Source organism: Pleurodeles waltl, chromosome 11 (assembly GCF_031143425.1).
Source record: "Pleurodeles waltl isolate 20211129_DDA chromosome 11, aPleWal1.hap1.20221129, whole genome shotgun sequence".
NCBI classification, from domain to species: Eukaryota; Metazoa; Chordata; class Amphibia; order Caudata; family Salamandridae; genus Pleurodeles; species Pleurodeles waltl.
The window spans coordinates 514,612,230-514,684,318 of NC_090450.1; the positions used below are offsets into that span (position 1 = coordinate 514,612,230).

The 72,089-nt window shown below is 44.9% G+C and overlaps 1 protein-coding gene across 1 annotated transcript; it reads left to right on the top strand.

The window, feature by feature from the left end:
- Positions 1-19,567: 19,567 nt before the first annotated feature.
- On the top strand, positions 19,568-35,792 carry LOC138265116 (putative nuclease HARBI1). Its single transcript, XM_069212656.1, has 3 exons — positions 19,568-20,198; positions 20,300-20,671; positions 35,767-35,792. Exons 1-3 carry the CDS (start codon positions 19,568-19,570, stop codon positions 35,790-35,792), a joined length of 1,029 nt encoding a protein of 342 aa, XP_069068757.1.
- Positions 35,793-72,089: the final 36,297 nt, after the last annotated feature.

Consider the following 72,089-nt stretch of genomic DNA (forward strand, 5'->3'; position numbering starts at 1 on the left):
CACACCCTCTAGGCTGGCTGCCATATTTTCCATCCCCACCCACACCTCCTTGGCCAGGTCCTGCTGTACTCCAACTACAGTTCTCTCAAAGCTGGTGCCAGTTTCGTCAGAGTCCTCAGCTGGGTTGGAGCTGGCAGGTCGTACAATTGGGGTGGTGGGTGGGTCCTCTGTGATGGCTGCTACTTCTGTGCTCCTCCTTGTGACTGAAGGTGGGGTCTGGAGGGTCCCCAGGACATCTTGGAGGGTCTTCTGGCTGATGTTTGTCAGCTCGTCATCATGTCATCAGGGAAGTCCAGGACAGGCATATCCCCAGGAGAGCCATCGTCCTCTGCAATGAGATATGGTATAATTAGTGTGTCTGTGTTGTGGGTTTTGTAATGTGACGTGCCTGCCTTCCTATTTGTTGCACATTGTGATCTTGGTTCCGGTTCATTATTCCTGTCTTTCATATTTGCATTCTCCCATGGCCTATGCCCCACCTGCATGACACATGTATTGTGGTCAGTTTGGGGACTTGTCAGCATCACATCCTCTAGGTGTTGGTTCAGGCCAAATTGTGAATTGCCACCTTCTTGTCCTACTCAACCCTCCATCTACTTCCATTCTCATGGTGAGGCCTTGCACTGGCTGTGGTTGTTCTGATGGCACTAGCACCACACTTCACAATCTGGAACTGCCCCAGTCTCAGATATTTCACATCCAGCTATATGTTGCTGAGACCTAGCATATACTATGTATAGCATTGGCATGGCACACTACATATGTCAGCATTGGTAGTGTGCAATGTTGATGTTGAGGAATGTGTGCTACATTTGATTGCACTGATGATCCTAGCAGTGTTCCATTTCCTTTTCTGACTGTGAGGGTGAATTTCACTAGCCGGTGACATATGTCCTCCCCCTCAATGCTGTTGTCTGAGCAGTATGTTGTGATGTTGCATTGGAACTATTGTTACCCAGGCACAGGGTGGACCCTGACATATGCAGCTTGGGAATGACATTAGTGCTGTGTACCTCATAATGTTTATGACATTGGCACATGTTTGTAGCAATTATGGACAATCACATTTGACAATATTTGAACATTTCTATTGATTACAAGGGATTGATAAAGATGTCATCCTGAACCCTCTAATTTGAGTATGTTTGATCCATGGGGATGTTACTGCCATTAGGTACTTGACCTGCACACACAGCAGAGGTGGTAGTGGCAACTGTTGTAAATGTTAAATTCCACTTTCAGATATGACCTGAGGCTGTTAATTAAGCCCTACTTTATGTAGGGAGAATACCAGCTGATGTGTGACAGCAGGCCAGGTTTACGTTGTACCCTACTCTCCTGGACTGGCTTTACCTTTCCAACATCCTTAGCATGGCAGCATAGGTTGTTGGTATAGTGTAGTACTGTGCCCCAGGGTTCCTCTGAACAGGCCATTCACCTGTGCTGTGCCCCTTTACTCATTCCACTCCCTGAATATCATGACTTCCATGCATTGTGCAGTAGGTATGCTTCCCGGCTTGCAGTTAACATTTGTGCATTTTAATTCCCCATGCGACTTACCCTGCATCTGTGTTGTCTCCTGGTAGTCTGCGCTGTCCTGTCCTTGAATCCCTTGAATCCCTGTGACGATCTCCTCAGTGATGACAGCTGCCACCATCTCCCCCTTGTGGTCAAGGGCCTCCTGCGGTACTGGACTCCCACCTCCAGTCTGCAGTGCTGCCTTCCTGTTCCTGGCCATCTTTTCCTTGGTTCTGCGCTTGCAGTCATGACAGCGTTTCTTGCACTTGATGACTGTTCTCTGTACTTCTGCCACACTGTTGATCTTGTCAACAATTTGTTGCCATATTGCCTCTCTCCTACTGATTGGCAACTTTGAGGTGACAAACAGTTGGTGCTGGTGTTCCGTCACCTCTTTCACCAGAATTTCCTGCTCCTCTGCACTGAAGCGACACTTTCTTTTCTTCTTCTCCTGTCCTGGGTCTTCTGTGGGTCCTCCTGGCTGGTCCCTGGTCTGTTGTCATCTTCCTGGGGTCTGTGCAAGCATCTGGGATCCATTTTGGCTCTCCTTAGCACATTGCAATTGCATCAAAAAAGGCGCGTATCCGGCTTGCGACATCGTAAAACGGCTCACAGTCATTTTCGCAGTGTTAACGTAGTTTTTCTTTACGACGTGACGCATTGATTTGAGTAAAAAAAAATTACTCACACCAGTGGTTTGCGCCGCTGTGCGTCAAAGTATAAATTTGATGCCCAAGCGGCGCAGATAAATGGCGTTAGCCGTCAGTAACATTTTTGGCGTTGGCGCAGTTTTGCGTCAAAAAGTATAAATATGGCCCTTAGTTTTTGTGCAAAGGAAACACTCCTCTGTGTTATTAAAACATTACAATGCACACAATAGATGGAACCAGAGTAGTAATAATAATAATCTTTATTGTTTAGTTAATAAAAACCATAACAATCATCTCATAATACAACATGTTTAAAGATAAAACATCTCTAAAATTCCGTAAATTCCTTGGCCATGAAACCATGCGAGGATCTAAAATCAGTTTCTTAATTCTAAGATGCAAAAAAGTGCGTGATTAGGTATGCATCCCGGATGGCAGGTTTACGTCTTTGGTGTGTTCAGTCAAGAATTTGATAAATTTGCATATTGATTGTGCATCATTAGGATCAAACATTGACATCACCGCTGACCGACAGTAACGAGTCCCATTTCTTATAAAAAGTGGTTTTAATCGTTGTCTGCAGGCTTCTTTTAAGGCTGGACAAATACAAATCAGGTGAACCATATCTTCTTTTGGGCCTTTGCATAGCCTGCAGGAAGTCTCTCCTCTATTCTTCCACGATGGTTGATCCGCTCTAGCAGGAGATGCTCCCAGAGTCAAGAAGCGATGCTTGATGTGAAGTGCAAAGGTTTCCGCCAGGTATTGTGATGGGGCCATGGTGGTATAAGTGTGCATTACCAGCCAGGCGTGTGAGCGTTGCAAAAGTTTAGCTTTATCATCTAAAAAAGATTGGGTACTTATTTTCTTTTTTATCGCTCGACACAAAAGGGAATACGACATGTTGGAATCCCATAGGTACTTTGTTTTCGTCTCTTGCAAGGAGTTGTTCAGGTATCTGTTGTATACTGAATTAGGAATGCCATTTACTGAACTGCATAGTGCTGCTACTAGCGGGCTGACAGTGTTTTTACTTATTTTGTACCAGATCTTTATTGTGTGGGCCTTCCTGTCGAGCTGCTGTTGTGTTAGACCAAATTCCAGCCTTATCTGTGCAGGGGAAGCAGAGCGAGGAAGATTGAAGACTTGCTTATAGATTTTTATTTGCTGCCTTTCCAGAAGGCTAGCATCTTTCCCGTATTGGGCTGCGCTTCCGTACGTAATTGCTGGAAGGAATTTAGCCGACATAACTGACATTAGTGGTTTATATGATGGGCCCTTTAATCTTTTAGCAAGAGTGCAGAAAGCGGATGCCAAGGCTTTGGACTTCTGTAGAATATACTGATTTTGCAGCACAAAATTGATCTTATTGTGTACTGTAAGTCCAAGATATTTGTAGCTGCAGATCGTATCGAGAGTGAAACCGTTCAATTTTATTTTATTTTATTTGCAGGATTCAAAGAGCAGCCTTTTGACATTGTTTTTTTCTTTGAAGTGTTAACCTCTAGTTTGTTTGTCTTTGCAAATTTGCCCGAGGCAGTAACCAGCCGTTGCAACCCTATTTTTGTGTGGCTTAACAGAACAATGCCATCAGCATACGATAGATGTGTTATAGCCAGACTTCCCATCCTTGGAGAATGTGAGTTGGTTGCATCTAGTTTTGCAGAGAGATCTGCCATGAAGAGGTTAAAGAGGTGCGGGGCCAACACGCAGCCTTGCTTTAATCCTATATTTGTTGGTATTCTCCTGGAAACTTTTGAGCCGTCTGCTACCTTGATTCGTACCCAAGTTTTGTCATACAGCGATTCTATACACCTCAAAATACGTTCTTGCAAACCCCAACTCCGTAGTTTGTTCCAGAGAATTGCTCTGTCCACACAGTCAAAAGCACTTTTGAAATCCACAAAACATATGTGTAAATTTTTCTTTAAGCACTTTGCTCGATTGGCTATATCTCCTAGCGCAAGAATGTTAGTCACTCTGCCGTAGCCCTTCCGGAAACCAGTTTGATTCATAGGGACCAAGGTATTTAAATTAGACCAGGTGAGCAGGTCTGCTAGGATTAACGAGGCAAAGTATTTGGCCTCACTGTCAATTAGAGCTATCAGCCTATAGCTAGCTGAGTTTGCCCTGCTGCCTCCTTTTTATAGGATTAATGATGGATCCTTTCCAACTATCAGGAAAGGTAGTGTTACGTTCGACTTCAGCATATAATATTGACAGAGTGGCTGACCAGTAATCGAGATCCGCCTTAAATATGGCTTGGGGGAGACCATTAGGGCCAGGAGCCCCGTCCCTACAGCTTCTTCTGATCACCTGGGCTACCTTATTGGCACTGAATCTCATATCACTCTGAAGAAGGTCTGTAGGTTTTAGCAAAGCCTTCAGTTGCTGATTTTCTACAGGAGGAGTTGGCTCAAAAAAGATGTCTAACAGGTAATCCACCCATTTATCTTCTGAAATTGAAGTACAGTTTATTACTCTTGCTTTTCGGTCTATTTCATTCACTGACATCAAGAAATCTCTAGTATTAGCCTTTCTTAAGTTGAAAAGTAATTTGATCCAGAAATCCTCCTCCTTTTGGGTTCGTATTTGCCATAGCTGTTTCTTATAATTTTTCCGAAGGTTTTTTATTTGGGCACATAAAGATTCTATAGGAGGTTTATCTTTTGTGGATCTGAGTTTACGTCTCAGATCCTTTCTTAATTCTAAGATATTTGGTGGCATAGTTAGTGGCCTCCAGTTATGATTTGGTGCTTGACGCCTGGCCGAGCCAAGTGATGGTACTAACTGTAGAAAGCTGGCCCACACTTCCCAAGCTGAGAGATCTTGGCATGCTGTTGATTGAAGCGGGTTTTTTTATATTTTTGCACAGCTGTGGTAAAGAGGACTCCGTCCAGAACAAGCGGTTTAGATTGACAGAGGTTACTGTACCTAATTCATTTATGGCTGGAAGAAAACACAGAGCGTTCCAAGCCAATTCTATGTGCTGAAGCGAATGGCCACTGTGAAGAGTAGGTATGATTTTGAATTTTTTAACATGTGCCAGAAGGGGAAGAGAGATGGCAGTATAGTCAATTGTAGTTGCAGATTTTGCACTATGATGAGTAAAGCTGGGTGGGGCATCACCTTTCACCCTGCTGTTTAGCACCCTCATACTCAGATGTTCTAAGGCCTCGACCAACTGTTTGCCCCTTGAATCCAGTTTCATCTGTGTAGATGGTAACTGTGGTAGCACTGACCAAATTGCGTTTTCTGCTGCCAATTGCTCGTCTGGTTCTGGAGTATATATCAGGTTGCTATTAAAGTCGCCTGTTACTAAGATGTCGCATGCTGGATTAGCGCACCGTATCTCTTCTACCTTTTGTAGTAACTTCTCGAAGAGAAGTACTTTGCGATGTTTCCGCGGATGGGCGTAGACATTAAAGATAATTAGTGGAGCGTGACGGTTGAAACTAAAATTGATTTTTATTGCCTGTAAGTCCGTTGATGAGAAGGCCAGCTGTTCTGTTGTGACCTGAAATGCAATAGAGATGTATGTGGCTAGACCACCGCTTGCCCTGCCTGATTTGTTTGATTTTTCAGCTCCAATGTGGTGTAGAGAATAGCCTCCTAGTTCTATCGGGTCTACCAGCCATGTTTCTTGCAGCACTATTATCGAGTAATTGCAACTGGACATTGCTGTAAATCCTTCTGTAATAATTGCTTTTGCTCCCGCAATGTTCCAGGACATAATAGTAACGGTCGGCGTTTGATCTGTATCTGGTGCATTACGTATGGTGGGTCAATTACTTCTCCTTGAATTTAGGGTATGTACCATCCATCTCCATTCGTCTTGTAGTCCATTCCCTACAACTAGGGGGTCAATAGAGGTGTTGGAATCTTTTTCCCCCCTTTTGGATTGAAGCTGTTCCGCTTCCCCGACGTCCGGGCCCCATCCGCGCTTTTAATTGGTTCACTTTTCAGATTTAACAATAGGGGAAAAGGATAACGTGGGTTGGTTGGTTGTGATAGCCGTATACCCCAGTATTCAAACTGTTGCTTAACTGCCATAATTAAAGCAGCGATTTTGCTTGTTCTCCACATAGTCAGAGTTCGTTCCCGGTCATTCTGAGTGCTGTTGGAGAGGAATTTCAGTCATATTAAATCTGGGGACATAATTTTCTTAGTTGAAGGAAGCTCTGCCAAAAGCCTCAGAATGTTGCCCCTGTTCAGACTATCTTGTTGGCCGCGTGAGTCATAATCTGGGGTTAGAATGACCTGCCTTGATTCCCTATCATTTTCAATAACATGACTAGATTGGGAATATTCTATAATTCTGTGTGGCATAGGCCTGTTCCGTTGACCATCTTCCGACTTGTTTCTACTTCGGGCCCTTTTGAGAGTGCCTGATTGTTTGCTTAAAAAGGCTTTGTTTTCAAGGTCTGTTGCGCCTGTTTGAGTATTTTGAATCGTTACTTTTGTCTTTACTCATCCATCATGATGAGTAGTTGCGACCTCCCTAGAAGGATATTTGAGATTTAGGGTCGGTGACAGGTGTGTTTCTCTGGTGCGAGGATTGAGTCTGGACTGCGAGTCGTCTGCTAAAGGAGCAAATTTATTGTTCTTTGTGCCTGCGGGGATTACTATAACCTGCCCTGCATTGACCTGGGCAGACGATCTTTGCCTGGAAGATGTTTTGAGACTCGACAAGATGCCCTGGGTCTTGTCCGGACGGGTTATTGTAGATAGTGAGGAAGTGGCTTGTGCAACAGCTGCATAGGAGGGTGGTTCTGGTGGAATCTTCACTGGTAATTGGGCATCTAAAGGGATCTCAGATTTATCCTTGTAGGTGCAATTTCCTGCCCTTAGGTCTCCCTGACAAGGAGCTGCCAACCTCGTGGCCAATGCGTGCCCGTTCAATTGGTCTTGGGATGTTGGGTGTGGCATGTTATATTTGAGCGACATTGGTGAGTCAGTCGGTAGATGTTCTCCAGTGAATTGTTGTTCTGGACTGGTGACTACCCCCCTCCCTTATGGCTTTGAAGCTATTTGAGATTTGCATGCTGCTTGCGGTTCCTAAAGCTCGATTTTGCGGTTGCCGAAGCGTTGAAAATATGGGATATAGATTGTCATTAATAGCTTTGGCACGTGTTTGTTTCCTTGCCTTTTCTTGCTCGCTTTTTTTGTCTCTTTGTTAGGGGTTTCAGTGCTGGAGCTGGCTGTTCAATTATACTCTCCAAATTGGTAGATGCTGTTTGTTCTGACTGTGAAGATCTATCTGATCCGTCTGTGACCACTGGGTTAATGCACTGAATGTTTGCATCTTTTTTTGCTGGGCTGCTTACCCCAAAGTCTGGTGTCTTTTGAGATGTATCTTGGTTCCTGGAGATGGCCTCATTGGTTTTCCTTGCTTTAACTTCCTGCAGAATCTCTACTAAGACTTGTGGTAACGTACACAGTTTATCCAATCTTGGGCCACAATTACAAGGAAAATACTGTTGGTTGCAATTTTGTTCAGTTGGACGAATGGCCAGCGAGTCCAGTTTGTGATTGATGCCAGCTATGCATGTGGCCATTACCTTCATTAGATCCATTTGCAAGTCTAATTTATCTGATTGCATGTTAAGAACCGCTGTTGAAGTATGTAGAGCATTCCGCAATGAGGTGCGTAGTCGCGTTAGATCTCCCATTTCACAAGTAGGGTGGCCTGCGTGAGCGGGATTTTTGAATAAAATTTCCCTGTTAATGGATTCTGAGGGGATATTATTGGAAGGTGAAGCAGTCGAGTTGTTTTTTACCATTAATTCCTCAAGTGATTGTGTTTTGGACATCTGGCTAGAAATTTCAGTAATCAAGTTAAAAGTTCTTTCTTGTTGGTGCGTAGTAATACTGTTTTTAATTCTTCCTATCACCAGAGGATAGCTCAACTGCTGGCCCTTAGGATTCACTAGATCAAAAGTTTTTAAGTCCAGGGCTTCTCCCAGGTCTTTGTTATTTGTTCTAGAGAGCGACTGTAACCAGGAATCTTCCAACCCTGTAATTACTTCGGAACCAATGTCCAGTCTCTCATTGTTCCCCTGGGTGTTGAAATTTGACCGCGGGATTGGGGTCGATTGTTGGTGGGTTTTCACATACCCAGTAAGTTACATTAATATTTTCCAATATTGTGTATATTTCTGAAACAATATTGTCAAACAAAAGGGCATGAAACTATGTTGTATCTTCCAAATATTTTAACAAGGTAACGAATATATGAGCCTGCTTAGTAAAATAACATTTTGTAGTACATGAAGTAGTACTATATTAGTGCTACTCACATACTAGAAAATGCAGTTCATAACGCTAAGGCCATAGACCTCAGCCTCTGCCTCTCTTATCCTTTCTAGGTGGAGATCTCTGCACATGTAGCTGTACACATTATTAGTAAATTTGCAAAGGACCAAAAAGACTTGTGGCAAACTAAGGAATAATTGCTAGTAAATGGAAGTGGGTACAGCAATTTAAGGGGGGCATGCAAATACAAAACATGCACCCACATGAGTGAGTCAACTGCAATTCATAAGATACATAGGGCCCAATTACAAGTTTGGTGGCGGTTCTAAAAAGGCCACTGTATTACAATGTACATAGGCTAAACTGCTGACCGTCAAATCAAATGTCTGCCCGCCAGCTGTGCGGAGGTCTGCAATCATGGCTGTGCACAAACATGTCCGTCATGGCAGCGTGAAACTGCCAAGCCCATTACAAAAACAGAGTTAATGCAGCAGTCAGCTGATGGCTGTGGGCCGCCCCAGTATGCATTCAGCAAAGCAATAGACCAGTGCCCATTGGATGAATTAAAAAACAACACAGGTGACATATATTGGCCAAGTGGAAATACTTGCAAAAAACAATGTAAAACACACCCCTTGCCAGACCATGATCCTATGCCTTTCCACTGCAAGAAAGAGACCGCAGCCCACTGTTTTTCATATTCTTGACAAATAAGGCACCCCTTTTTCACCATCCCATTCAACACCTGTCACACACTTTTGCCCATTTACTCCCTATATCATTTTTTGAAGTAACTCCCTGCTATCCACTTCATTTTACATCCATGTCACATCCCAAAAATCCCTGTTTTTCTGAAGATGAGTTGAGAGTCATGGAGAATGAAATCATAAGAGTAGAGCCACAATTGTTTGGAGCCTAAGTCCAGCATACTCCTCGCAGGAGGAAAATGAAAATGTGGCAAAGGATAGTCAACAGAATGAATGCTGTAGGCACCACACTGCACACAAAGAGGACATTAGGAAGAGTGGATCGACCTGAGGGGGGAGGTGGATTCCCTGGCCCCCAGGCAACACATGGAGGCCAATAAGACTGGTGGTGGTCCTTCCAGTGCCCCATTACAACTCTTTCTCTGGGAGGAGAACGTATTGGCCATCCTGCATCCTGAGGGCTTGACATGAATAGTTAGGGGAGTTGAGTCTGGTAAGGTGAAACACAAAAACTGTCACAAATCTTCAATGTCCTGGATGCTTTCATCTCACCATTTCCCACTGTGTTGCTCACCTACTTTCCTGACATGCAGTATCCAAAGTTGCCGAAATGCAAGCTTGTCAATGTGCATTGTTGCACGTAACTTCACATCTATCAATCCCCATTACATGGCATATGTTGGAATGGGGTTTGTAAGTCTTTCAGCACCAAAAGATCATCCCAGGTATGTGTCAATATGTAATGGTATGTGTCAACATGTAACTGTATGGTCCAACCTAACTGCTGTGTGGCATCAGGTTTGTAAGACTTGTCAAGTGTTGGGAAGTACGGAGAGTGACATGACTACAATCACCAGGAAGCCCTGTTTCTGTACCTCTAACCACTAGGCCGTCCTGCACTTGTCCAAATATACCTGGGCTCCATCTCTCAAATGCAGTACCCTCCCCTGTGAGTTTAGCATTATTGCAGTGTGGGGAGGCAGCAAGTGACATGACTACAACTACCAGGAGGCCCTGGTTTTGTACCTCGAACCGCTAGGCCTTCCGGCACTTGTCCACATAGACCTGTTTTACATCTCTCAAATGATGTACCCTCGTCTGTGAGTTTAGCATTTGTGTAGTGTGGGGAGTCAGTAGGTGACATGACTACAACTGCTAGGAAGCCCTCTTTCTGTAACACAACCCTCCCTGCACTTGTCCAAATACACCTGTGTGCCATCTCGCAAATGATGTACCCGCCCCTAGGAGTTAGCAATCTACATATCTTGCTCAACTCAGAGACATATTTGTTTAACTACCTTGGTCTTGACCTGGTATCCTAAATGAAACTATTGAGGACAGGAATTACATCTTACCAAGTGTGTACACCAAGTATTCTAAAAGCATTAAGCAGCTTCATCAGGCTGGTAGTGGCATTTAGCACATTGACTCAGCACTGCTATTATAATGGCTACAGCTACATGTACCACAAAGTTGGGTGTTCACCTGTATCTCACACAACCAAAGCTTGGAATGGTCAAATACACATGTCTCCTCTCTAATGTGTTGGCTTAACTATTTCTAAGATGTCATGTTCGTTCCCTCATCTAAAGTGCAACTGATCACCACATTTAATGGGCTGCTTGACTCTAATAGATTCTGCAAGCTTCACACGTGTCATGTTAACAACTTCAATACCATGGTAGCATAGCACAATCAGAAAACCTACTACTTTAGAGTGTCCAAGGTCTCTACTTACAGTCACTAAAGTCTTTGGATGTAGATTCCACACTTCAGCCAATAACATTTAACTCTATTTCTGAACAGGTTGAACTGCCACGGCACCTGGACAGACATCGTCTACCAACCAGATTCCCAACCCACCTCTGGATGGACGTGGATGGCAGACCTGGTCCATCCAGGCAGCCGGGTCAGATGGCAACAGTGAGTTTCACTGAGCCCACAGCTATTTTTCCCACCCAAGTCGCTTCAATATCACAGGCAACAATGTGGCCCCCAACCTGTGTACCTAGCACTACCATCTTGCGACTCCCCCTCTTGGTTCCTGAGGTGCAAATCACAATCCTGACAATGAGGGTCCAGAACCCAGATGGCGAGAGCACCCTGTCCCGAAGGCAAAGGCTTGTGGGCGTAGTGTTTGTGGAAGGGATGCTGTGGGCCATCAGAATAAGACCACTGTGGCCACTCACAACCAGGATACCATCAGCCAGGTCTTGGGGGTCAATCATGAGTCCCAAGGCACGATGGGCCAGGTGCTAACCAAACTCCAGGAAATCAAGCAGATGCCAAGGGACATGAACCAACATATGGAGGCCCATAAATCCTACATGGGCCCCCTAACAGGGGTGCTGAGGAACATTCATACAACCCTGATCAGAGCTTTTCCTCCAACATCTACCCCTTCTTGTGGGTCAACTATGTCAAGCCCAAGTATATCTGTTGCAGACGCAGGAAGGGAAGCCCTGCCAGAGGACTAACCACCCTCAGACATACCTGCCTGTGCAGCAGCTGATCACCTCGTCCTACCAAGCGAGGATATCCATGTAAGAATCCAAGAGGTGCAATGGCAAGACACCCCCCCACTAAAAGAAAAAAACCTCATCCTAAATGTCCTCCTTTGTGTCTCACATATTCACTCTGTGGACTGATAATGAACCCCATTACATTTCTGATGGGAGGAGCACTACGCACTTTGTACTTCCGATGGTGTGGCATGTACTCCTATGATTTCATTCACAATGAATGATCCCTTCACTTTTCATTTACATTACTTTTAGCCACAAGTTTGTTTTCACCCCTAGCACTGTAATAAATTCACAAGTCACAAACTCATTGTCTGCTATATTAAATTACACATTTAGCAATGTAGATATGTAAGAACATGTGAATCATACAATGAAAAAACAAGCTACTTGTGGAAGCAAGGATATACTGTATGTACACAGTGTCCAGCTCAGGATTGTGACCATTACACACAAACACGTACATAAAAGTGTCCTGTCAAAGCAGAAACTGATGACTGTGTATAATTTAAAAAACTGTTGTTTCTATTGCTAAAATGGCGGATGTCTGACCTCATTCCATGGAGTTTAGGAACCTCCCTTTGCCAGGGAATCAACTCTGTGGTGGGTGGTTCCAACTGTGGCAGACACAGCCAAAGGGTAATGTTATTGAATGTGACTGTCACGGCCCAATGGCTGTGCCCATCAATGGTGAGGACTGCGTACGTGGCATACATGTACACCACGGTTTGGAAAATAAATCACTTGCCTCCTGACACTGCTGCCTTCAAAACATCCACGACTTCAGTTGCCATGTGCCACCTCTGGGAGCAATCATGCCGGGCCAAGCAGGTGAAAGGGCCCTTCCTTCTTTCCAGAGGAGCTAAAGAAACTTGTTGAAGAGGTTCTTACCCTCTATGGTCAACCCTATGGCTCACCAGAGGAACAGGCACTAACTCACATAAATATTTGACTATTTTCGTCCTTTGCTTCCTCACATGCTAAAATGTACTTCTGAGTTCCATTGATTCTTTTGGGTTCCTATTGTCACAATCTGTGGCCTATAAGGAGGATATACAGGTTGTGGATTAGAGTATTTCTAATGACCATTGTGTTTTGTGATGTGTGATAAGCCCTATATCCTCCTTCTGTGGCATTCAAATATCTATGCAAGTAAACTTTACAGCCATTCATTTGTCTGGTGATCTAATGATGGTAAATAACACAGTACATGTATTTGCATTATAGCATGGGCTGCGTATGTATATTGTTTGAGTCAGTTGAGGATGTTGTTAGCAAAGTGTAAAGTCCCGCAAATCACTCAGCCAAGATCAGGCCTTGGTAAACTGTGGTATGAGGCCCATATAAAACTCCCTGATCCCTTCAGAGTGCCACACAACCCTGAACTCACTTATAGATTGACCACAGGATGTATTGGCATGCATGGAAGTGATGGTAATGTGATATTCATGTAGGTGTTGTATGCTTAGCCTGCAGAGACCAAGGATATTCAAAGCCTTCTCACAGAATTGGACATAGCCCAGGCTGGTGCATAGTAACCATGGCTATGCAACTGAGGCACTCGGCCCACTCCCTGTAGACCTTCTGATTCTTAGATGTGACCAAAATGAGTCTTCTGAAGCAAGATTTGGCCTGCATGCTTTTACATGGACTACATTAGGAATAGGAACTGGGGTAACCACCTGAAGTGGTATGTATTTCCATTGACCCTCATTGTCAATGTGTGTCTTTGCCTAATGACAGGCCCCTTACTCTCAAAGGTCTGTTGTCACTTTTCCAGAAGTAATGTTTGTACAGTACAGGCCTATTGCACAAGTGAAAACTCCACAGTTCAGATAGTTGATTGATAAATGGGAGATCATGACATGTGAATCACTAGCTTTCCTACATGCAACCAGCCATCTCAAGCATACCTTGATATGTTGAATGCCATCTCTGTAGGAGTGCCACATATTGTAAGAGGTGTTTCCTGTGATACCATTGCATACTACACAAGCCCACTCAGAAGTGGGATGAGATTCCATTATGTAGACCACATTTCCATACATCCACAAAGAAGCTTCTAGTGACACCCATTCCAGCCCTTTAATTGTCACCGAAGTCTTACGGTGTAGTCTGTATCATGGTAGTTGCCTGTATGAACCGTATGCAGCGAGTCAATGTGCCTGAATGTAAAGGTGTCTGTGCAGTCATGCACAAGTCATTTACCATTCCGAAGGTCACAATGGTGTGTTGCTTCCTAGTGGCTCACATCACAGTACATGCTGCTTGGCCCTGGGCTACAATATGTCAGTGGGCTCTCTTAGTCAGTGTAGGCCATGAGCAGATTTGTGTACAGTCAGCAGATGACTTTAAAAGTGTGCATTTATTTCCCTGTATTGATCACCATGTGTGATTTGCACATGTTCTGTGTTGACAATTACAAAATGATATTGCTAGGTAAATCAAAAATGTTTGTTACACAACAAGTTACTCTAAAAAAAAGTACAATTGTGACCTCTTCATTTGTCTCTTGCATCCATACAGGTCATCATCCATCAGAAGCAAGGGATTTGGAGAACCATTGCCTGAAAGGTGTGGACTGTGGGGGTCTATTTCCAGCAGAGCGTCCACTGTTGAAAAAGGTGGGAGGACCTGAGATGCTGGGTCAAGAAGATCATGGAGGTTCCGCTGGGGCTGTCCTCCCAACATGGGTGGGGTGCACTCCAGACGCTGACCCCCACTGGTGGCCCGCATAGAAGTGGTGGCCTACCCCGAACTTGATGGACATTTGAGGGGAGTACATCCGCTACAAAAAGGTGAGTCCTGGGCAGATTCATTCCTGTTGCATTGCCAGGTTGATGTGTTAGAGGCAGCCATCTCCCCATGAATATTGGAGATGGCTAATGTGCAATACACAAGATGAGTTATTGTTTATGTAGGTCGGTAGTTGGTGCATGGAGATGTGCCTTGACTGTTGCCTTAGTGCCAGGGAAACAACAGAGTAGGGTCCACTACCAATATCCTCTCTTGACCAGGCATGTGGCTGAATGCAGTGGTAAATCATCTCATGTTGATTCATGTTGTGGGTGTCATTTGTACCCAACAGTCCATGTGTCTTCCGTGTGTCAGCCCCAACATCAAACAACATGAGTTAACAGAGCACTGTACTGAGCCATGTGTCTGGTCAAGGCAGTATATTGGCATGTATGCCCAACAGGCCACTTGTCTTCAATGTATCAAGAATGCTGGTGCCTCACTACTGTCTGTCATGTGGTTGTGGCTATCATACATGTGACGTAGTCCACATTGTCCTTTGTGTGCACTTACTGGGCAGTACTTTCTCCTGGTAAGTAGGGAAAAAAAAGTTAAGTGATTTGTGTAACATCACTGTTGACATCAGTATGTGTGTCTACATGTTAGCATGTATACCTTACATTTTTTTAGTGTCATTTTCACTACTGTTTCATACATGATCTACCTGTCTTCAAGGGATGATCTCTGATTCAATCACATACTTGTGCATGCCAAAATCTCTTGGAAAATAGTCACATACAGGAGTGTGTCAACATTGTTTGTTAGGTCACACATACCCTAACCCATTACTCCACGTCATTTATCATGAACAACTGCGGAAGTAATGAAGATAGTCGTACAGTACTTCCTTGCTCGCAAGGTATGTTTAGATGCCATTGATGGCTAAGTGCTTTGCACATATCAGTTGTTGAAGGTTCATTACCTGACAGTTGACATGCATCAGGAAGTGACATGTAGAAATGTTGAAATCATATGTGAGTGTGTATAGTCAGTAATCCAATGGAATTTGTGTTTACATGACATAAGGTTACAGAGCTGTGACTTCCCATTGAGATACCTGTTAAAAGCCATCTTCAGATTTTAGTGAGTCCCTGAGCCACAACAACATTCAGTCCCCCGTTATGAGTTTGTTGGTCCGAGGACCGCTGCAGTGGAGGAGACGGTTGCACTGCCACAGTCCCAGTGGAGCAGACCGCCACATTAAGACCATGGCGGTGTCTCGACTGGAACACAGCCAAGTCACCACCAGTACCGCCAGTGCAGATGGCCCTCCGCGGCTGGCGGTAGGCATCTCCAGGACGGTGGGGAGCATGTTTCCACCAAACATATTATGAGGTTGCATACCGGCAGGATATCCACCGCAGTTGCCCGGCTATGAAAAGCCTGGTGGAAATGAACAACATAAGAGGGGACACTCACCTTCAGGAACACAGGCACGTCTGCAGCCACCATGGAACCAGAACTGGAAGCCTTCCCAAAGCTCCTGCTGGCCCTACAACTCCAGAACCAGCGACAGAAACGAAGACACCAGCCGTAAGTACAACCGCCTAGCACACAGTGGAGGGAAGGCCATTAGTACACACCCAAACACAACACAGCTAGTGGCTGCCACGCACACACGCAAACAAACACCCATACCAACACACACATACACCCACTCACACACAAACCACACACACCAAATCGTACATATGCTACACATACATGTGGAAGGAAAGCCAGGGCAAGTATGTTATCCCTTGACACCAAGGGGTCCCTGGTGCAGATATATTAAAGTGCAATGGAAACATATTAAAAAACTATTTACAACAGAAGCCTCCTGGCCAATCCAACTGTAATGGGTGACCCAGGCATACAGGGCAATGTCTATGATCCCAACTTGACTCCTGACTGTAAAGTGGCCTCCACATGGCAGGGGCATCAATGGGCATCCAGGCACCTCAGGGGCTTGGGCTTTGAGGTGGGGTCCTTAGGTTTGGGTTTGGAGGGTTAGGTTTTGACTTTGATTTTGGGGGAGGGGGTTTGAGTTTGGCTTTAGTAGGGATAACCTTGGCCTTTGTGGGGTAGTCTTAGGTGAAGGAGGGGCTTGGCATGTACCAGGGGCCCATGTGAGGACTGAGAGGTGGAAGGCAGGGGTTTTAGGAGGGAAACAGGGCACTTTGGGGGAACAGGGACATGGTCAGTGGGAGGAATAAGAGAAAGTTCTTGAAGGAAATTTTTTTTAGGGGCACAAGGTTGGTCATGGGATAAACATTTTGCAGTGGAGGGAGAGGTAGTGATTGTGAGGTGTGTAAGTAGAGGTGCCTTCAGTGCAGGTGCGAGCATGGATGCCATGTGTTTGCTGCGTGACTGCTGGGTGGGTGAGTGTGGGCGTTTAGATGTAGTGGGAGGAGGGAGAGGAGATGCAGGGAGATGGCAGGGTGGCTGTATGAATGTATGTTGTGGTGGTGTCTGCAGGTAGGGTGGATGTGCTGCATGAGGGGTGTTGACAGTTGTACTGAGTGCACATGTGGTGTATGGGGTGCATGTATGAGGTCTGCTATTGTGGTGATGGTGGGAATGAGGACACTTGTGGCAGGATCTGGGAGTGGTGATGTGATGGCAGGTATGAGTGGTGTAATGTCAGTGAAGGGGGGTGGTGGTAGTGTATTTTGTGGTGCTTGTGTTTGTCCTTGAGAACCCTGTCTGTTGATGTGGATGAATGTTCATATGAAGTTGTCCCTTGGATGGGTGAGGGGAGAGAGCTGTGGGATTTGGAACAGGTAGTTGGAGGGGGGACGGAAGAAGAAGGGACACTGGCTGCCATCAATGAGAAGGCCAGAGCCTGAAAGGATCTCTGCAGGGCAGCCAGGGCACTGTGAATGCATTCCAGGTAGGCATTGGACTGCTGCATCTGTGATGCCAGACCCTGGATGGCATTCACAATGGTTGACCACCCCAAAGAGATGGACCTCAGGAGGTTAATAGTCTCCTCATTGAGGGCAGCAGGGCTGACTGGGGTAGGGGCAGAGGTGCCTGCGGTGAAGGAGACACCCACCTCCTGGATGAGTGGCCACGGGCAACTGGGTGGGGAGCTACAGGGAGGGTGGTGCTGATAAGGGCAGTGGTGGTCAAGGATGGTGTTGGGATGGTCCCAGATGGGTCCACCACTGCCAGGAAGCATCCATCAGAGGAAGAATCCGAAGATGTTCTCGTCGATCCTGTCTCCCCTGTGGCACTCCCCTCACCCTCCATCACACTGGTCCCCTCGGCTCTGTGGGTATCAGCCTCCTCGGTCCCATTGGCTGCAGCTTCCCCACTTTCCGGTGCCCCTTCTCCTTTGCCTGATGACTCTGATGGCACAAAGAGAGAGGAGATGAGGAAGGAAGGGTGGCAGAGAAAGAGAGGGTGCAATGGGTCAATAACAACCCTACATTCACACAGAGTAAATCATCATTATCTGCTGCTATGCCATGACATCACCTATACATTCTACAACAGTAGGATACCATGCGGGAAATTACAGCAATGCTGAAGTAAACTGCTGATGGTGGAACAGTAGGACTCATGTACTTGATGACAAGCACACTAGTCACATTTGCCCAGTGCCTGGCACATTCTCATGGTTGAGTATGGAGACATTTTGTGTACTCCTTACTCAACAGAATCCTGCATGGTTAGTTAGCATGCCGCTTAATCCATTGACAAATAGCACAGTGACTTCTGGACCCACTGTGCCTATCTACACATACAGTACATGGCAGCTGATTGAGGACTCACTAATGACCTCTGTCACAGTGGTAGGCTGATACTGATGGCAATGCCCTGACACCTCAGGTGTACTGATGCTGATGGTAGGAGCTGGGCTCTTATACCTTGTTGAGGGTGACCACACAAATCCCAAGTTCGAAGTAAATGCCCTCATAAGTAACTTTCTACATGGTATGGGCACACATCTATGAATCCAATCCTGCCAGGGTGGCTGATACCCATGCTCAGCGTGCAACTACCAATGACCTACACTACATTTTCCCACTAGTAATCAATCAAAAGCTATACAAGCAGAACATTGTTGAGGTGTGAGTGTATACTTACCCCATTGTGGCTGCTGTGCTGCCCTCAAGCGCCCATTCACCTAAGGGGAAGGCCACTGCCAAGATGCGGGCCATTAGGGGGTCAGGGTCCAACAGGCACCCCTCCCTCATTGGGAGGACGTCCCCAGCTGGGCCTCTGCGGTCTTACGTGCCCAGCATCTCAGGTCCACCCGCTGCTTTCTGCCGTGGGTGCTACACTGGCTATGGACCCTCAGGGTCCATAGTTGCTTGGCAACAGTACACCAAATCCCCTTCTTCTGATGGGTGCTGACCTGCATGCGTGACACATATAGAAGGATAAAGTCATGTAGAGTGGCATTACAGGGTCAGCAGTGGACATCACACATCAGACACATCTCATGACCACATTCACATGTCATCACGCCACTAACGCTCAGACTCCTCACCCATCTCCACGCATCCACTCCGTCTGCTATGTCCCAATGCCTTTCATCCTTACACACATCACTATCAAACAGGACAGTTACATAAGACTAACCAGCTGTTCTGGTGCCCCATACATCTATCCATACAGGAGTAGGACCCAGTCCAAAAGATTCCCCAGCTCCTCCTGGGTGAATACTGGGGCCTTATCTCCTGCAGGACATGGCATTACTGGCTTCCAGAGTCAGAACACAGCAGCACACGTAGTGGAGGTCTTTCTTGCACAAGTGTCAGGAGTAAATTGAGCTATGCCACAGTAAACGGTAGTCACGCCCGCCGTGTACATGACCGTTACTCCCAGCAGTGATCACCATTGGCCCCAGTCTCCCATAGGCAACAATGTTATCCAATGAGGAGTTGCACTGCGGTTGAGACTGCCTACAGCCATGACGTCTAATGCTGGTGGAATGAGGTCACTTCCATCTGTCCTGTGCATGCAGGACAGGCGGCTGCCATTTTACATGTAGTAAGTGACTAGTAGATGAATTTAGGTGCATCATGGATGAGATAAAGTGACTACTGCATAGACTGATAATGTCCACACATTGTATACATCCACTTTTGAATTCTCCACTCTCCCCTCTCCTATTCCCAGATACGGTGCAATGGTGATGATGAGACATGCTCCTGTGTACCTGCCCCTAGTTGACCTTGCTACCCTGAAAGAGGGCCATGTCATACAGATGTATCATCGGAACCGTCAGACGATCATAGAGCTGTGTACCCAGTTGGAGCCTGATCTGTTGCCTGCCATACATCATCCGTATGCCATCCCTCCCTTAGTACAGGTGTTGTCAGTTCTCCACCTCTTTGCCTCAGGGTCGTTTCAGATGACAGTGGGCTTGGAAGCAGGGATGTCACAGCCGATGTTCAGCAATGTGTTGAAGGATATACTGTGTGCTTTGCTCGGATATCTGCCCTGCTATATCAGGATCCCTCAGCATGCGGATTTGGCCACTGTTAAAGCTGCCTTCTACGATTTGGCACATGTCCCTTATGTGATAGAGGCCATAGGTGACACCAACATTGCCTTGGTACTACCCAGGATAAACGAACAAGTGTTCAGGAACCAGAAAACCTTTTATTCCATAGATGTCCAGGTGTGTCTCGCTGACCAATATATCTTTCAGGTTACAGCCAAGTTCCCTGGTTCTGTGCATAACTCATGCATTCTGCAGAATAGCAACGTCCCACACATGATAGTAAAATTACAGAGGGACCAGGCCTGGCTCATCGGTATGTATCCAATAGTATGTGTGCCCTTATGATCTCACGTCTCTTCACAATCTGCCCCATGTCACCACCGGTATTGAGATGTGTCCACCTTTTGCACACAGGTGACTCTGGCTACCCTATTCTTCCCTGGCTGCTGAGATATAAGACTACAGATGGTGTAAAGCATTTCAATGAGGCCCACAGCAGGATGAGGTGTGTCATCGAGAGGACCTTTGGGCTACTGAAGGACAGATTCTGCTGTCTACACATCTCCAGAGGCGCCCTATTCTACAAACCACTTAAAGTTTGCCGGTTTGTTGTTAGCTGCTGCATGCTACACAATCTGGCTCTGAGGACATTGCTGGATGTAGAGGAGGTGGTAGCTGTACAGGTGGTTGATGAAGGGGACGTAGTAAGTGATGAAGAGGAAGATGATGAGGATGCAGCTGACTCTGGAGCAGAGTTAACTCAACAATACTTTCTAAGAGAAACAGGTATGCGTCAAGTGTTTTGATTGTGACCTGTACTCCTGTCTGTCTTGTGACATAGCTCCTCCTGGTGTCTGTCGTCAGTGGCGGTGTTGAGTGCAGTTCTCCCTCTCTGTGGTTTTGGGGGGAACATTTTGCCCATCGGAGGAGGTGTTACTGTTCAAGTGTCAGTATTATTTTCACTCTGCTGTTGTGTTGCATCACTCATGCAATTTTTTTGTCCAGGTGCTTTGTTCCCTGTGCTGCTTTGTCAAATGCAATTGTAGTGCAAAATATAGTGGTGTCATCAGTATTGCTATTTATCCTCAAGTCCACAATGGCAGAATGTGTAACCCAACTATTACTGACTGTGGAACATGCCTTAAATTGAGTTTTGTCAGCAGTGAGAGAAGGACCATTGGGTATGGCTGTCTTGGAAATGTCGATCTGACATGAGCATATGGTTTGAGATTCCACTTGCCAAATCATATTAGGGATTGCAACATTGTACTGCATGTGTGCTGAGTGGCCAATATTGACTCCTATTTGATAGTTGTCCCTCTCATGGTCTATTTGCAGGGCATTCGTGTAGTGCAACTCTGGTTCCTGCTTTGCCTGGTGGCTCCCTTGACACATGTATCCAGAATATGTCTGCTCTACTATGAACCTTGCTGCATGTTGCTCCCCTGTCTATCTATCTCACAGATTTTGCAGGACAATGGTTTGACTGTAATGACATGTTATGCAACAGAAAATTGTACTTATTACAATAACAACACGTAGGCGGAGCTGTGCTCAAAGGTGTTTAATGTTATTCAGAATTACAATGGGTGATGAGTCGGGTCATGGTGGGTGAAATCATCAGTTTTTTACTCAGCTGTAGGTAGTCCAGGTCCAGTATCCAAGGGGCCATGGTAAAATGGAGACATGACAGTGGACTGTCAACAGGGTGTGTCAGTGGCAGACAAGGGAGAATGTTCAGGATAGGGTCTTACTGGCAGTGGTCTTGGCATCAGGTCCAGCAGAATGCCTAGCTGGAGTTCCTCACTTGCGTGGGGGTTCCTCAGCTTCAGGGTGAGGGGTGCTGGTGGTCTGCTGGTCCTCTGGTGGGGCCTCCATTCCACTAGCTGCCGCAGTAGTGGAGGGCTCTGTTGGAATGTGACTATTGGAAGGGGCCTTCTGGTGGTTGGAGCATGCACACAGGGTGGTGGTCTGTTCCTTCCATATCCCTGCAATGGAGGCCATAGTGGCATTGAGGGTCTGTCACTGTTGCATAACCTCCTAGTGGTATTCCCTCTGCAGCTTCTAGTTCTCTTGCACTATTGTGACGATCTTGCCCATAGTCTCCTTGAACTGGTGGTATGCTCCAAGGACTAGGGAGATGGCCTCCTGGCCAGTCATTTGGTCAGGGTGCCCTCCCACTGCCGCTGCCCCCCTGTGCCCACTCCCAGTTGCACCAGGACCTTCGTCGTCTTGGGTGTGTAGCCTTGACTCTGATCCCTGTACTGTGGGGCACACTGCTAATTAACCTGTCCTTGGGACGCAGGTTTGGGGATAAAGGGTTGGGTGTGCTGTAGTAACCACATTGGTAGAGGGCTCCGATGTTTCCAGGGTGGGGCTGGTGGTGGTCGACTTACCAGTTGTCCCAGATGGCCTATGCAAGTCATCAATATCTAGAGATCACTGGGGCCTTCATCCTGGGAAGGGCTGTCTGTTTCTGGCTTTGGCTGCTAGGTGGCAGTGGCAGCGGGACCTGTGGATGGAAAGGGAGGGAGTTACATTGAGGAGATGTACTTGTTCATATCATCGTCTGATCCATGGAGTAGCTTGACTTGCTTCCCAGTGATGGCAATGTCAGCTGCAGCACTGCAGACATCGCTTGCTGGTGACATATTGTGGCATTGTTTCCATTTTTCATCGAGGGTTGAGAATTGTGGATAGCATTGCTGTCATTGCCATGTGTTGGAACTCAGTGGAAGCATCCAGTTTGTGAGGCATGAGCTATCTTTTTTCCGTGCAGGTGTTCCACAGTGAAGTGGGACTGTGAACTTTTGATTTGCAGGGAGTGATGTATTGTGGAAGTTGTGGTGCTTGGCATTGTGATGTGTATCCGTGCGTTAGGGAGGGACTGTGTGGGGAAAGTGGCAGTGGGGTGGTGATGAATGCAGGTGAGGAGTGTGGGGAGATAGAGGGGGTGCAAAGTGTGAGATGGGGTGGATTAGGGAGTGATGGGTGGTGGGGACACATGCTAGACAGGAGTTGTTGGTGCCTGGGGAGTGTTGTTGGTGTTGAGACGGGGCCACTCACCTTGAAAGTAGGATGTCTGCAGGGGCGATGGTATGCCCCTGGCCTCCTGGGACACCTCTCGGCACTTCCTGGTGGACGCAGGTGTCCCAAAAGGAAAGTGGTGGTGAAGGAGAAAGAGACAAAACACTGCCACGTCCTGCCGGTCAAGCCAGGCACCCTGTATCTTCAGGGGCAGGTTGTTGTTGACAGAGTGATAGTAGAGTTAGTGCACTCAACTTCTTTGAAACTGAATCTCTATTTCAGATATGGGCACAGGAGCAGTAGAAGAACACTGGGATGCTCCAGCACTTTTCTTGGATAATAATAACTGCTGCCACAATTACTAACACTGCATTACCAAAAACCCACACTACATATCATAACAATAAGCACTTCAACACTGGGGCTCGCTTCACAGAGATTCACTGTTGCTCACTACAATTAGAACTGTGGTTGCACTTATCATGCACAAGAAAGACAAAGACATTATTTATATCACAAATAACTTCCTTGCATGCATAGGGTTAAACTAAAAGGAACAAAAACAATCCAAGAACAACAAATGTCCACTCTGGGTTCAAACAGTTAGGGTGGTACAGTTTGGTTTTGGTTTCACTCTGTGTGTGAAAAACCCTTAAAAAAGCAAAGTCCTCAAACCTGAAACACAGGCATGAACGACACAATTTGAATCCAAGAGTTATGCTATTAGAGAGAGAAAAGTCACGTAAATGTTCTTATAAAATTGAACTGTCACTTGTTGTAGTACTTGAGCTCAAGCAGCTTTCCTGAAGCACATTTAGGCAAGTAACTACAATAATAATATAGAATGTTCAGAAATGCAATTTGAATCCACAAGTTATGCTATTAGAGAGAGAAAAGTCACGTAAATATTCTTATAAAATTGAACTGTCTCTTGTTGTAGCACTTGAGCTCAAGCAGCTTTCCTGAAGCACATTTAGGCAAGTGACTACAATAATAATATAGAATGTTCAGAAATGCAATTGTCTCTTCAAGATAAGCACTCTGCCAAAATACGAGGTCTGAAATACACCAGCTGTTCTTGGAAAGCGCGGCGCTCAAAGAACAAACTCCCTGGAGAATACTAGTCACTTAGCTGCACTCTTTTCTGGTGTTCTGGAGGAATGCCTGGGGTCAGCTGGTACAGCAATGAAGAAAGGAATTGCCTCAAAGTCCTGGATACGAGGATGACAGCAGGGGCTGGACTGCCAAGTCAGATGCTGAGATCAGGCTGAAAAAACAAAGCCAAGCAGGGAGGCATGCTTCACTCTGCTATTTATAGCCAATCAGGAAAGCAGTTGAGATGAGTCACCACGCCCAATTAGAAGCATATGTCTACACCTGCTGCTCACATTAGCAAACAAGCATTGGTAAAACAAGCATTGATAAAACCAATTGTGTAACACTGCACATTATGTTTACTTAGAAACATGAAGGTTTAACCAAGAACAGAGATATGATTTAACCCTAATCCCTGGGGATGCTGACAGATAACGCAGGAGGCACCTTGGGTATTCCTGACAGTCCTCCCCAACAAGGACCCTCTCAAAGGGTGGGGCTTGGAAGGGAGCAGGAGATAGAATTTTTTAGTAAGACGTGGAGCATGAACTGTGGATGCGGTTTCCCATGAATTGTCCTCACGACCATAGCCTTTTCAAACCAATAAATAGTGTAGAACACCATGGACGCGCCTGGAGTCAAGAATTTTGGCCACTTCAAATTCCCATACCCCTGTACTTTTACCGGGGGAAGTGGCGGGGCATCGCGGGTATCAGGGGAATATGGACGGACACATGAAACAAGGGGTGTACCTTGAAGTCATCTGGCAATGTCGGTTCTACTACCAAAGGACTGATGATTTTGGCAATAGGAAAGGGGCCTAGAAATCGGGGGTTTAATTTTCTGGATCCTGCAAGATGGAGATTTTTTGATGAGAGTCACACCTGATCTCCTATCTGATAAGAGGGAGCGGGTCTCCTTCTTTTGTCTGCTTGTTTTTTTTACTTGAGCTTGGTAGAGATTTAAATGGTGTTGTACTTGTTTTTGAATCGCCTATAACTCTTTATGGTGTTTCTGTACTGATGGGATTCTTGTGGATGTTTGGGAACAAGTTATAGGTAGCATTCTTGGGTGCAGACCAAACAAACAGTAAAATGGGGCTACTCCTGTAGCCATGTGGACACTGTTGTTATATACAAATTCAACAAGAGGTAAAGCCTTACCCACTCAGTAGACCATGTGTCAATGTAACATCTCAGGATTTGCTCCAGCGATTGGTTGGCACGTTCCGTCTGCCCATCCGTAGGTGGATGATATGCAGAGGACAAGCGTACATCCATACCGACAGAGGAACAGAAGCTACTCAAAAAACCGTGATATAAATTGGGGGCCACAATTGGAAACAATTGTGGTGGGCAACCCAAGAAGCCGTACAATGTGTTGGACAAACAAATCAGAGAGCTTGGAAGCCGTAGGGAGGCATTTTAATGGAAAAAATGAGCCATTTTAGTTAGGTAATCTACAACCACCCATATGACAGTGTGTCCATTGGAAGCTGGGAGATCAGAAATAAAATCCATACTTATGGTATGCCATGGGGCCACCGGAATTGGCATGGGAAGTACCAATTCTGTGGCTGGAGGATGTGGGGTTTTAGCACGAACACAGGTGGAACACGTCTGTATGTAGCTTCTGACATCCTGCATAAGTGTGGGCCACCGAAACCATCTTTGACAGTGATCTAACATCTTTTTCTCACCCGGATGACCTGCGAGGACAGAATCATGTCCCCAATGTAACACTGCATCCCGTAATTCTTTGGTAGGAATGTACAACTGATCAGCATGGTATGGTAAACCCTCTTTTCATACACATCTGTTGAACAGGGAACCTTGTGTTGGACTACCCTTAATTTCTCTAGGAACCCTTGGGAAGTGCACACAGCCACAATGTTTTCTGGGGGTATAATGATTCTGACCTGTTCTAGCGCAACATCAGAGGAGAAACCCATCCTAGACAACATATCTGCCTTTTGTTGTGTAGTACTGGGCTTATAGGTGATAACAAAGTCAAACTCATTAAAGAATAGAAGCCAGTGTAATTGACGAGGTGTCAGGGCCTTGGTCGCTTGAAAAAACTGTAAATTACGGTGATCTGTGTAAATAGTTACGGTGTGTCTAGCTCCTGGTAGGTGGTGACTCCATTCCTGGAAGGCAAGCTTGATGCCCAGAAGTTCCCGCTCCGCCACCGTGTAATTTTCGTCTGCGGGTAGCAATTTCTTTGAGAAGTAAGCTACTGGATGAAAATGCCCAGCCTCAGGATCTCGTTGGGACAAGACACCACCCACTGCCATTTAGGAAGTGTCTGCTTCCACGAAAAATGGCTGAGCCAAGTTGGGATGATGGAGAATGGGTGCTTCAGTGAATGTGTTTTTAAGATGTTGGAAGTCTTTCTCAGTTTCTGCATCCCAGAGGAATTTAACCCCCTTTCGTAGGAGACGAGTTATGGGAGATACCACAGTAGAGAAGTGGGGTATAAATCTCTGATAAAAATTTGCGAAACCCAAAAACTGTTGCACTTCCTTTATGGATCTTGGGCCTACCCAATCCAGGATGGCCTGTACCTTGGACCTATCCATGGAAATTCCATCGGGAGTGATCACAGATCCTGGGAATTCTACAGTTGTAGCGTGAATTTTTTTTTTCCCACTTTGGCGAAGAGATGATGCATATGAAGGCGTTGTAAAACCGCTCTTACATGCCCTATATGTTCCTAAGTGGAAGGCGAATAGATCAAAATGTCGTCTATGTATACCAATACACAGATATCCAGAAACTCATGCAGCACTTCACTGATGAAAAATTGAAATGCTGCAAGAGCTTTACACAACCTGAAGGGCATCACTGTGTACTCGAAGAGTTCGAATTTAGTTCGGAACATCGTCTCCACTCATCCCTCTTCATCACTCGGATAAAGTGGTAGGTGCCCCGGTGGTCGAGTTTAGTATAAATGGTCGACTGACGTACCTGATCTAAAAGTACCGGGATCAACGGAAGAGGATACCGATTTTTTTATGCTCATTTTGTTCACTGTGCGAAAATCTATACATGCACGCAGCTCGCGATTCTTCTAGGGCACGAAGAACAAATACGACGATACTGGTGATGTTGAATGACGAATGAAACCCTTAGCCAATAGATCATCCAGGTAGTCTCACAAGTATTGATTCTCAGGCTCAGAAAGAGCATACACCCTACTACATTGTACCGTTGCCCCTGGAATCAAGTCTATACGACCATCCTATGACCTATGTGGCGGCAGCTGGGTGGCCTTCCGTTCACTAAAGACATCGTGGAAGTCTTTATATGGTGTAGGAATGGCCAATGTGTCGTCCGGCTTGATAGCCGTACTATGTGTGGACCCACAATGAAGGGTGTCACTAGTAATGGTTTGTCTTGGTAACAGGAGTGCCAGCAATGTTTAGAGTCTAATGTTACTGTCCTTGCTTCCAAGTCAATTTTGGGATTGTGTAACTGAAGCCAGGGTATCCCCAAAATGGCTCCAAATACTGGGGTATCTATGAGGTCAAACTGAATTTGTTCTGTATGGTTGTTTGCACAAAACATGGACAAGGGTGTTGTTTGATAAACGATAACCCCGGAGGACAGTTAGGAGCCATCCATGGCTCTGACTGGTTCAGGGACATCTTTTCTGACAGTATGAATATTTAGGGTTTTAGCCAAACCCAAGTCTAAAAAGTTTCCAGTAGCCCCAGAGTCCAGCAATATGGGAAGGACCTTACAAACCTGAGGGGACTACACTAATATCACAATAAGAGTTAGATGTCCAGGTACTAGAATAGTGGTATTAGCCAGAAGATGTGAGACCATATTGAAAGAAGCACTCGATAAAATGGTCTCAGAAGTTATCGAGCCAGTTAGTTTTCTGCCTGGTCAGGAACGGAGAATTCAGGCCCTCTTACCGCTCCGATGGCTTTCTTTGGAGCAGTAGGCTTGTTAGGACATTCCCGAGCAAAATGTCCTGCCTTACCGCAGTATAAACACAGTTTACATTTCTTCCTATGTTCTTTTTCTTCCTTAGATAATGGGCCCCGTACACTGCTAATTTGCATGGGCTCAGGTGTATCATGAGTGGGAATGGTGGACTCCTTTTTCTCAGTTTTGAGCACCACTAAGCGTGTGTCACCCCAGAATTTTGCTCCCTTACGTTCACTAAAGCGGTGATCCAATCGTACCACCAAGTCAATGAACTCGGAACACTTCATGGGAGGTTCCACAATTTGGGCTAGAACATCCTTGAGATCGTCCCGAAGGTCACAATAGAAGAGGGAGGCCCTCTTTTTCTCGGGCCACTCAGTCTCTGCCACCAACCGATTGAAAGAGGTGATATAGGACAGTAGATCCTTGTTTCCCTGGCACAAATTCAGCAACTCATTGTCACTGGCTTGCACGAAGAGGTGTTTGGTGAACAGTTTCCGCAAGGCTTCCTTGAACCGGTTGAAATCATACAGTATTGGGTAATTGCGCTCCACCAGCGGAATAGACCAACTAGCTGCATTGCTCACAAATAAGAGATAATAAAAGCTACCTTTGCAGCTTCATTGGGGAATGCAGCTGCCCGACACAAAAACTGTAGTTGGCACTGATTAAGAAAAATGTTGAACTTGGCACTATCTCCAAAAAACCTTTCTGGAGAAGCTAAGGGCACAGGGGTTGGTGTTGTGACCATTACCTGCATGGGTTGTGTGGTAGAAGTCATTGGGCCTGAATTGGGTTTAGGAACATGATTAGATGTGTCAAGCCAAGGGGCCTGTAGTACTGGAGATCTTTGTTTCAGTTTGAGTCCTCCCCAGGGGGTGTATTGTGGTGTATACTGCTGTAGTTCAGTGTGCAACTCCAGGTTCTCTTGCTTTAAGGAAAGAACTTCCTTCTGTAATCCCGCTAGGGCCCTAGTTAAATCTAATAAAGATAGAGCATCCTGAGCAGCTGGTAAAGCCTGTGCTAAACCTTTGAAAGTCCCCATTGAGGAATCCATCAGCCAGGCAGCCGTGTATGTTGTGTCTTGGCTTTATTTCGAGACGGGGCCACTCACCTGAAAAGCAGGATGTCTGCAGGGGCGATAGCATGCCCCGACCTCCTGGGACACCTCTTGGCATTTCCTGGTGGACACAGAAACCCAAGCAGGTGTCCCAAAAGGAAAGGGGGAGTGGAAGAGAAAGAGACAAAACACTGCCATGTCTTGAAGGTCCAGCCAGGCACCCTTTATCTTCGGGGGCAGGTCATTGTTGACAGAGTGATAGTAGAGTTAGTGCTCTCAAACTCTCTGAAACTGAATCTCTCTTTCTGATGTGGTCACAGTAGGGGTAGAAGAACACCGGGATGCTCCAGCACTTTTCTTGGATAATAATTACTGTTGGCACAATTACTAACACCAAAAACCCAAACTGAATACCATAACAATAAGTACTGAAACACTAGGGCTGGCTTCACAGAGATTCACCGTTGCACACTACAATTAGAACTGTGGTTGCACTTAATATGCACAAGAAAGGCAAACAAGGGCATTAATTATATCACATATAACTTCCCTGCATGCATAGGGTTAAACTAAAAGGAACAAAAACAATCGAAGAACAACAAATGTCCACTCTGGGTTCAAACAGTTAGCGTGGCACAGTTTGGTTTGGTTTCACTCTGTGTGTGAAAACCCCTTCAAAAAGCAAATTCCTCAAACCTGAAACACAGGCATGAATGACACAATTTAAATCAAAGAGTTCTGCTATTAGAGAGAGAAAAGTCATGAAAATGTTCTTATAAAATTGCACTGTTACTTGTTGTAGTATTTGAGCTCAAGCAGATTTCCTGAAGAACATTTAGGCAAGTGAGTACAATAATAATGTAGAATGTTCAGAAATGCATTTGTCTCTTCAAGATAAGCACTCTGCCAAAATACGAGGTCTGAAATACACCAGCTGTTCTTGGAAAGCGCGGCGCTCAAAGATCAAACTCCCTGGAGAATACTAGTCACTTAGCTGCACTCTTTCCCGGTGTGCTGGAGGAATGCCTGGTGTCAGCTGGTACAGCAATGAAGAAAGGAATTGCCTCAAAGTCCTGAATACGAGGATGACAGCAGGTGCTGGACTGCCAAGTCAGATGCTGAGATCAGGAAGAAAAAACAAAGCCAAGCAGGGAGGCATGCTTCACACTGCTATTTATAGCCAATCAGGAAAGCGGTTGAGATGAGTCACCACACCCAATTAGAAGCATATGTCTACACCTGCTGCTCACATTAGCAAACAAGCATTGGTAAAACAAGCATTGATAACACCAATTGTGTAACACTGCACATTATGTTTAATTAGAAACAAGAAGGTTTAACCAAGAACAGAGATATGATTTAACCCTAATCCCTGGGGATGCTGACAGATAACGCAGGAGGCACCTTGGGTATTCCTGACAGTCCTCCCCAACAAGGACACTATCAAAGGGTGGGGCTTGGAAGGGTGCAGGAGATGGAATTTTTTAGTAAGACATGGACCATGAACTGTGGATGCGGGTTCCCATGAATTGTCCTCAGGCCCATAGCCTTTCCAAACCAATAAATAGTGTAGAACACCATGGACATGCCTGGAGTCAAGAATTTTGGCCACTTCAAATTCCCATACCCCTGTACTTTTACTGAGGGAAGTGGTGGGGCATCGCGGGTATCAGGGAAATAGGGACGGACACATGAAAAATGGGGTGTACCTTGAAGTCATCTGGCAATGTCGGTTCTACTACCAAAGGGCTGATGATTTTGGCAATAGGAAAGGGGCCAAGAAATAGGGGGTTTAATTTTCTGGATACTGCAAGATGGAGATTTTTTGATGAGAGCCACACCTGATCTCCTATCTGATAAGATGGAGGAGGTCTCCTTCTTTTGTCTGCTTGTTTTTTTACTTGAGCTTGGTAGAGTTTTAAATGGTGTTGTACTTGTTTTTGAATCTCCTATAAGTCTTTATGGTGTTTCTGTACTGATGGGACTCTTGTGGATGTTTGGGACCAAGTTATAGGTAGCATTCTTGGGTGCAGACCAAACAAACAGTAAAATGGGGCTACTCCTGTAGCCATGTGGACACTGTTGTTATATTCAAATTCAACAAGAGGTAAAGCCTTACCCACTCAGTAGACCATGTGTCAATGTAACATCTCAGGATTTGCTCCAGCGATTGGTTGGCACGTTCCGTCTGGCCATCCGTTTGTGGATGATATGCAGAGGACAAGCGTACATCCATACCGACAGAGGAACAGAAGCTACTCGAAAACCGTGATATAAATTGGGGGCCACAATTGGAAACAATTGTGGTGGGCAACCCATGAAGCCGTACAATGTGTTGTACAAACAAATCAGAGAGCTTGGAAGCCGTAGGGAGGCATTTTAATGGAAAGAAATGAGCCATTTTAGTTAGGTAATCTACAACCAGCCATATGACAGTGTGTCCATTGGAAGCTGGGAGATCCGAAATAAAATCCATACTTATGGTATGCCATGGGGCCACCGGAATTGGCATGGGAACTACCAATCCTGTTGCTGGAGTATGTGGGGTTTTAGCACGTACACAGGTGGAACAAGTCTGTATGTAGCTTCTGACATCCTGCACAAGTATTGGCCACCGAAACCATCTTTGACAGAGATCTAACATCTTTTTCTCACCCAGGTGACCAGCGAGGACAGAATCATGTCCCCAATGTAACACTGCATCCCGTAATTCTTTGTAGGAATGTACAACTGATCAGCATGGTATGGTAAACCCTCATTTCATACACATCTGTTGAACAGGGAACCTTGTGTTGGACTACCCTTAATTTCTCAAGAAACTCTTGGGAAGTGCACACAGCCATGATTTTTTCTGGGGGTATAATGATTCTGACCTGTTCTAACGCAACATCAGAGGAGAAACCCATCCTAGACAACATGTCTGCCTTTTGTTGTGTAGTACCGGGCCTATAGGTGATAACAAAGTCATACTCGTTAAAGAATAGAAGCCAGTGTAATTGACGAGGTGTCAGGGCCTTGGTCGCTTGAAAAAACTGTAAATTACGGTGATCTGTGTAAATAGTTACAGTGTGTCTAGCTTCTGGTAGGTGGTGACTCCATTCCTGGAAGGCAAGCTTGATGGCCAGAAGTTCCCACTCCGCCACTGTGTAATTTTGCTCTGCGGGTAGCAATTTCTTTGAGAAGTAAGCTACTGGATGAAAATGCCCAGCCTCAGGATCTCGTTGGGACAAGACACCACCCACTGCCATTTGGGAAATATCTGCTTCCACGAAAAATGGCTGAGCCAGGTTGGGATGATGGAGAATGGGTGCTTCAGTGAATGTGTTTTTAAGATGTTGGAAGGCTTTCTCAGTTTCTGCATCCCAGAGGAATTTAACCGCCTTTCGTAGGAGACGAGTTATGGGAGATACCATGGTAGAAAAGTGGGGTATCAATCTCCGATAAAAATTTGCTAAACCCAAATATTGTTGCACTTCCTTGATGGATCTTGGCCCTACCCAATCCAGTATGGCCTGTACCTTGGACCTATCCATGGAAATTCCATTGGGAGTGATCACATATCCCGGGAATTCTACAGTTGTAGCGTGATTTTTTTTTTTCCACTTTGGTGAAGAGATGATGCATACGAAGGCATTGTAAAACCACTCTTACATGCCCTATATGTTCCTAAGTGGAAGGCGAATAGATCAAAATGTTGTCTATGTATACCAATACACAGATATCCAGAAACTCATGCAGCACTTCATTGATGAAAAATTGAAATGCTGCAAGAGCGTTCCACAACCTGAAGGGCATCACTTTGTACTCGAAGAGTTCGAATTTAGTTTGGAACGCCGTCTCCACTCATCCCTCTTCATCACTCGGATCAAGTGGTAGGTGCCCCGTTGGTCGAGTTTAGTATGAATGATTGACTGACGTACCTGATCTAAAAGTACCGGGATCAACGGAAGAGGATACCGATTTTTTTATGGTAACTTTGTTCACTGTGCGATAATCTATACATGCGGGCAGCTCTTGATTTTTCTATTGCACGAAGAACAAAGACGACGATACTGGTGACGTTGAATGAAGAATGAAACCCTTAGCCAATTGATCATCCAGGTAGTCTCACAGGTATTGATTCTTAGACACAGAAAGAACACACACCCTACTACATTGTACCGTTGCCCCTGGAATCAAATCTATACGACCATCCTATGACCTATGTGGCGGCAGCTGGGTGGCCTTCCATTCACTAAAGACATCATGGAAGTCTTTATACGTTGTAGGAATGGCCAGTGTGTCGTCCGGCTTGATAGCCGTACTAAGTGTGGACCCACAATGAAGGGTGTCACTAGTAATGGTTTGTCTTGGTAACAGGAGTGCCAGCAATGTTTAGAGTCTAATGTCATTGTCCTTGCTGCCCAGTAAATTTTGGGATTGTGTAACTGAAGCCCCAAAATGGCTCCAAATACTGGGGTATCTATGAGGTCAAACTGAATTTGTTCTGTATGGTTGTTTGCACAAAGCATGGACAAGGGTGTTGTTTGATAAATGATAAGCCCAGACGACAATTCTGAGCCATCCATGGCTCTGACTGGTTTAGGGACATCTTTTCTGACAGTCGTAATATTTAGGGTTTTAGCCAAACCCAAGCCTCAAAAGTTCCCGGTAGCCCCAGAGGCAAGCCAAATGGCAGTGACCTTACGAACCTGAGGGGACAACACTAACGTCACAATAAGAGTTAGATGTTGAGGCACTGGACTGGTGGTATTAGCCAGAAGATGTGAGACCATATTGAAAGAAGTGCTCAATAAAATGGTCTCAGAAGTTATTGAGCCGGTTAGTTTTCCGCCTGGTCAGGAAGAGAGAATTCAGGCCCTCTTACCACTCCAATGGCTCTCTTTGGAGCAATAGGCTTGTTAGGACATTCCTGAGCAAAATGCCCTGCCTTACCGCAGTATAAACACATTTTAAATTTTTTCCTACGTTCTTTCTTTTCCTTAGATATTGGGCCCGCACACTGCCTATTTGCATGGGCTCAGGTGTATCATGAGTGGGAATGGTGGACTCCTTTTTCTCAGTTTTGAGCACCACTAAGCGTGTGTCACCCCAGAATTTTTCTCCCTTACGTTCACTCAAGCGGTGATCCAATCGTACCACCAGGTTAATGAACTCGGAACACTCCGTGGGAGGTTCCACAATTTGGGCTACAACATCCTTGAGATCGTCCGGAAGGCCACAAGAGAAGAGGGAGGTCCTCTTCTCCTCAGGCCACTCGGTCTCTGCCACCAACCGACTGAAAAAGGTGATATAGGACAGTAGATCCTTGTTTACCTGGTGCAAATTCAGCAACTCATTGTCACTGGCTAGCACAAAGAGGTGTTTGGTGAACAGTTTCCGCAAGGCCTCCTTGAACCGGTTGAAATCATACAGTATAGGGTCATTGCGCTCTACTGGCGGAATAGACCAGTTAGCTGCATTGCCACCCAAATAAGAGATAATAAAAGATACCTTTGCAGCATCGTTGGGGAATGCAGCTGCCTGACACAAAAACTGTAGCTGGCACTGTTTAAGAAAAATGTTGAACTTGGCACTATCTCCAAAAAATCTTTCTGGAGGAGCTAAGGGCACAAGGGTTGGTGTTGTGACCATTACCTGCATGGGTTGTCTGGTAGAAGTCGTTGGGCCTGAATTGGGTCTAGGAACATGATTAGACGGGTCAAACTGAGGGGCCTGTAGTACTGGAGATCTTTGTTTTAGTTTGACTCCTCCGCAGGGTGTGTCTTGTGGTTTATACCATTGTAGTTCAGTGTGTAACTCCAGGTTCTCTTGCTTTAAGGAAATAACTTCCTTTTGTAATCCCTCTAGGGCCCTAGTTAAATCTAATAAAGATGGAGCATCCTGAGCAGTTGATAAAGACTGTGCTAAACCTTTGAAAGTACTCATTGAGTAATCCACCGCCCAGGCAGCCCTGTATGTTGTGGCTTGGCTTTATGTCAAGACGGGGCCACTCACCTGAAAAGCAGGATGTCTGCAGGGGTGATGGTGTGCCCCCCCCCCCACCACCTGGGACACCTCTCTGCACTTCCTGGTGGACACAGAAACCCCGGCAGGTGTCCCAAAAGGAAAGGGTGAGTGGAAGAGAAAGAGACATAACACTGCCACGTCTTGCCGGTCCAGCCAGGCACCCTGTATCTTCGGGGGGCAGGTCGTTGTTGACACAGTGATAGTAGAGCTAGTGCACTCAACTTCTTTTAAACTGAATCTCTCTTTCTGATATGGGCACGGGGGCGGTAGAAGAACGCCGGGATGCTCCAGCACTTTTCTTGGATAATAATAAATGTTGGCACAATTACTAACACTGCATTACGAAAAACCCAAACTGAACACCATAACAATAAGTACTGCAACACTAGGGCTGGCTTCACAGAGATTCACTGTTGCACACTACAATTAGAACTGTGGTTGCACTTATCATGCACAAGAAAGACAAACAAGGGCACTAATTATATCACATTTAACTTTCTTGCATGCATAGGGTTAAACTAAAAGAACAAAAACAATCCAAGAAATACAAATGTCCACTCTGGGTTCAAACAGTTAGGGTGGCACAGTTTGGTTTGGTTTCACATTGTGTGTGAAAAACCCTTCAAAAAGCAAATTCCTCAAACCTGAAACACAGACATGAATGACACAATTTAAATCTAAGAGTTATGCCATTAGAGAAGGAAAAGTCACGTAAATGCTCTTTTAAAATTTCACTTTTTTACTTTTTGTAGTACGTGAGATCAAGCAGATTTCCTGAAGCACATTTAGGCAAGTAACTATAATAATAATATAGAATGAAATGCATTTGTCTCTTCAAGATAAGCACTCTGCTAAAATACAAGGTCTGAAATACACCAGCTGTTCTAGGAAAACGCAGCACCCAAAGAACAAAGGGCAAGATGTACAAAGCGTTTTGCATGGTGCAAACAGCGAATTTCGCTGTTTGCGCCATGCAAAACGCGCATCGCGATGCTCATTCCCATTTGGCGAGTCGGAAACCTGGTTACTGACTCGCAAAATGGGAATGCGACTTGCAAATAGGAAGGAGTGTTCCCCTTCCTATTTACCATTCGCATCGCAATGTAGAATTGCTTTGTGACAGCGAATGCGGTCGCAAAGCAATTCGCAGTTAGCACCCATTTCAAATGGGTGCTAACCCATTCGCAAAAGGGAAGGGGTCCCCATGGGACCCCCTCCCCTTTGTGAATGGCTCTAAAAACATTTTTTCATGGCAGGCAGTGGTCCTATGGACCACTGCCTGCTCTGAAAAAATGAAACCAAAACGTTTTTATTTTCTCGAGTGTATTGCAACTCGTTTTCCTTTAATATTAATATTAATGAGGTGGGTCTTTGTGACCCCCTTGCGATTCGCAGATGTTGTCAGGGACACCATCCTGCATATGGGTTTGCGACTCGCAAATTCTATATATATATATATATATATATATATATATATATATATATATATATGTATATATATATATATATATATATGTATATGTAGCTATATATATAACATTAGCTATATCTATATAGATTTATAGATGGATATATGCAAAGAATAATTAATAAAAGTTAAATACAATTTTTGGGGTACTTTTTATTGTTTGTTTTGAAAATAACATTTCAAAAATGAAATTATATACTAAAATCATTTTATTATTTAAAACACATTTAAGTTGATGCATTTGTTTGCTGTAAATCTATTATTTTCAGGTTAATTATAAATATTTAAAGTGATATTCATATATATTATGAATTAACACATTTGTAATTAATATATTTTTAAACATTATGGGCCTGATTTATACTTTTAGATGGAAAACTGCGCTAACGCAGTTTTGCTTTTCCGTCAAAAAGGTTAGCGCTGACTAGCAACATTTTTTAATGCAACTCAGGCATCAAATTTATACTTCGACGCTGGGTGGTGCTAAAACATGTTTAGAGTCATTTTTTCCGACGTTAACCATTGCGCCTTATCGTAACTCAAAATGACGTTAACTGAGGAAAATGACACTAATCCGGTTTACGACATGGAAACACGTCGCAAAGAGGAAATGCACCATTTTTGCCTGCAATAGCATCAAAAAGAGATGCAAATGGAGCAAACAGTGGAAAGGAGCCCTAAAATAGATCCCAGAAGCCAGGAGAGACACCAGGGAGACCCCAGTCAACCAGGAACCAGCCAGCAGGACACAGACAAGACTCAGGGGAGGGAGAAGAAAAAGAGGAAGTGTCGTTTTAGCGCAGAGGAGCACAAAATACTGGTGAGAGAGGTGACGGAGCATCAAAATCAACTCTTCGTCACTTCCAAATTGCCATTTGGAAGAGGAGGGGCAATCTGGCAGCAGATTGTGGATAAGGTCAACAGTGTGGCAGAGGTTAGGAAAACTGTGACTGAGTGCAAGAAACACTGGCATGACTACAAGAGAAGGGCCAAGGAAAAAATGGCACGGAAGCGAAAGGCAGCACTGCAAACTGGAGGTGGGAGTCCATTACCGCAAGAGGACTTCGACGAGATGGAGGAGATGGTTGTAGCGGTTATCCCGGAAGAAATCGACACAGGGATACAAAGACAGGACAGTGCAGAATACCAGGAAACATCACAAATGCAGGGTAAGTTGCATGGAGGAAATGTATGCATAAATGTCAATGCTAGAAGGGGAAGCCACATAGGACACACACAATGTAGGTCAAAGAAGCGCAGGGGGACACATTACACATATAGGGCTAGATGTAGAAAGAAATGATTTTGCGAATCGGAAATTGCGAGTCGGTGCGACTCGCAATTTCCGAATCGCAAAATCATCTGCAGAATGGTGTCTCAGACACCTTCTGCGAATCGCAAGGGGGTCGCAATGACCCACCTCATTAATATTAATGAGGTGGGTGGCAATTTGCAACCCTCTTGCGATTCCCTGCACTCACAGGGATGGTGGCCTCCTCCATGTCTATGACTGCTTTTTTAATAAAGCAGTTTTTTTTTCTTGTATTGCAGCCCGTTTTTCTTAAAGGAAAATGAGTTGCAATGCAAAATAAAAAATAAAACCATTTGTTTTTGTTTTTTTCAGAGTAGGCAGTGGTCCATCGGACCACTGCCTGCTCTGAAAAAATATTACTGGCGACATTAACAAAGGGGAAGGAGTCCCATGGGGACCTCTTCCCTTTTGCGAATGAGTTAGCACCCACTTGACATGGGTGCTAACTGCCAATTGCCTTGCAACCGCGTTCGCAGTCACAAAGCAATTCTGTACCGCGGTGCGAATCGCGAATAGGAAGGGAATGTGCATCGCGATGCCCGTTTTGCATGGCACAAACTGCGAATTTCTCAGTTTGCGCCATGCAAAATGGTTTGTACATCTGGCCCTAAGCAACTTGCACCATGCCAGCGTAAGCTTCCCCTTGTACCTGTGCCTTGGGAGTGCAATGAACCATTGAAACATACACAACCTGGACAAATTAAGAACACCAGGCCTAAATACCCACATGTACAAATGCAGCACATGGGATGGATGGCATGTACAATCACTGTGCCACAGGTTGTGATATCCCTAAGGGCCAGATTTAAAGAAAAGTGGCGCAGCATTGTGCTGAGCCAAAATTGGCAGCACCGTGCTGAGTCACTTTAGAAACACAGGGATGCGCCGTATTTAAGGGAATACAGTGCACCCCTGCGTTCCCCCCTGTGCTGGCACTAAATTTAGCTGCCAGCACCAATGTAGGCATCCTTGCACCATCGTGCAAGGATATCTGTGTTGAGGGGTGTGATTGTTAATGTGCAGGAACCTTCCCGTACATAAACAATCATTTCTGGCATTTTGCTTTTTCTATGCGTGTGACAGAATGCAGCATGCATAGAAGAAGCAAATTAAGATGAGGAATAAAAGTATTCCTCTTGATTGGGCCCTGCTAACGCCACCCTTGGGTGTGGCATCAGGTTTTGGGTGTACGACATTTCATAAATCTGAGGCAGTGTCAAAATGCAATGGATGTTGTTGTGGGCGTGCACACCCCTTCCATGCACAGTGCTATGTGGGAAGAGGTCATATTCACAAGGTGGCGTTAAGCCACAAAAAGTGACTTAACGCCATCTTGTAAAATATGGCTCGGTGCTTAGCGCTACAGGAGCATCACATTCAGTGATGCTTCAGTGGCGCTAAACACTGCGCTGTCTTGATAAGGTAGCGTTAAGACACTTTTTATGGCATTCTGTCACTTTGGTAATACGTAGCCACCTGATCATGACAGTGCGTGGAAGGTGGTGCAATGTGTGTTGTTGTGGCTGTGCCACCGAAACACACAACATATTTCAATGCTGCCTCAGATGAATGGAATATTGTTCACCTGAGGTAGGGCCAAACCTGTTGCGCCAGCCCCAGGGGTGGCATTAATAGGGTGCAACAAGAAGGAATGCATCTGTACTTCCTTCATTTCTAAATCCCTATGTCTGCTGCAATCTGCAGCATGCATAGGAAGAGCAAAATTCCAGAAATGATTGTTTAAGACCGTGAAGGTGTAACTCCATGCACATAAACAATCTTATGTAAAAGACGATTTGGCTCTTCCAAATGGCCTGCATTCCACAGCTCACACAGAAGTGCCACAGTGCCATTGGTGATTGTTAATGTGCATGAAAGGACACTTTCACACACATGAACAGTCACACCCCTCAATGTATACATCCTTGCACAATGGCAGCTGAATCTTTCACCAGTATGGGGGACAACACAGGGGTACCCCATTATCACTTGCATATGGTGAAATTTTGTGTCACCAAAGTTAAGTAGTGTGGCCCTGATTATTATTGCACCGCACCGTGCTGTACCACTTCAACATCAACATGGGCCTATAATGAAAATGAGTCTCAATCATCAAGTCAGTGAAGTGACTTGTCAACTGCCATAACACAGATAGACTGATTGTACACCATCTCATTGCAGAGGGTGATGGCTCCCCCATGGAACTGCCTGTCCTGGAGTACCCTGATGACCTGTGTGACCAGCTGGCAACTATCAGCCAAGAGACCCTCCAAGTAGTCCTTGTCAACATGCAGACACCACCTCCAGTGGCAAGGAGGAGAATTGAATTAGTAGACGTCCCACAGGCCCCACCTAGCACCCCAGGAGTACGACCTGCCAGCACCGACACAGCAGAAGACTCTGAGGACATAAGCACCAGCTTTGAGAGGACATTGGTGAGAGTCCAGCGGGACCTGGTCAAGGAGGTGCAGATGGGGATGCTAACAAGCAAAGCCAGCCTTGAGGGGCTGTGCATGTGCATGGTTACAGCAACAAAACAGACTGCAGCCAACCAATGCACACACTCCCCAGTGCGTGGAGTCCAGGAGTGTCTGAGGGACATAGCTGCTACCATGAGGTAAAGGCCACAACAACTGCCCTCCCAAACTGGCAGCAGGGTGCCTGAGGACAAATAGGACTCTGTGCACCGGGAATTGGTCTCCCTCAGGGCAGACATGGCTGCCTACCACAGGGATGTTGAACCTATACTTAAAAAACAGAAGCTCCTCCTTGCTGCAGTGGTGCCAAAAGCAGTGCCACAGATGGCAGCTGCTGGGAATTGGGAGTCCACATCTGCAACCACTGAGGTGTGTGTGGCCCCCTCTACCTCCCAACTACCACCATCAAGGGTAGAGAAGGCACCACACACATCGGAGGATGACGATGTGGAACAGATCATCTTCACTCGTAGGGAGTTCCCCGTAGCACCAGCCCATGCACATGGGCAGTGTTTTCCTTAGTTTTCCGTAGTCCTGTGCTTGACATCATGGCAGTGTTGGCACTTTGACAGATATGCACTCCGCCTCAACACTGTTAACCTCTCTGCAATGGACTGCTATTATCCTTAACTTTCCATTTGGCAATTTAATGTACCCCTGCACTGAAAGACACTTTACCCAAACATGTCCCGTGACATGTCCCTCAAACCTGGACTTGTGTTGTGGTCCAATTGGATGGATTCTACAAATGGGGTCACAGACCTGGACATTGTATATAGTTTGCACTGTTACACTTGTAAATAAACACCACCTACACAACCAGCATATTTATGTGTGTTGTGACACTTCTACTATTCCTAGTGTTTGTGATGTGTGTAGCATGTCTCAAGTCACGGAGTATCAGTACAAGAGAGCATGTATATGTTGGTTACATATCTATGCATGTGTTACCTACATGTTGTACGTTGATGTTGGCCTCATCCCCTACAATCAAATCACTGAATATGTGATACATTCTGAAAACATGTATTCAACACCCACTACATACTGCAAGAATGGTCGTGAAACAGTCTTCAGGCAATTTCGTCAGCTGGGAGTACCAGTGGGACACATTGGTGTGAAACAGAGGGACTCAAACTCATCCATTATTGCCACTGCTCAGTTTAGCAGGATAGGAATGATATGTAGGCTGTAGTAACATGTCCTACAGTGAGCAACATCCCAAAAAAACCCACATACAATGTCAGCTGAATTCCCACACCTATCCTGTCCTATACATGGTCAACATAGTCAGCTTGAGTGGTGGGAACACTGGCAGGTGCACAGGTAAAAGGATGTGTTGTAGATGCCAATGTGATAGTCCAGTCATAAGGAGGTGTTGTAAATGTCAAGACAGGTATTTGGATGCAGGACTAAGTCCCAGGACAACCTACAATTTGCACTGTACACCCATGGGAAGCCCCTGAGACCCAATCGTATAACACATGAAGTAAGAGAGTACCCAATAACAGTTATTATGAAAAATAAATAAATTAAACAATAATAATTAACACCTATCCTAAACTAAACTATCCTAACTATACATAACCCACAACAGACCCTAACTACTCTATGCTACACTTACCTTACACATTTAACGTCACACTCTAAACATTTGCCCCCCACCCCCCTTATATCACAGGACATATGCAGGACCACATACACTAAACTACACATTTACTAACTATGACTAAACAAATATATATTTGTTTGTATTTTCTTTGTTTTAACTTTTTTTTTACAAACATATAAAACCCCCAACATCACCCCACACCCAACATCACCCCACACCCAACCCCCACATAGTAAAATATGAAAAGTAGTAAACTCACCCCGAAACCTACTTATCCTAACTAACCCACTAACCTATTCTAACCTACAACTAACCCCCTAAAACCCACAAAAAATAGTAGAAAAAGAGGAGGGAGGGCAGTCAATTTGGGAGGAGTGACATAATGCCATTCAGAGGATGGCCCTTTTGAGACTTTTTTTAATATTCTTGAGGGCCTTGCTATTCATGGCCACCTCTTGCTCAATGGAGTCCAACTTTTGGAGAACCAGTTGTACATCCCTTTGCAGATCTTGTATGGCACTCATGTCGATGGCAACTGATGCGGGTGGCTGTGTCATGCTACTTGTGGGTGCAGCAGCTGGAGCAATGGTGACATTGGCAGCTGTGGGCCCCTGCACAGCAGTTGTGCTTGGTCCTGTGTGAGCAGTGTGGGTCCCCCTTGGCTGAATGCCCGCCACTCACCAGTGTAACCCTTTGCGCTACATTTCGGCTGCACCAGGCATAATGTATGCAAAGGGGGGAGCTAGAAAAATGGCTTAAGGAAATCTATGAGATTTCCTTATGCCATTTTTACAGCACTTTTAACGCTTGCTCAAGAGCAGGCGTTAAGAGGGGGCTTCCATTCTTTAGAATGGGGCCCTATGTACTCAGCAGAAGTAGCGCCAATATTTTGGCGCTACTCCTGCAGAGTACATCAATAGCGTCATGAAAGATGCCGCTATTGCCCCCTACCATGTGCCACAGTGTGCCATATTTTAAATATGGGGCACACATGGTGGCGGTAGGGGGGTGCTAATGGGTGCAGGGAAAGTGGCACTACACTCGGCATTCAAGTGCAGTGAACAGTAATTAGTTAGCCAATGGGGTACTCACTAACAGGCCCAACAATCACCACACCAAGATGGTTGAGTAGATCCTGCTCCCTCCCCCTAAGGTCAGGCCAGCGATGCTCCAGCTGATGGTCATTGCAACTGGTGTGGTACATCCTCTTCAGGTGGTGGAGCACCTTTCCCCACCACAGCCGCCTTGCCTCCGTACGGTAGCCCTGGATCACACAGCCACCCATCTCTAGCATCAATAGGAGGTAGTGGGCTCCCAACCAAAGAAATCCTACCAGCTCCTCCTCCCCCATTCTGGTCAGCCTTCCCCTGCCAGACATTGCACTGGGGTACAGGTAGGAATAAATGTCAGACAGTACACTAGGAAAAAAGAGTAATTAAAGGAAACTTAACACCAAAAAATTCTATCACCGAACTAACTCACCTATAGAACTAACCCAGACAGACCCTCTACAGCACAAGTACAAGGCAAAATACACTGAACACAACAAATTCACAGACACTGCGACAAATCACAATAAAATACAACAGTAAACACGACAGGAGGGACAGCACAAGAAAGACTGAATCGCAAGTAGACACCACCAACTCCAAAATACAACCACACAGTCAAAAGAGGCACAGACTGTATAGAGAAAGTGAAAGTACACCCACTGTACCATGCCTGCCAGGATATCCTATTACATCACTTCCTGTACCCTTGCTTCACATTTTCTGTTATATGTGTATTTTTTGGACACATCTGATATTTGCGTGAGTATTTCTGGTGCATGACTTACTTGCGTCTATTTATATTGACGCACTACCTTTATGCTCCAATTTACCACTAAATCAGCATTGCGAGGAGTGAGAAGGTGGAAAATACGTTAAGGGCCCATGGGTCATGGGCCCTGCATTTGCGAATATTTCTGACGCATTTGAAACCTTTTTTTTTTTTACTCTAATCGTGATTGCATGAATTTAGGGGTTTTGTTGATGTGTGCACCCCGTATCAACATATTAATTGTATATACTGGGCTGCAATATGGCATTTTGTGTATGGCCACATGTGGTAGTCCATTGTACAATGTGGTTTGTGTGTGTTTGTTGTGTTACACCAATGTGTGTATTACACATTCAGCAGCATGCAAATATATACATGTCATGTGACTGCAGTATATCCAAATATGTATGGCAGTCAGAACTATGCAAGCGTCATGGAATGTGATTGTGAATTGTGTTAATTTATGTGCTGTGTATAGTTGTCTTACAGAGCATCACATTTCAAGCAACATTCACAGCTCAGGGATTGTTGATGATGTCTGATGCTTGCAAATTGGCAACTGTTATGCGACAAATGTCTCAATATGTTGATCATGAGCATATGGATCACTTGTGTGTGGACTACACATATATCTGACATGCATACATCTTTGCTACATCCTGTGATTGACCTTCTACCTACCTTCCTGCCATTTCATGTATTGAACACAATAGCCAGTTGACAATCTGAAAATTTTGCTTTGTTTTACAATTACTTTGTGGTGGACATGCAGCCCTAGCTGCATATGTTTGCATCCATTCAGATGTGCATTCCATAGACATGTTTGTGCAAAGTGTGAGGTTCTGTGTAACCTGTAACAGGACTGGGCACCATGGCAGTGGCAGGTCTGATTTCCATGATTACTGTGAATGCTCCATTTCTCCCATTGCTTGTCATACCTGGGCTAATCATGTTGGGCGTTGTCACCAATGATGTCCCCACCTTGTCATACATGCCCCATGTAGCCATTGCAACTCTCACACTGAGTTGTGTTAGTGGTCTGTTCAAACATTACCGTCCACCATATTTTGACATCCACTGCCTCATGTGTAGACCCCTTATTAAGTTCATTTTTAGACATGTTGTTGTTGTGTGTGATGTGCTGTTGTTATACAAATTGGCAACGTGGATGGAAATTAAATGTAGTGGTACATAAACTGTGTCCTTCAGTTGTCACATTCAAGTGACGGGGCTAATTGTGATGTATGTGATGGTAGCAGTTCACTTCAACACTTCACATGTGATATTGCTACAGTACTCATCAGATTTGTATTTGTGACATGATTCCTAAGGTAAGACTGATAGTCCTAAGGTATATGTTGGAGAGAATGAAGACACCGAAGCCAGATTGTGAGGATGAGTGAGATGATTATTGACAAAATTTACAAGGTGAGTTACCCGATAATTATGTGAAGAAGTTCTGTACAATTTTCAGTCTGTGGCATATCCCAGCAGCTGTGCTGTGGTCTTGCCGCTCATTTACTTCTCCACCATTGCCATCCTCCTCCTCAGGCAGGTCACCAACCTGCTCATATAAAGGTATGTTAATCCGTACACATATGTTGTGCAGGATGGCACAGGTCAATATGATCTTGCAGACCATTTCTGGGGCATATAGGAGGATGCCTCCTCTGAAGTCCAGGCACCTGAATCTGGACTTCAGGATGCCAAATGTCCTCACCACAATTGTCATTATCCATGGCTGTATGCCATAACCCATATCCTCTGCAAAAGATTACAGGAGTAAATCATTGTGAGGGCTTGAAAGTTGTAAGTCATGTAGCATGGCAGTTGGTATTAGGATCTGCTTGTTGCTTATATGTGTCTGTGTTTTGGTGTGAGTTGCTAACCTTGTGTGATCGTTCCTCAGCACTAGGTTGTTGGATATGACAATCTTGTGTAGGGGTCATGGACCTAGAACACTTTATTTGGATTCCACAGTGATAGTCATTCTGGGGGTCATTCTGACCCTGGTGGTAAAAACCGCCAGGGCCAACGACCGTGGGAGCACCGCCAACAGGCTGGCAGTGCTCCCATGGGCATTCTTACTGCGGCGGTACAGCCGCGGTCAGAAACGGAAAACCGGCGGTGTACCGCCGGTTTCCCGCTGCCCTGGGGAATCCTCCATGGCGGCGCAGCTTGCTGCGCCGCCATGGGGATTCCGAGCCCCATACCGCCATCCTGTTCCTGGCGGTTTTGGCCGCCAGGAAGAGGATGGCGGTATGGTGTGTCGTGGGGCCCCTGGGCATGGGCACAATTGCATGGGCACTGCAGGGGCTCCCGTAACAGGGCCCCACAAAGATTTTCAGTGTCTGCCATGCAGACACTGAAAATCGCGACGGGTGCAACTGCACCCGTCGCACCCCTTCCACTCCGCCGTCTCCATTCGGAGCCGGCATCCTCATGGAAGGGTGTTTCCCGCTGGGCTGGCGGGCGGCCTTCTGGCGGTCGCCCGCCAGCCCAGCGGGAAACTCAGAATAACCGCGGCGGTCTTTTGACCGCGCAGCGGTATTCTGCCGGCGGGACTTTGGCGGGCGGCCTCCGCCGCCCGCCAAGGTCACAATGAGGGCCTATGTCTCCTAAATTGGCTGCTGTGTCCTGCAACATTTCAACAATGCAAGGATGCCCCATGTATGATATGTTACTTGGCAACCCTCTGTTGTCCCCTGCGCCAGTTGCACATGTGTAGCCGTGCAACAATGCTACCTACCCTACACCAGGGTACTTGGCTATCTGCCATGTGGAGGTGGATGTATCTGTGCTATACGGTACACCGCCCTGGACATATACTTCTTGGATGGCCAATTGGTTCTTTCTGTGTGTGCTGCAGTGTGCAGCATGCATCTGTGCTACTTTCATCTGGGTTCATAGTACCGTCTACCTCCTATTTTCAACCTGCATACTGCACCACTGGGGTGGTATTTTTTGGCTGACATTTCCTCAAGTCTTAGGGGACCTCAACATGTGAGTCTGCACCTTCATGCTATGTACCTTGCAGTGACAGACCTGCAGCAAGAAACATTGCACACCCCTTCCATGCTACATGCAGCATAGGAGGGTAGCCAATTTAGAATGCGGCTTACAGTAATGTAGAGATGGTCATCTGCCAAGATGTACATACAGTACAGGCCATGACTATTTAACTGTGGGCTATTTCATTGTTCCGTTGGTGTTCCAGAGTGGCAGCTAATGTTTGTGTCAACCATGAGGTGTCCAAGGGTGTGTATCCCATTGTCACTGGATGATCAACACAACCAGCAGTGTCTCTCCTATCTTCCAAAACAATACTGTGCATATCTACTGTCGACACATGCACAGTGCAGGCTATGGGATGTAGCTCAGCTACTTAGCAAATGTGTCCCTTGGCACAGTGCATGTGAGGTCAGTGATGTCCTGTTGTCTCCTACTGGGTCCCACTATGGCATCCATGATCTGTATTGTATGATTGTGTCCCTGCCCCCTGTTAGGCCATTTCTTATATCTGGTACAGACATGATGGTGTTGTGAGTCAGTGAGTGTTGCATGTGAGGTTGCCCTCCAGTGGCTGTGGTTTCACTTCTAACACATCTGGCACATTGTTTGGGTTGGTGATTGATCTTGTTTTCCTATGTGTGTGAGCCACTGCATCAGGCAGTTGTCTCTCACACTACAGGTAAGTTAGGTATGTGTTGATGAGATCCAGTCGATATAGGCACAAGTTGTGTGGTGTCTGATAATTGTTCTGGCAGTGATTAACTTGACATGACTCGAGATATCTGGACCTATTTGGAAGTTACATGACATGGGCATGGTGTATGCCCTTGATGTGTCTGTGTTGTTGTTCTTTGATGTAGTGTGTGTGATGTGTACATAGTAGGCAACCTATGGCCACTTGTAGTTGTATGTGTAGTTCTGTTGTTTTCAAAGGGTACATGTCTGCACCTGTCCCTCCTGTGGTGTGCCTGTCAAGTAGTGGGTGTTTCATGAACATGTGGGTGTGTGTATTGGTGTTGTGCTGCAGCATGTTGCATATGTGTTATAATCTGCACATGTGTGTTACCCTGGCCATATGTTACTGTAGTGGTGTATGTCTTGTGTATCCGACAGGGTTGGGGTGTTGTGTGTACATTACTAGATTTGTAGACTTCCCCTCAAGAAGGCCATTACCCAAATTGTCCATCCTGGAACTGTTGATTGATTGTACTATGCCGGAATATGTAGGCATCATGGACCTTCCCACGATACTTGGCCAAAATGTTTATGAATAATCTGCGGTGGTCCACTATGCCCTTCACATTAATGGAATGCGTGTGCTTGCGATTCCGTTATAAGTGCTCTGTTGCTGCAGGTGGTACAATCCGGACATGGGTGCAGTCCATTGCACCAAGCACATGTGGGAAGCCATTGATTTGGTAGAACCCCTGTTTCTTCTCCTGCTGCTTTTGGTTGGTGTTGGGGAATCTGATGTGGAGGGGTGTCAGGGAGATGATGTGTGTAAGACCTTTGGCAGGAATGCAGAGAATGATGGCTGTGGTACACCAGCAACCAATCCACCCGTTGTTTGGAAAGAGCCACATGCCAGCATGTGCAGGAAAGCAAGTAGCGTTGTTATAGATGGTACGTTGTGTGGGGTCTGCAGGCTGGCTGCAATTAGCGGCTCAATGTGGTGCAGCAGGGGTAGTATGGCTTGCCGGGTGAATCTGTAAGTCCCAATAATATCCAGGTCCCTGAGGCCAAGGAGGGTTGTTCTGGTTCTGAAGACCCTCTCCTGCCTTCTGCATTGACTTTGTGGGCTGCGTTGTGGTGGTAGTGATTGCTGGAGTTGTTGCTGTGCTCTGTGCTGTCTAGCAAGCTGTATCAGTATCACCTCCATCTTCTCCTGTGCGTTGTAATGTTTCTTCTGTGTGTTTTCCTTAAGAAGTGGTGTGTTTGCCCCATTTTAATGCCTGCCCTGACCCAGGCGTTAAAGTTTGCTGGGGGTGGATCAATATGGTGCTGGGGAGTTTCAGTCATTTTTTGGATAGGAACGCCTACCTTGCATCTCATTGACGCAACGAGGTTTCACGCATCCCAAAAATGATGTTCACACCATTATTTTGATGCTAGACAGGTCTATCGTCAAAATATAAATATTGAGTTACGTTTGTGATGGATTTGCATGAACAAATTATGAAAATCCGGCACAAACAGAGTATAATTATGCCCCTATAAACCTTAATACATTTCTCTACTCTCTTCTATAGGATGATCCCTCCCCCTGTGGTGGAGATCGCCACCAGCAAGTGAAAAGTTAGTTGTATTAATCTTTTTCTTACGGTAAAGGAAACATTTATTCTTTCATATAGAACAGCTTACAAAGCTTGGGTAAAGTTATAAATGTGTTTCTTAAAGTTGGCCTGGACAGTGTTAATGAGTGAATCATAGGGTGTGATTTTGAAGGTAAACAAAAATGATATGTGTATCATTATAATTATTCAGGATTTATTTTAATAGCCTTTATATATGCATATACTACCTGAACAAGGAGATCCATTATAGGTAACACTATTTGTACATGTTATGACATAGTTATGTACCATGTAGATTTTTTCTTGTTAATTTTCAAATGTGCGAGTTATGTAAGTGCAGCTCCTTTTGGGTATAAAATTGGTATGATATGATTTATGTGCTATTGTATTACATTTCAGCTTTATAAACTGCAGTTTTTGTGTGGTGTGTTAGGTATGCTCTTAACATTTGAGAACAACAATGCAAGTTTAGGAAGCTAATCGAGAATACCAGTGAAAAGATTGGTAGTGCATAAAGGAGATTTGGCAGACAAATTAAAGATGTGCAAAATCAGTAAAAAAGCTCAAAAATATATTTCCAACATAAGAAATCAAAGCTTCAATACAGGACAGCGAGGCACTGAATCAGAAATAAGTTGTTAAATATGGAAATGCCATAATTACATGATAATAACAAATCATTTTACATTTAAAACATAGTGCTTGGATTCTATTGTTCATGTGTTTATAAACAAAACCTAAATCTGGTATACTATAATATTAATGCTTATAAAAATGAGAATGTGGTACAAATTTAGAGTTACACTAAAATTATATTTTTGCATCACAAGGGGATATATATAAACTGTCCATCTGTACATAAGGATTTTAAAAATGTTGTAGTCTATGGTCAATTCATAATGAAGAATGTTTAGGGCCCCATTGCGAGTTTGGCAGTTAGATCACCAGACCACCATGTTGCCGGTCCTAAAAAGCCATGTTGGCGGTCTCTAAGACCGCCCTATTATGAGCTAAACAGGCAGGACTGCTAAAAAAAAGTGGTGTGGAGGCCCAGAAATAGGCAGTTTGTACTCCAGCTCCATGAGCACCGAACCAACCAGTGATTGTCCGTTTTAAAAGCCCAAAGTCGTAGTAGCAGGCACCCATGGAGGTCAGCCAATGGCGGTACGAACAAGGGCGGCCAACAGTCACCAAAGTAGTACACAACTGCACATTGGATGGATTTAAAAACAACACAGCTGATACACATTGCCATATTTGACAAATCTGCAAAGAAAACTATAAAACACACCCCTTCATGGACCACAATCCTCTGCCTTTTCACAGCAAGACCCAGCCAGACAGAGCGCATAAACATTTAAACACCATAAAATAGGCACCCTTTTAATTTTTCTCAACATCCCATACCACACCCTGCACACACTTTTGTCCAGTCACACCCTTTTGCACTTTCCCTCTTTAGTTAGTCACTGTCACCTATAAAATTTGTTTTCAACCATGGTACATATCAAAAATATACATTTCACTGATGAAGAGTTAAGATTCATGGTGGAAGAAATCATAAAAGTAGAGCCACAATTGTTCAGATCCCAAGTCCAGCACACTCCTCTCAGTCAGAAAATGGAAATGTGTGATAGGATAGTGGACAGAGTGAATGCTGTAGGCCCTAGCTTGCACACAAAGAAGGACATCATGAAGAGGTGGAAAGACATCAGGGGCAAAGTCTGTTCCCTCATCTTCAGGCACCAGCTGCAGACCAAGAAGACTGCTGATTGCACTCCTGCTCTTCCCTTACAATTCCATCCCAGGGAGGAGAAGGTCCTGGCCATCCTGAGGACGTGACATGAATACCTATGAGAGTGGAGTCTGGTAAGTCACAACAATAAAATTGTCACAAACATGTAAAGTTGTGCATGCGCATAGCTCCCATTTTGTCACCTTCACTGTCACTTCACTCACCAGCCCAGTGTTCACCTGTCTAAAGACCCCTGTCTGGGATCTCACAATTGAAGTAGACTCACCTGGGAGGATAGCATTTGTATAGTGTGTGTAGTACAGGGACTGACATGACTACACCTGCCAGCAGGCACTGTTACTGTAACTCCATTTGAAGTGTGCCCACTAAAGGGAGAAGATTGGTCAAGTGTGTGTACTAGAGTGAGTGATATGACTGAAACTCACAGCAGGTACTGTATCTGTAACTCCAAACACCAGCACAGTATACACTTCTCCAAAGACCACTGTTTGCCAATTACAAAATGGACTTTAAGTACCTGTGGAAATAACATGTTAGGTATTGGGGAGTAGTGAAAGTGACAGGACTGCAACTCACAACAGGCACTGTTCTCCTAACTCAAAACACCAGCCCAATGTTCTCTCCTCAAAAGATCCCTATCAACTCTTGTTTGAAGTGTACTCACTTGTGAGGATGCCACTTGTACAGTTTGTGTAGTACATGTTGTTACATGACTATAACTTACAGGAGGCTCTCTTATTGTAACTCCAACCACCAGTACCAGTGTCGTCTTTTAAAAAAACTCCTATTTGGGAAATCACATAATAAGTGTACTCACCTGGGGGGGTGACATTTAACAAGTGTATGAAGTAGAGGGAGTGACATGACTGCTAAAAAAAGGAGGCTCTGTCTCACCAACTACACACACATGCCCAGTGTACACTTGTCCAAATACCCTTGTTTGCTAACTCACAATGGAAGTTGACTCTTCTGGGAGAATAACATATGGCTAGTGTTGGGAAGTAGTGCGTGTCACCTGACTTGTAATCCCAATGAGCCCTATTTTGCTGACTCCAATCACCAGCCTAGAGTCCACTTGCCCCAATGCATCTGTCAGTGAACACACACGTGAAGTTTACTGACCTAGGAGGATAACATTTGACTAGTGTTTGGAACTAGGGAAGTGACCTGAATGCAAGTCCCAGTAGGCACTGTCCAAGTGACTCCAAAAAGCAGTACAGTGGTCACTTGTCCAAAAACCAGTGCCTGCTCACTTTCAATTGATGTATACTCACCTAGGAGGGACCTGATACCAATCCTCCTCAACTCAGAGATGTATTTGGCCACCTAGCTCCATCTTGAAAAGCCAAACCAAGAGGAAACTACTGAGGAAAGGAAGGACAGCTCATCCAGTGTGCAACATAAATGATTAACAAAGGCCTCAAGATGCATCACCACAGTGGTGTATTCGTTGCCCTGACCAAATGCCTCCAAGCACATATACAACAAACTCCTGGGTCTGCCTGCAGAACAATCAACTAGGCCTCAAAATGGTCAAAACCACATCCTGCCCAGCCAGTGCTTCGCTTACACTGGTGGCAAGATGTCATTCTCTGCCCATCCTCCAAAGTGCAAATTAAGTGCTAAATGCAGCAGCTGCATGACTCAAATGTAATTGGCATGCTTCACAAATGTCCGGTCAATACAAGCAAAGCAATGGTATCTGCCACAGTAGAAAAACCTGTGAATCAACTATGTAGAAGGTCTTTGCAAAATGTCACTATAATGTTTTCAAGGTAAAAGTCACGATACAACCTGTAACATTGTATCTTTCACATCAACAGATCTAGCTGCCACTGGGCACACAGAGCCCACAGAAGAGAGAGACTGCCACTACTCCCATGAAAGAATGAAAGAAGCCCTCAGTGATGATGACGCTCCTGGACGTCTGGATGTAGAGGATGGTTCAGGCCCATCTGGACAACCTGGTCAGACTCCTACAGTGAGTCTCACTGTGGCCACATCGAGACGTCCCAGTCTGGTTGTCTCCACATCACAGACAGCCATTCATCCCCCAACCTGTGTCCCTAGAACAGTGGCAACCATCTTGTGTCCCCAGTCCAGGATCCTGAGTCGCAGCACAACACTTCAGACAATGACAGTCCTGGAACCAGTACTAAGGGGCACCCTGCGGCAAGGGCACAGGCCCGTGGGGGTAAGTTGCATGGGAGGGATCTTGTTGGCCACTGGGGTAAGGCCACTGGAGATGCTCCTGGCCAGGACACCATCAGCCAAGACTTGGGGTTCTACCAGGAGTCACAAGGCATTATGGGCCTGGTAGTTTCCAAACTCCAGGAGACGAAGCAGCTGTAGAAGGACATCCATAGGGATATGCTTCAATAGTGGGAGGCCACCAAAATTGGGAGGTTGCTGATTCGTCACATTCGCTACGGCCTGAAAAAATTAACGTAGGCACACCATTACCCCTGCCAGAACGGCTTGTAAAAGAAAGTGTGGTGGTTGATGTGGAGTCATCCGTAGATGCTACAGACTCCAATGATACAGTGATTCCTTTCCCAATAAGATTACCACAATACGACATGTGGGTTGATGTCATTAATGATCGTTGATGACCCATGGTTTTGGTTACTGTCACTTGTGAGATAACTGCAATAAGTGAACTAGATACATCGGATATGATAGGTGCTATGATTATAAAGAAATTTCCAGTCCTGATGATGACCCATTGCTGATTGATATCTGTTCCCAGGGTCGAAACATCAACATAAATTATGTGTGGCTTGATGTTTCATGATTCAGTGACTTCAGGACACACTTTTTCTATATTTTGTATATATTGTACATAACACTGGCACTTTCCTTGTGTATCACAATACTTACCTTCACTTTTTTAATTAGGAGCACCTATGACTTACTAACAATGATAACGAATCCATGAAGTAAATTTGGAAATTGAAATGGATAATTCAATAAACAGATGTGATATTGAACAATCCTAAGGATATCGGACTGAATATATGTGGTTCCTTATTTTTTTTACTGTTTATTTTTGCTGTGAAAGTGAAGGCATACACTTCCCCCTGTTTGGACCATAGTGTTCGTAATAACCAATACTACCAACCGGGCTTTCCTAACAGGGGTGTTGAGGGACATTAGCATTATCCTGATCAGGGATCGTCAGCAACATCCTACCCCTTCCTTTAGTGCAGCAACACTAGGCCCTTCTTCATCTGTGCCAGCCATTGGATGGGAGTCCCTGCCAGGGGAAGAAACCACAACAAACACCCCTGCATTGTAGCAGCAGCAACCACCACCCCACACAAATAGGGACATCCAGCTAAGAATTCAGGAGGTACAGATGGTCAGACACCAACCACTGCCTGCAAGTGACCTCTTCCTGAAGGAATTTCTTTGTATGCCACAGATTCACTCTGTTGACTGTTCTTCAACCTCCTTCCATTTCCTATGGGGGGGAGTACCCTGGACTTTGAACTCCAATGCTGTGGCATCTAATATAATGATTTTATTCACCATGACTGAACCCTTCACTTTTCTGTTCCGTCATGACCCTTACTTTTTATTCCATGCACACTTTCACAATAAATACCACATAACACAAAGTTTGTGTCTGCTTGCATCTGTTTCAATTATGGCTGTGTAAAGATGTGAGACCATATGAAGTGAATGATGAAGACTCAAAATACTAGCACAAGGAGCAATGTGTTACAGGTACAGTGTCTTGCTAAGGGATACAGCCAAAAAACACAAACATATTGGTACAAGTGTCTGGTCACACCAAATATTTTATTTCACTATACAGCATAAAAGCTGTTGAAATGTCTGAACTGTCATAGCCAAGAATAGCTGACTCATATTGTGCCAAGGGAGCTATACGGAGGTACAGTCCCCCAGACCACAGAAGGAAGGGCCTTGTCAGTCTTCGTTCTGAGAATAGGCAAACAGAGAAGTGGTTGATATCACCAGCTTGAGCCTTAACACATACCAAAACCAAGGTATTCAACATCACATACACCAAAATACAGATAAAGGGCAGTACAACAGTCCCTGATCTAAGGTCCATCATAATCAAATCACTGTGCATCTGATGGTATGATGTAAACATGTGTGTCAGTGTTGTGGCACAGGCACTGTGGCCTGCAATGATGAAACACAGCTACAGCTACATACAGGTCATATATGAACAGTACCTAGCCTATGTAAAGGGTGAATGCCTAGCTTGCCCTTATGACAACATATTTCATGCCCACATAATCACACACATGATGCAATTGGCCCAACACAGCACAAAAAACAAGCGCATTGCGTTGTTCAAACCTTCCACCGAAAGAGTGTTCAAGCTGCCTTAGAACAGGCCTCATGCACCCCAAACCTGTTACCTACATTACCTGGAGCAATCCATGTCCACTTCACATGTCAGAACAACATCAGATACCTGCCAATGTCACAACTCTGAAATGCCCACATGAGGATGTCATGGTGAAGGTACCTGTACACAGACAAAACAAGGAGTTTAGAATTAATAACATACCTATAACACAAATCACATAGCAAACAGCTGGAAATGAGGTTACATTGCAAAGAGACTGATACAAACAGCATTAGCTCCCCAGTGTTTTGCCAAATCACATCACATCAAATCGTACAGTCACAGTCATTACATCACATGACATAGCTACACTCAGGAAAAGTTAGCTTTATGAGATCTTCCCCCAAGTCAGTTCCTTCCTCTTCACCACTGTAATCCTCACTTGGCATTTCAGGAGGCTCACCCAGTGGCACTGCAGGCTCCCACTCCTCTCGGATGAATGGGATATTCCTCTGCAGGGCAATGTTGTGGAGAATGCAGCAGGCCACAATGATGTGACACACTTTACTGGATGAGTTGAAAAGGGCTTTCCTGTGCAGTCCAGACATCTAAATCTGGCCTTCAGGAGCCCAAAAGCACACACCACTATCTACCTTATTGTTACATGGGCCCCTGAAGCGGACTTGCCCTGGTGTAGTTAGATTCCTCATTGGCTTCAAAAACCAAGGACAATTGAGATAAGCAGAGTCTCCTGTTAAGGAATAGGACATATGTGCAACTAGAAGTCCTTTTTATCAGATTTGTCGCACCAGTCATTGCACAAACACATATAACAAACAAAAGTACACTGTTCCAAAACTAAAGAAAGAGCCTTATTAAACAGGAGTGAGAACCCTCATGCATCACATTGGATGACTAGCTTCATCATTGGGAAAGCTCCTTGTCAAGCCGGTGCTGCAATGCCTGACGGGCTCCCCAACGGGGGGCTCTTAACCGTATTTGCTCAAATAGTAGCAATTGAGATAAGGATAATCGAGAAAAGGTACCTCAATGCAAGTACCCAAGCAAAAGGTGAAGAGAAACAATAGTGCTAAAATTGGTTATCCATCGGATCAAAAAAATCATGCGTTTAATCAGTGTGGGGCCGATGGAGACCAAGGTTAAAAACGGAAATTGGAGTCGGGGTGATTAATTATAGATCACCTACTCTCACAAAAGTACTAGAGAATAACCCCTTTCTGGTCTCTCTAGAGCGTGGGTCTACATGTTTCGCGTCTGAGTGGTCCAGCCGGATCCAATGACGCTTCATCCGGACCAAAGGAAAAAGACTTCTCCAAACTCTAAGCTAGTGTAAACCTTATTAGGCGTAAGTACAAAAAAACAGTCACTTACTTCTATTTAGTCAATCTACGTCAAAAGGTCGCGCATCCCCAATGTTAGGATAGCGCTCAGAGGGATCGCATGTCAGGCAAAGGAACTGACATTTTCTATTTAGTCAATCTACGTCAAAAGGTCGCCCATCCCCAACACACACAAACACATGTGACTTGCCAACCAGTCTGGCCCTTTCTGGGTACTTTTGTGACATCAGCTGTGGGCTAGTGCTGGTCTGCGTTATGAAGGTATCATGGAGTGAATCCAGATAACGGGCACAGACCTGTGAAATGGAGAGATCCAACAAACATATAACTTGGACGTCGATGGAATGGATGTTCTTTCTTTTGCAGTATACTTGTTAATTGGCATGCGGTGGGACCAAGCCAACATGTATGCTATGAACAGCCTCCACCACATGTGGGATGCTTGCAAAACCATGAAAGTCAACTTTCACATGGGCTAAATCCTCACAACAGGGAAATTGTATGTAGCTGTCCAGGTGTTTCAACATTGCCGAGAGGACATCCTTCAACACCAGACTGAACATAGGTTGGGACCTCCCACCAGCTTGGGCCACTTTATGTTGGAAGGACCCTGTGGCTAGGAGTTTCAACACTGACATGACGTGTACAGTTGGTGGTATGCTGCTTGGATAACTAATATCTGGCATCAGATCTGGCTCCAAATGATGAAATAGGTCCACTATTGTTCGCCGGTTCAGACGGTAATGGAGGATAATGGTGTTCATGCTGTCGGTCAAAACATTGACCGCCAGCGACCCCGGAACCCCGCCGGCCAAATAATGAACATTTCTATGGGCTGGCAGGCGGAAACATTGTTTCCGCCCACCGCCTCACAGAAAGGCCCAGCCGGGACATTGAGGGCGGCTCCACATGGAGCGACGGGGCACTGCACCGGGGCCCCAGCACTGCCCATGCAAAGTGCATGGGCATTGCAGGGGCTCCAAGGGGTGCCCCAGGGCACCCCCTCTGCCAGCCTTTCCCTGGCAGGATAACCCGCCAGGGAAAGGCTGGTGGAAATGGAAACATTATCCGAAGGGTAGCGCAGCTACCCTGTCGGTTTGTGTTTCTACTCACCACCAGGCTGCCTGACGGCTGAAGCCTGGTGGTGTGTGAGAGCCGCTGATGGCAGCCCTCACCCTGTTCAGAATGTGGCGGGTTGGCCCACCATGCCGGCTGCCAGTTTCAGCCGCCAGTGCCGGCATAGCGGGCCAACCCGCCATGTTCGTAATGAGGGCCTTAATGCATTTTTTCCATGGTCTAAAGATCTGGCAGTGGATGGTAGACAGGTGGTTGTTGGATCCTCCCTCTCCCTGGGTACCTATATATGTCAAGAAATGAGTTCTGACATTAGTCATTGTGTCCACAGAAACATACATGATGCATGTCAAGGATAACACTTGACATGACAATTTAAAAAGGATGGACTTGGAAAACATTACTCATCACAGCAGCTGAAAACATAAGGGTCACATGTAGCATCCCTTGGTTTGCCACACATGTACACATCATGTATCTGGACTGAGAACAAAATTGTGCCTACAAATGCCACTCGGAATGTGACTGGATGTCCTGAGTGTAAAAATGACCCTAGACAGGGGTGGACAGTGCCCCACTGTAAATTGCCATATGTGTCCAGCACCATATTACAATGGTGTTTGAGTAGTATGACCAACATGACAAAACAATATGAACAGGGTTTTGTGCTTAGATCAACATTTCCTGAGGTGTGAAGCAGTTTCAAACACCCAATGCCGCATTTCTGGCCTCTAAAATAGCAGCTGCATGACCTACTCCACTGAACATTAGGAACTGCCTGCGACCGCCTGCGGAAGTCGTCATGGCGGTAGGAGGTTGCAACTGTGGCAACAACAGCAATAGGCTAACATTGTTCCAATGGTGGTCACGGGCCAATGCCTGTGACCGCCGGTGGTGATGACTGCTTATGTGGTGGATTGGACTGACGTGCTGTAAAATCCCTCACTTGACTCCTGCCACTGCTGCCAGAAAAACCTCTACTACTGAGCTGCTGTGTACCACTTCTGGGAACAACCATGCCATATCCAGTGGGTGATAGGGCCCCTGCATTCTCATCAGAGGAGTTGGAGAGGCTGGTGACTAAAGTCCTAACCATGTATGCCCAGCTCTGTGGTGTACCAAAGAAGCAGGTAAGTCTCTCATGTGCACAGTTTCCTCTGTACTTCAATATATTTCACTCCACACAGGCTAGATTCTGCCCAGGTGTGCCATACTGAATACCCATGTAGCTGTCATTGCAGTCTATGTGGCATCAATGGGAGAGTCAATGTGCAGGTATTAGTGGCCAGGGCCATATGTTGAGTTCATGCTCATTGTGGTGTGTTTGTTTTTTTTATTCCCTGATCCACTTTGTGTTGGATGTACATAACTAGGTGAGGTGACATCACAGCAATCCACTGACATCTTTTTCATCATGAATGTTGTAAATGTGAGACAATGCGCATGTGCATGGCAGCATGAGCTGGCAGGAGCCTTACTCCACAGCCTTGTTGTCACCTTCCCACAGGTCATATTTGTCCTGTGAAGGATCATTGCGTAACTGACATTTCCACAGTGCAGAGATTGTGCTGATTCCTGGGAGACCATGATATGTGACTCATTAGCTTGGACACATAGCAGAAACAGGACAATCCATGCCTTTTTTGTTGGATGCCTTCTCTGTAGGATGGACACATATGTCCAAAAGTGTGTTTCTGTGGTACAGATACATAACCCCTGCCACTGAAATGGCAATAATATGCATTTGTTCTTGTAAATGTCCATACATGGACAGGCTAGACACTTTCTGTACCCACCATGCCAGTCCCTTCGTTGTAACTCATGTGCAATGTATAGGTTTGCACTCTGGCAATAGCGAGTAGGGACGGGATGAAGAAAGTCATTCTCACAGAGTGTGAATGTGTTGGTACATTCATGCCTAAGGATTAAACTTTGCAAAAGACACTGAGGAGTGATGTGTATAATAGTGGCTCACATCTCAGCCATGTTGCTATAGCACATCTCACAGGATGTCTGTAAGCCTGCCTAGTCATTCTAGGGCCTGAACAAGGGTGGTAAGTTGTCCTGCAGATTGGGAAATGTATGTCTGTAGTCACGGTCCTGGACTCATTGGCTTGTATACACCAGAATTGGGGAGTATTGACAAAATGCGACAGGCCAAGCTTGATGTAACTGACACGTATGTGACTCTACCATTTGTGAAGAAACTTGTGAACATCATCTATTGATTTATCTTTTGCGTCCATGGAGGTCAATGTCCACATCAAAATAAAGGGCTATGGAGTGCCATTTCTAAGAAGGTACGGACCCTGGGGGTCCACAGCTGGTGGAGCACCCACTGTCACAAGAGGTGTAAGGACCTGAGACTCTGGGCCCTGAAGATCATGAAGGCTTAGCTGGGGTCGTCCTCCCAACGTGGGCCGGGTGTCTGTTGGACCATGACCCCCCCAATGGCCCACATTCTGGTGGTGGCCTATCCAGAGATTGATGGCTGTGAGGGCAGCACGGCAGCCACAAGGGCAAGAGTACTCAACATATTCCTGCCTGTCCCATTGCGAAGTGCTTGAGTGAGGTTCTAACAGCTGCCCCTGGCTATTAGGGATGAGACATGTGTCTCACAGTAGATGAGAGATTGTTTGTGTTGACATGTCATGTGTTTTATAATGATATGCCTTGCCTATTGTACCAGTGACCTAGAGTATTGCTACATGCACTACGTGCAAGGTGAACAGTGGTGCAGGGTAAGGGCAATGAAATATACTATATGGACCATTGGCCTCTGCTGCCATTTTACATTGGCTCACGACTCCATTTTGTCGAGTCTGGTTCTGTGCGTAAAGCACTGTTCTGTGTTTTTCCACAAGCTTCTGCAAGCTGCTGGGTGGGGTGTTTTTCTGCTCAACTTCGCTCCATCTGCCTGATACGAAGGGCGCCAGTTACATTCCACGAGCTATCAGTTAGGACAACGGGGGGATGCGCCTGTACTCAAGGAAGAATTCAAGCTTCACCTTGGAGCGCTCTTCTGGGAACCTGGCCCGTTCCGAGGAGACGTCTCTAAGGGTGAACACGGTACCGCCGATTGCACAATTGAAACAATTTGTAAAGGAGGGGGTCTTTTTCTAGAAAGGAATCCTGGGCGTTAGTAAATACTATAAAGGTCAGGAGCCCTGATGGACTGGTTTAGGAACTCTCTTCTGGGTTGGACGCAACACCAGGAGGACTGAATGTCCCGAAGGAGACTCCCTGTGGCAGTCGATTTGGGTTCCCCGGCTCTGTGTGAGGCCGAGGGATGCAGAATCTCTTTTCGGTGAAGCCTTTCAATTTATAAGCATTTAAGCATATTGTGTGTGTACTTATTCTTGCAGTTATTCTCATGTTATTTTTCATGATATCACAGAGTGTTTGTATTCTCACAGTTATTCTCATGTTATTTTTCATGATATATTAGTGTGGTCAGTTTTGCTATGTGAGAACTTGCCCCATAAATAAACTTGATTATTCTACTTACTAAGGTGTGTGAGAGTGATTGTTTCACATTGTGCCCTAAACTATCCTGAAGTGCATAGTTCTGTTATTCTGAAGAGTGAAGCAACACACCTAGACAGCACTGGGTGGAATCCTCAAACCACTGATCTGAAAGGACCACACATGGCTATGTACAGTTATCAATCATGTACTGTTTGTTATTGTAGTGTGTGTATTTTCTATGCAACAGACCACTACTCCTCAGTATTCCAGGCCAAATGTAAGTAGGTGATGGATCACTGTCCTCAGTCATGTGTCTGTGTGAATGTGTATGTTGGCATCTGCCACCATGAAGCATACTTTCTTCATTGTCTGATGGGTTATGGCACCTCACTGCAGTCAGTAATGTGAAGATGTTGAACATAAAAGTGACAGGGCTTTGATTGTACTTTGGATGCAGCTATGGATCACTACTTTTCCTTGGTAAGTGGGGACTGTCAATTGACATGACATATGTGCCATGACTGTTGCCAACATTCCTTGTGCCTACATGTCAGCATGTGTCCCTTTCTCTTTAGTATACATATATAAGCTGCAGTTTCATGCATGGTTTACCTATGTTGACGGGATGATGTCTGTATTCCCTCACATATGTATGTGCATGGCAAACTGTTAGTGGAATAGTAAATTCACAATGGGGATATTTTTCACTTTGTGCGACATACAGGAGTGTATCACCATTGTCTATTGGCTGACATATTCCCTCATGCGTCATAGCATGTCATTTGGCATTTACAACTGCAGTAGCAACGAGGGACATCACAGGCACACATAGACTTAAGAGCCACAGTGTGAATATCCATGCCCTTGATATCACATCATATTGAAAAGGGAACTGCACATGTGTAATAGTTAGGAATTGTGCCCTGGCTGTTGGGATGCACCATGGAGTGGCTAGTGGTTATGTTTAGATCACATTGTACAGGCATTCATCCACAGGCAGACATCTGGGTTTGCATGAGCAAAATGGTGACAGTGATGTAGCTTCCTAATGGGCAACATGTTGAGGGCCTCTACAAGTCCTTGCAAATTCTGTCTCTCCTACATGCAAAGGACTAATGACTTCTACTGATGCACTCAGAGTATGTCATTGTAAGGGGTGCTAGATCATAGTGGTGATCACCCTGGGGCTTCCGGATTCAATAGTGTTGTGTAATTTGGGTACATTGCTCCCTGACATTTTGCACATGATGTCTACAGTGTTTAGTTCCATGTCACATGTGTGGCCTATCTGCGTAACATCAATAATACCTTCTTGAGTCTATTGTGACAGATGTCACTTGGTGAAGTGTGCATTGTGAAACTGCTTTCAGTGTGACCTGACTATGTCCTGTCACCTTCTCCAGGCTATTGTACTTTTGTCATCAATGTGGCATGATTTTGTATCATCATCCTCATTGTTGGGTCACCATGTATGTGACAAATATATGTGTGCATGCCCTTGTGTGGGATCTGTGGGAATGCTGTTGGCATTGGCCTACCATTGTGTGACATCATGTAACTGAGGTATGCTCCATGGGGCAAAGGTTTGTGGGTGATGAGGTCTCCTACTTGTTGACTAGTTATTGTGATTACACAACTTCAGCCATGCAATTGTAGTTTTGTGAGATCCTCATTTCCCAGTGGGCAACTGTTGGCAGTTCATATTGCATGCATGCATATGGTATGGCATGTATGAGCCGCTTAACTGTAGTTTGTTGCTGGGGCCTACTTGACATCATGATAATGTTTTGCTTACCAGAGCTGTTGTTCAAGTTTGTAGATGGACATGTGATGACCCAATTTCTCTTTGTATTTGCAGCATCTGCACTGGCAAGTGAAGAAGACACGGCACAGCAGAGTGGCGAAGCACTTGGCCACAGGACCTCAGGTCAGGACACAACTGACACAAAGGAACTCAGTGGCCTCGAGGACGAGGGGAGTGCTAAAGGGGAGACTGGAACATCCTCATAATCATTATCAGATTCCTCCTCCAGAGGAGGGAATCTGTAGTACCATCCTTTTCAACCCTGTTCTATCATCGCCCTCCCTATTGCTCCCCTCCTAGTTGGTCATGCCCGCTCACCCAAGAGGGTGGGTGTCTCATTCGCAGCAGGCACCTGTGTACCAGCCCCTGTTACCTCTGCTGTCCTCAGGAAGGAGGCTATTGACCTCCTGATAAGTTTCTCTGTGGGTCAGTCAGCCACTGTGGGTGCCATCCAGGGACTGGCGACTTGAGTCCAGCAAACCAATACATTCCTGGAAGGCATTCATGGTGCAGTGGCTGGCCTACAGAGATCTTTTCAGGCTCCGGACTCCTCATTTACTGCAGCGAGCCACTCCCCAATTTCTGTCTCCCCTCCAACTCCCTATTCCCACTCTAAATCACTTCTTCCCCCACCTATGTAAAGCACATAGGGCCTTATTACAACTTTGGAGGATGGTGTTAATCCGTCCCAAATGTGACAGATATACCACCTACCGTATTACGAGTTCCATAGGATATAATGGACTCGTAATACGGTAGGTGGTATATCCATCACATTTGGGACGGATTAACACCGTCCTCCAAAGTTGTAATAAGGCCCATAGACCGATCCGCAGGCATCACATCAACAGCCAAGAGGAGCACATACCAACACAAGCATCACAAAACACACTGGCACACACACAAACAATAGACACCCACAGACACATCAGCAGTCACAACTTTCCTTGGCACCCCCACGACCCCCTCATCACACACACCACATCAAGCATACCCAGAGGCACCACAATAACAGTCACTGAAACACCCATCATACCCACAGACACCACCCCAGCAGGCCCCCCAGATCCACCACAAGCACCACACCCACAGACACCACAACAGCCACACACCGACCCATCACTGCATCCTCCTGCACCTCCACCCGACCAACCCCAAGACACACAAACACCCACACTCACCCACCCAATAAACACCCAGCACACACAAGCATACCATCCATAAGCACACACACACACAACATCCACATCCACAAGACATACAACCACTCTCTCAATTTTCAAATCTTGCCCCTCTCCTGAGCCCTCCACCCAGCTCCTCCCTTACACCTCCCAGGCCTTCCCTGCCCCCTGCAAGCACCCACACCTCTCCCCCTGCCAAGAAGAAGCCCACCCCTCCCAAAAGAAGACTACCCCTCCAAAGTCCAAGCCCAAACACCCCCTCTCAAATCTAAACCTGTCACTCCCTTGAATAAATAATGAGGTGCCTGCTTGCCCCTTTGATTCCCCTTCCTGTGGAGGTTCCATTGCAGTTGGGAGTCAAGTGGAACTTTGGGGCAAAACAATATGGGCTGGCCAATTGGCCTTTGGAACTTCATAATTTATCATAATAAACCCACAAAGTTAGATTTTTTGGGTATATATTTGTTATGTAATTCCTTTTCTATCTTAATGTTGTGCCTGAGAAACTTGTGTTGAGTGGCTACAGTTGTGGGGGTTTCAACCTGCTTGCTGATACATTTGCTGTTGTTTGCAGTATGTGACTTTGTGGGCAGTGCTGGTGCCCCACAATTTCGGGGTATATGTTGAGTGTATGGATATGTGTGTGTAAATACAATGGTGGTGTCATGGCACTGTGTGGTGTTTGTTATGGTGAGTATTTAATCTTCTGTTGTCCATTATGTGGATGTATGGTGTTGGACTTGTCTCACTGATATGGCTTATGTATTCATCTGATGTGTGTCAGTTTGAGTTTTCTTTATGCAGACTTGGAGGGGCATGTGTATACTTTGTTTGCACCAAATTTGCATTATTTTTTTAAATGCAAATTTGGTGCAAACTTAACTCTATATTTATATTTTGATGCTAGACACTTCTAGCGTCAAAATATTGGAGTTAGCACCATTTTTCGGATGCGTGCACCTACCTTGCGTTAATGAGATGCAAGGTAGGCATTCTCAGCTAACAAATTGTGTTATCCCTATAGCCCCACATTTATCCCCGTGCTGAAATGACCCACGGGTGGGAGGACGAGCTAAATAAAGGTGCAAAGCTTGCTTTCAACCATTTTTCATGCCTGGGTCAGACCAGGCATTAGGGGACCTTTGGACACATTTCCATAGTTAGGCATGTGTTAGGATGGTTGTGCATCAGGAAATGACACTAGGCAGGTTAACAGCATTTTTTGCCTCTAACCAGCCAATTGTCATTTTTTGAGGCAAACCCCCTTCACCCCTTCACCCCTACCACCACTCCCACCCCCACCCGGCAAACATCATTTTTACTGATGGTAGCCCAAGCTTAGCGCTGGCTTGCGGCATTCCATAGATCTGGAGCCTGGCTGGCACTTTGGAATGACGCAAGCTGGTGCTATACTTTTTGCCGCAAAACTGTGTTTGCGCAGTTTTGCAGCAAAAAGCATAAATCTGGGCTGGAGTGTCTTCAGTTGTGCTAACTGTTTATATTTGCCTGTGCTTGTGTACATTTATCTGTGTGTCCCTTGCAGCTAGTTCCTATAGAGTCATGCCCCAGGCAGTTGAAGTTGTATGAGCTTTGTTGACTTGCACTTCCACATTATGCAGATGGTCACGATATTTCGGTCAAGTACTGTTTATCCCTGAGACATACAAAGGTCCATTTGCTGTGCACATGTTGTTTTAGGGGTGTATGCAAAGTGATATGTGTCCCAGTGCACTCACCTTCCCTAAGTGTTTCTGATGCCCCCATCCCAACTGTGCATGTATTGTGTGCATACTGCCCTCTGTCTATTTGTCTCTCTGTGTATTATTCATGCCATTGTGCTGTGATGTGTGTGTCCATTGCAGGGCTGTTTAATGGCAGTGTTGTTTGCGTTCCATGCCACACTGATACATATGTGTGTTGTATGTGATGACAGTCCCTGGCCTGTATGGAACGTGTGTGAGCTGTATTTGTATGTGTTACGCTTGTGAGTGAGTGAGCTGCCCAAAGGCGGCGTATTGTGACTGTGAAAGTGTCCTGATTTGTGTAAAATGACAACCCAGGACACAATGAGAAGTGTACTTGGTGCCCCTGGCGTGACTCCCTTGTGATGTGTATGAAAGTGCAACGATCTGTTGTTCAGTGTGATGACGGAAGGAGGTGTGTGTACACGGTGGCATTGATTTTGTGCACCATCGATGATCAACAACAGTGACAGAACATGCATGATGGGTTCCGTGGTGTCTCCGGATATGTGAGGCTGCCTGCAGGTGAGTGTCTCACTTTATATTGTCCATTTCCGCCTTCTGAGATGTGGTGTTTGGACCAACACATTCAAATTGGTGGAGTGCAACCTCGTAATGTGTCTGGGGGAAACACTGTCTCCGACGGTGTGTTTGTGCTGCCTCATGACAATGGCAGTGTGTGCTGCTTGGCGGTGCCAGTGGAACTGCAGCGGTCTTTGCTCCATAGGCCCGCATGACTCATAATACAGCTGTCTGACCACTATCCCAGCAGCAGTTGGGCCGCCACCATGGCTGGTGACAGACTGCAAAACTCGTAATGAGACCCTTAAGATCTACAAGTCCATTACTCCCATTTTCCATGTTTGAAATTTTCTAACAAATAAATGTTTATTACAGATAAGCATGCTAAGAAGTTAATCAATGTTACACTGAAGCTGAATACAACAGTAAAGAAGTTATTTTAAGAAATGCTGCTAAGCATTCCAAATGAAAAAAAATATTATTAAACACTATAAATATGTCTGTCAGCTGGGTAAGGTAGGGTAGTTATTTCCATCCATTTTGATGATTATATTTTTTAAATGGTAGTATAAATTAGCATGCTTATAACCTAATGTGCCATAAAAAATTATCAAACAAATATATTATGAATGTACGCTAGACAAAGTTGTTAATTTTTGGAAGCATGCTTAATATATCAGGTATGTTGATAATGTAATATGAAAGCTGTCAATGTGTCGTAATACTGCAGTAAAGTGCAAGATTTAATAGCAAATACCCTATAGACATTATTAATTTCAATTACTGTAGAAGTAAGAAAAGAAGTCTCTCATGTTAAAAGTCAAATCAATTAGAATGTGCCTGATTTATATTATACTACTTACACACATAAACATTTAAATCCTTTAAACTTGATTGAGTCTAATCACTTCTATTAAACACCCCGTAATTTCTTACTCTACCCATGACCAGTCTAGATTGCTTTCTCCAACTGGAACAGCCAGCTTTTTAAAATATTAAGATATTAATATTAAGATAGTACTATTAAGCACTCAAGTCTTGATCAAAGTACTTCATTTCCTAAGAACCATTGTTGTAAACTGTGTCAGATTCTAATCTTTTTACAGAGAACACCAAATTGTCATATTCATTTGTTGCGAAAACAATGACACAAATTTCAAAACATTGTACGTTTTGAGAATGTTGATTTATGGAGAGTACCTATAAGAAAATGGCTTGTATTCTATTAATTCATCTATATAATTTAAAGTAATAATTTATGATAAGTATTTAAGCACATGTTTATTTTTTTATAAATTACATGCTACAGTATCTTTGATAAATTGATGCTTAAAGCTGTAAATAATTAATTTTATAAATAATTTTAAAATTAAAAGAAATATTTACAATATAGGCTCTTCTCTTGCATGTCAGAGTCAACATGTGGTGACAATCGTGATGATTTTTTATTACTGAGTATTTCACATTCTTCATCAAGCATTATTAATCATCACAGCCATTTTGTGTAATACAGAACAGAGAACAATGATCATGTAGACCACTTGTAGACTACAAAGTTGTCTTCTATCAGCCTGATCCAGACAACAAAAGTTTAACTTTAATATATCAATTTTTGTTTTCGATGATAGACTTTGTTTTCTATTGAAGAATTGTACTTCAATTCAGTCAGAGTCCTGGAATTCAAAATTGGAGTCACTGGTTTGATTAAACGGCAAAGCCCAAGTCACCTACAATTCGAAGAGAATTAGACAATATTAGTTTGTTATACACAAACATTATAAATATGGTTTACAAACATTTTAATCTTAGTCATATTTACTGGATTACGTGAAATCAAAATATTACAGTAAAGCATGCTAAACAGCTCAAAGTTTAGATTGTGCCATTTACTAAATTAAGTTTTCATTAATGCATGGCAATTAGCAATACAATCTCAGCACAGAGGGTAAGTAAATCTGGCCTTGTTTGTTTAATATTCCTGCTGCATTGTGACTGGAGATCACACTTCCCCCTCTCTTGGTTATTACTCAGCTCTTTATTGTATGGTTAGTAAACAAGAAAAACAACTGAGTCTCAGAACATGAAAAATAAATATTTCAAATTTCAAGATACCTTTAATTCAATTTAATTCAGTTTGAACTTTTGTACAAATAAGATTTGACAATGTCAATGATATTGACGTTTTTATAGTTTAAAGATGTTATTATGTTATGGTATTGTATTGCCATATTCTGTCAGAAGTATGGCCTGCTATCTCTGTCCTTTTTGTGGGGATGATTCAGATTTTGATTCAGAGATTTCCATCACAAACTGGAGTCTGTGTTGTCCTGTGGTAATCACTTCTATGTACTGTATTCTGATCGTTATAAACGTGTATTTGGCCTACTTCAAAGAGAAGTCTCTGTTGTTTTCAAGATCCTGCCTTGCCCGGGCCATACCTCAGACACACACCAAGGTATTGGAGGCTGCATTGTGTGAGGGCAGGCATAGCCCTTTCAGTTGTGAGTGGCCACTCCTCTCCTCCCCTTAGCCCAGATGGCCCATCAGGATATGCAGGCTACACCCCAGCTCCCTTTGTGTCACTGTCTAGAGGAGAGGTGCAAACAGCCCAACTGTCAAACTGACCCAGACAGGGAATCCACAAACAGGCAGAGTCACAGAATGGTTCAAGCAAGAAAATGCCTACTTTCTAAAAGTGGCATTTAGAAACACACAATCTAACAACAAACTTCACTAAAAGATGTATTTTTAAATTGTGAGTTCAGAGACCCTAAACTCCATATTTCTATCAGCTCCCAAAGGCAATCTGTGCTTTAATAATATTTAAAGGAAGCCAATGTTAACTTGTGAGAGAGGTAGGCCTTGCAACAGTGAAAACCATATTTAGCAGTATTTCGCTGTTAGAACATGTAAAACACATAAGTACATGTTCCACCTTTAAGATACACTGCACTTTGCCCATGGGGCTACCTAAGGCCTACCTTAGGGGTGCCTTACATGTATAAAAAGGGAAGGTTTAGGCCTGGCAAGTGGATACACTTGCTGAGTCGAATTGGCAGTTTAAAACTGCACACACAGACACTGCAGTGGCAGGTCTGAGCCATGTTTACAGGGCTACTAATGTGGATGGCACAACCAGTGCTGCAGGCCCATTATTAGCATTTGATTTACAGGCCCCGTGCACCTCTGGTGCACTTTACTAGGGACTTACTAGTAAATCAAATATGCCATTCAAGGATCAGCCAATATACACATATAACCTATACAGGGAACACTTACAGTTTAGCACTGGTCAGCAGTGGTAAAGTGTACAGAGCAAACAAAAACAGCAAAAAGAGTCCATCACACAGAAGCAACCTGGGAAGTAGAGGCAAAAGTTAAGGGAGGCCATGCCAATGGTGCCACGTCTAACAGGACTGAAATAAATGTCTACTTTCTTTATATTCCACTCACTCATTGTATTGTGTTCCTAAGACGTGAACAATATCCATATACTAAATCATTTTAATCTATTACTTTTTAACATTTGATTTGTTCTGTGGCAGTATAAAGAGTCCCAGTTGTGCAAGTGCTCTACAAATAATAAAAAAATGTCAACCAATGGAAGCAAACATGATATTAAGGGGCATATTTATACTCTGGGCCGAATTTGCGTCATTTTTTTTTACCCAAATCCGGCACAATCTTAACTCCATATTTATATTTTGACGGTAGACCCATCTAGCGTCAACATATTGATGTTAACGTAATTTTTTTACTGTGAAAACCTACCTTGCGTCAATGAGATGCAAGGTAGGCATTCCTGGGCAAAAAATTACTCCGAAGCCTTAGTGCCTTATTTATCCTTCCATGAGAAAATCACGCACAGGAGGAGGAGGGCCTTAAATAATGGCTCTAAGCTTGCTTAGCGCCATTATTTAATGCCTGGGTCAGGGCAAGCTTTAGGGGACCTATGGGCTCATTTCCATGGTCGGAGACCATGGAAGCAGCCCACAGGTGCCCTTCCCTGCTCCCAGACCTGCAGGACACCTAAGGATGTTGGGGACCTATCCCAGGTAAGTTTTTTATTTTTTTAAAGTGCCATATGGGGGCCTAACTTGGGCCCTCCCTACATGCCACTTTGCCCAATGGCCATGCCCAGGGGACATAAGTCCACTGGGCATGGCCACTGAGCAGGGAGGCATGACACCTGTCTTTACTGAGACAGGAGTCATGTCCATGGGGGTTGTACGTCAAAAAATGACGCTAGTCAGGTTAACGTCATTTTTCTGACTCTAACCCGACTAGCGCCATTCTTCGACGCACAACCTCCTGTTTCCCCTACGCTTCCCCCACCCGGTTAATGTCATATATTTTTACGCTAACCAGGCCTTACTGCCGACTAGCATCATTCCTTAACTATGACGCCCGGCTGGCATCCAGGAATGGCATTAGCCTGCAGTAAACCTTTTGACGCAAACCTGCGCTAACGCAGGTTTGCGTCACAAATATAAATCAGGGCCTAAGTACTAAAGTAGCTGTTTAATGCATCCTATACACAGTATAGCAGTGAATGTGAATGTGCACAACCTACATACAATGTCAAAGACCCAAACACCCCACAAATGCCTCTTTGGTGTGCCTCACTGTGTGAAAAGTAAAGGGCAAGAATGTGCTGTACTTAACATTATATGGTGCATTCCTGCCCTTTCCTAACGCCGGCACACTTTGGCTGCCTAGCACCAAAGGAGGTGTAAGGGTGCCTTAATTGTAGGCAGGATTGTTATTGTGCAGCAAGGGACTCCGCACTGCATACAAACTATCCTGAAAGGCATTTTCCACTTTAGGTGTGCGGCACAATGAAGCACACATAGAAAGAGGACAAAAAGAGGAGAAATAAAGATGTTTCTCTTTGTTACGCCTCCCTGGGGAAGTGTAGCATTTAGATGCATTCCCAGGCCTACCACTAATAGTAAATCTGGGAATGCACCAAAATCCACTGATGGATGCGTGGGCGTACCAATGGTTCATTCATGGAATACTTCCCTGGTGTCTGGCTCTCACCTGCATCTTTTCACAGGAGTGACATAGACCTCAACATGAGTACCCAACTTCCCGGAAGCCAAAAACACCCAACGTAGTCAACGTAGTCAAAGTCTAGATTGACCTCAGAGCAAGAGAGGACAGAGAGGCTGGAATGTCTCTGGACCAATACTCTGGTCTCCTGGCCTTCTTAGTGCTGGTTGTTTTTTGTTTTTTTGTTTTTTTGCAAGGCAAGATTGACAGATATTAAACCTCAGAATTCATAAGAAGTAAGAAATATTTGGTATGTGTACAAATACTTTGTCTCTCCTTTACCGCATATCTAGAGTGCATGTAAAAGTTTCAGGACGTACAAGTGCGAAGTCTATAATACTTCTGATGCCAACTTGGGAAATTAATACTCTGAAAGGTAAATTAAAGATATCTATATCTATATTCACTGAAAAACAGAAGTAACAGGGACGTTATAGTTAGGTTCAGAATTTACACACACACAACCACAGACATTCAGCAGTTGTAGTTACCTGAGCTAACTATAATTTACGCCCCCACAATGGACTTCTTATGACATCACATATTACATCACTCATGACATGGTCAGGGACGTTACAGTTATAAAAGAGAAGTGAGAAAAAACTTAGAAATTCACTTTAAAAAACAACAGTTACCGGACCGTTATAATTAGGTTCTGAATTTACTCACACAAAACCATAGAAATTCAGAACCTAACTATAACGTCCCTGTAACCTTTATTTTTTTATGTGAATTTCTATGTTTTTTTAAACTTTATTTCCTAATATAATGTCCCTGTAACCTTTGTTT

Bases quoted from the DNA above. Each gene is read 5' to 3' on its own strand.
- LOC138265116 (XM_069212656.1), top strand. From the start codon at position 19,568: ATGGTGATGATGAGACATGCTCCTGTGTACCTGCCCCTAGTTGACCTT. The intron at 20,199-20,299 runs GTATGTATCCAA...TTTTGCACACAG, and splicing joins GGACCAGGCCTGGCTCATCG to GTGACTCTGGCTACCCTATT. The intron at 20,672-35,766 runs GTATGCGTCAAG...TACTTTTTGTAG, and splicing joins ATACTTTCTAAGAGAAACAG to TACGTGAGATCAAGCAGATT.